The sequence below is a fragment of the Helianthus annuus genome, chromosome 6 (assembly GCF_002127325.2).
Source record: "Helianthus annuus cultivar XRQ/B chromosome 6, HanXRQr2.0-SUNRISE, whole genome shotgun sequence".
NCBI lineage: Eukaryota > Viridiplantae > Streptophyta > Magnoliopsida > Asterales > Asteraceae > Helianthus > Helianthus annuus.
In genome coordinates this window covers 142271186-142343274 of record NC_035438.2, presented here as the reverse complement: position 1 = coordinate 142343274, position 72089 = coordinate 142271186, and the positions used below count along the sequence as shown (strand labels likewise).

The following is a 72089-nucleotide window of genomic DNA, read 5'->3' as shown; positions in this document are numbered from 1 at the left end:
TATCTAACGGAATCACCAATACATCAGCTTTAAACCATAGACCTTGCATCCGCCATTGGAAATTAGGACAGATCTTGTCACATATTAAAGATACACCATTCACTACTCCCACTTTCATAGGTTTGATGTCTTTCAAGGGGTGCTTAATCTTCCTAGCTAACTTCTCATTTAGGAAGTTATGAGCGGACCCCGAATCAACTAATGTTTGTAATTGTTTTGTGCCAATATTGCCCATAACTTGCATAGTGGAAAAAGAAGGAACCCCAGTTAAAGCATGTATTGAAATTAAGGGGTCTGTGATAGTAGTATCTATCACAATCTCATCTTCATTTGCATTCATATTCTCCCCTTCATCTTCATCAGTTCCCATCAACTCAATACTATACAACTGCTTATTAAGACACTTATGGGTAGGTGAAAATTTATCATTGCACCAAAAACATTCCCCTTTTGACCTTTTTACTGCCATTTCTTTACTAGTTAATGATTTAATATTCGAATGTCTTTGAGTAACAGGTGGTGTTGGTAATAAAGGTAGGTGAGATGTATGGACAGGAGTTATAGGGCTAGGGTTATGTACAGAGCTGGAATTAGAAAATGTGTTTTGTGACTGATAGTTGTTATTGTGAGAAGAATAGAAACTTGGCTTTTGCGACAATGTTTGATTAGCTATATCTTGTTTCTTGGCAAACTTATAAGCTTCTTTCATATTTTTTGGTTCAAACATTCTTACTGGACACCCCAACTCCGGTTTTAACCCATTCAAAAAGATGCTTACAGCATATTCTTCAATGATGGTTATCCTTAACAGATTAGCATCAAATTTTTCACAGTATTCTTCTAATGATCCAGTTTGAGTTGTAGAAGTAAGAATACCCATAGGATCAAGGAACAACGTTGTAGAAAATCTATCCATGATTGTTCTAGAATATTCAGACCAAGTTACCTCAGATATAGGTTTGACCAGTGTCTTAAGATAAGAAGAATGCCATTTCATAGCCTTGCCCTCCAAATTGATTGCCGCATATCTCACCTTGAAATTTTCTGGTGTATCATCCACATCGAAGAAGTGTTCACATCTACAGACCCAATCTTCCACTTCTAATCCATCGAATTTTGGAAATTCAATTTTTCCCAACCTGAATAACCTATCAATTCTCGAATTACTATTGACTTCCTGTTGAGAAGGTGATGGTTCCCGCTGATTATTACCAGAGTTTGAGTTTGACTGATTAATCGTTATCTTTTCAAGAAGTTGTCGAATATCAACAAAGGATTGCTCTGCTTTTTCTACAAATGCCTCAAATCGTAACAGAGATGTTGAATGTTCCTTAATAACCTTCTCCAATTCCGATTGACTACGAGTGTTAGCCATTGATTAGAAGAAATTGATCGAATCAAAGATCGATTTTGATGAATTGAACAAATCGGACAAGAATTGATCGAATAATTGATCAATTCGATTTAATTTTAAAATGAATTGAACAGAAATTGATTGAACAAGTAATCAATTTCGATGAATATGAATTGAACGCTTGAATCGTATGCAGAACTCCGAGAATCGGTAGCTCTGATACCAATTGATACGTGTGAAACAATAATTTGATAGAACAGAAAGAGATAGGAAGAACACAGAATTCAGATCAATCAATCGACAGTTTGTTATTCACTATTAACAGTATTTAACAGTAATTCACAACTAACTAACCAACTATTACAACAATTACAACTTTAGTCCTTGTAATTCACAACATATCACTTTAAGTCCCTGTCTTAGTTGTTTAACCCTTTTGACCGCATTAGCGAACCATATTTTTTTAAACTGTTGAAAAATTTATTAATCATCAACAAATCAAATACACCGACTATTGTACTCTGTGGAAGTGATAACCCTTATTTTAATTGGAAGCGATTAAAGAACAACCTTTTTGTACCCTTGTTGAAGTGCTAACCTAGATCTCAACATACATACATACAAATGACTTTTTGTGAGAATGACTTATTAACTTATGAGAGGGTGGTAAGAACTGATTTGGGGGAAATCGTTTATACCACAACCATCCCCTTTCAAAACCATATGGTTCACCAATCTGCAAGTGAAAGTCTGATTAACCATTTCTTTGGTGTTTAGATCTGAACCGAAACATGGCGGTGAAGAGAGGGGTGCGAGATTGGAGTATCACCTTCATCTTCCAACGATTGTGATGGTGTATTTACAAATAATTTTTTTATTCCTTAATTTTTTTTGTTTTATTTATTAAATATATTTTAAATAAATGAGTAAAATTAGCAACATACCCTCATATGCAAGGAACATGTTATACTTAACTTTAAAAAAATTAACTAGGTTAGAACCAAAGAACGTAGGATTTGATGGTTTTTACGAATAAATGATTGTGTCTGTAATTATTGAAGTTAAAGAGCACTATTACAATGCGATACAAACATAAAAAATGAAAAAATTGTAATTTACCATTTATTATTTTAAGAGTAAATTACTTTTCGAGTCCTTGTGTTTTAGTGGTTTTAACCATTTGAGTCCAAAATCAAAATGATTAACGCGCTGAGTTCCTAGACACTTTTTTTATAACCATTTGAGTCCTTTTGAGTCCAATTTTTAACCATTTGAGTCCATTTTTTTTAAAGAAAATTGGACTCAAAACGTTAAAAAATGAACAAAATTGTACTCAAAACGTTATGGAATGAACGGTTAAAGACTAAGGATGTTAACTTTTTGATTTTGAACTCAAATGCTTTAAACCACTAAATCACATCGTCTCAAAGAATGATTTACTCTTATTTTAACACAACCATATGTTTTTTGTTCTTTTATCATTATTTATTTATTTAACATAACAAACTCCAGAGATTTTTTCTTTTTTTTTTAATTAAACACTTGCAAGTTGCACATAGCTATTGTTAGCTTAGAATAACATGCTTACTGCCATATATAAAAATATAGAATTCTTAGTTAGTGTTATAACATTATAGATATCCCAAATGTTACATATTATTGGGCAGGGTGCAGGTAATTTGGGACGAAGGAAAGTCTAGACGCCATGATTGCGAAAATCCCTTCTTCTTCGGAACAATCCCAATAGCAATGGCAACGGGATGAAAATATGCAAACTCCATAGGCGGTATGATACCCATATATACTTTCACAGAATTTATTACATTCTTCAAATTCGCAATTATGATGAACAAAGTCATTTTGACATTGTCTTTCAGCTATCAGCGATTTCATACCTGTATGTTTAAAAAAATATGTAATTATAGATTAGTTAACGATTCAGTGATTGCTTATGCATTTATCAGTTGTAGTAGTAACATCAACATACTGTCAAGCAACTTTCTTCATTTTAACAACTTAACGCTGACTTTTTTCGTTTCTCTTAGAATTTAGAAGTGTGTAAATAAATTTCGTGGACTATTCAAGTTGACAAAAATAAATAACTATGCTTGAGAAAATTATTAATAAAGAGAGTAAAAATTTACCGATAATCATAAGAAATGTCATGAAAATCAAAGACTTCATGTTTATCTTCATCTTATTAGTTTTGATAGAAATGTGTATATATCTTCATCTTATAAGTTGTGATAGAAATATACATACAAGAAAATAGAATCATACCCTTTATTATAAATGCATTTATTACGTGTTTCTTCTTTTTTCTGTTTTGAAAGACATTAATTAATTGCTGAAGTTATATGACATTTATAGATGCATTTATTGCTAAAGTGTTTTTTTTTTCTGAAGTTATATGACATTTATAGATACATTTACTGCTAAAGTGTTTTTTTTTTTCAATTTTGAAAGGCGTTTAAGGTCGTTGGGTGCGGGGACGTCCTTGGCCTGTAGCGGCTCCTCAGGTTGTCCACACCCAGCTTCGTCTTGTCGGAATCATCAGCTCATTACCTAAGGCGACGCACCATTTGCTTTCTTATCCAGCACACATGTACATACATGCATCTTGTATATAGTGATGGGGCTCATCACCAACATTCTAGGCCCATTACTTGGGGTTTATCACCCACACCCGATGACTTGATCACCTACGTGGAGGTCCATCACCAAGCGATGGGACTCCTCCATGCCCATTAGTCTAATATTGTTCAAGCTAATATGACATTTACTAAATTAACAGAATTAAAGCTAACACTAAAATTTACGCCTCGCTTGCGGTATGCGCATATAATGTATATATGTGTGGGCTATCGGGGGCAAAAGTGAAAGTGTACTAATTTTAACATTATTTTACTAATTTCGTGAAAGTAATGTTAAAAGCGGATGATGGTTAATCATGCATCATATGGTGGCGTTGATAGCTGAAAGACAAAAAGAGTACATACACTAATCGGTCTTTGTTCCGATTGCTGAGTGTTATGTGCCTTATGTCCAAGGCTTGATGCAAAACTGCTATCGAGCCGGAGGTCTCACTGGAAACAGCCCCTCTATTTCTACAGGGTAGAGCAGAGGTAATGTTGTCTACATCTTATCCTCCGCAGACCCTACCTTTATTATTATTAGTGAGATTTAGTGATGATGATATTTTTGTTTCTAACAAGTTATGCACTCATATTTGATTTCAATTAAAAATATTTATTTTTTCTCATCGTGATATAGATTTAAAATAAGGAGTAACTAGTGGTAGCATTAGCGTATAAAAACCAATTAAAGTAGTATTTTTTGTGACAATATCGATGCATTTAAATTAGAAATAATATCATTAAAGTGTGGCTAAATTCCACCAAGCATATAAGTTATGGAAATTAGAAGATTAAACAAACAAGGTGATAACTAAGTTCAAATTAACAAACAAGTTCAAATTAACAAACAAGGAACATCAGTGTTAATAGTACAGAAGATTAAACAAACAAGGTGATCACTATTTTCGTTTCATGTGTGTTTACCGACTTGTTGCATTACTTTAGAACTTGTGCGTTTTGATACAGTTTGAGACCTTCTGTTAGGATTTGGCATGGATATGATAGAGGTATTAGGATCACCCTATTTGTGTAGCCTTTGTGTTTGACCCGTTTCACCATTACCTTTAGACACCACTTTGAGCCTAAAACCATTCGTTTGTTACCCATTGTTGATTTGATAAACGGATCGTGTTATGTCATTTGTGTTTTTCCTTGAAAAAAAAAAGAGAAAAAGCCAAAAAGAAAATATGAAAAAAAATGAAAAAAAAAAGAAAAAAAAAGAATAAAGTTGTGGGTAAAAATGACCAATATGTTAGTATTTGTTTCGTGCTTATCCGGTTTATCGTGTGATTATCTGTTTAGCCATTTCTTCCCAAAAAAAAAAGAAAAAAAGAAAAAAAAAACCTACCTTTAGCCCTTACCTACCCATTAAAGCCCTCTTAATCCGTGTCGAATTCTAACATTTAGATGGAGATCTGATTGATGTACAAGCTTATGATAGTATGCTTCATAATTCGGTTCGGTTTTGAGAGTTCACTCGAAATTACATATATATATTAGCCGAGAGATGAGTGACATTGTGAGGGGTATTGACATTGCATAGTTGATTGCTTGAAGGTGAGAAAAGCTTGAATTTTCATTTAAATTTCTTGATTCGTCAACCTTTCCTTTTGAACGTTGTAAGTCTTGCAAAACCGTTGTGGTTGATGATTTCGTAGTTCGCGTTATAACTTGTTTGAGACTTACGTTTTTGTTAAGTGTTTAAGTTGGACATGTTGCTTGGGATTTTGCTTAGGGACAAACAAAAGATAAAGTGTGGGGATATTTGATGTGTTGAAAAACACCGTCATTTACCCGTGTATTTTGTATTTTATTTTTATAGTTTTTAGGTCATTTTTAGTCTTTATACAGTCGCATTTGATTAGTTTGTGTTTTGGCAGGTCCTGGTGCAAATGGAGAAAAAAAAGGGTAATATGAAAATGATCAGTCAGTTGGGTCGAGTGGGGCACCAGTGACCAAAGTAAAAGCCCCATTATTTTTCTAGAGTGGGCCGTACCCGCTATCTCTATGTTGTTTATTAAGGGTTACGTCATAAATTGAATGGCCAAATTCAAAAGAATTAAAAAAAGGGAATCTTGAGGCAAATACATATCTGGACGTGAAGGTGTGAAATTGGAATTATGGGGCTTGGCAAAGTTAGATGCAATTGGCTGGGCATCTTTGGTGAATTCTAGTTGGGGCCGCCATATATCAAAAGTCAAACCACTTACATAATATTATGGATCAGGATATGTTTTGTGGACTTATGATCAGTTAAAAAAAAACCCTATTGGAGTATTATTTAGGGGAGACAACATCATACGGCAAAAAGGAGGACGACAGACACTAGGAGGCATCAAACGAAAATTTGGAGGAATTCATTGATTATTATTTTCGACACATCATCCATTAGTTGGAGAATTCCTATTAATTTTTTTTGACAACAACAGTTGGACACGAGAAGCAAAAGAAAAGAAAAAGGAGGTATTAGTTCATGATTCGGTTAGATTTAAACACTAAACTTTGTTCTTTTGATTATTAAACATGATGTATGAGATTATATTGAACATTGTTTATGCGTTTTTATTTATTATGAGTAGCTAGACTTTTTATGGTTGCCTAGGGTTGATGAACTAGATGATTGTTTAATTGAATAATTTTTGGTTTTGAATGAATGTGATGATTTACATGTTATAATTTTTGAACCCGTTTCTAAATACTTGTGTGTTAGATTTGATTGGTTTGATAATTTATTTGTTGGTTCCACTGCTCTAGATACTTAGAAATATAATTTAGAGCCGGGAGTCAGTTTAGGTTGTAATCTTTCGGTCTAGACCTTGAAGGTGAGAAATCTAATTCAAGTTTAATAATTATTAAAACCAATTAATTAAAACGTGCAATCTTTTCTAGAGGTGAGAAATCTAATCTAGAATTGCTAGGTTATTAGCTGGGCGTTGTTTGGCAGTTTGGGTGGCCGATAACTCGGGTTCATCTGTTTATTCGCGTCTAGAGTTTCCTAGGGTCTCGGTGTTCTTAGTTATTTCTGCTTCATAATTTGAGGGTTTTAGTAAATAAATTACTTTATACCTGATGGTTGTGGGATTTGGTGGTCGATAACTCGAGTCAGTCCATTTTAGCACTTCATCACTTGTCATACTGTCAGGTTCGGTTTACCTTCCAGGGGTTTATCGGATTAGGCAGAGTCTTCATTCAGAACCAAGGTTAGGATTTTATTCATGAGTCTAGGGATTTTTACCTAGGTAACCTATTTTTCTCATACTTGAGTTCAATTCAGTCTCTAGTTGTCTGTGCTTGCTGCTGTTTGGTCGTCTATTTAATTAAATTGCTTTTTAGTTTAAAAATAGTCTTCTCAAAACAAAACCAAATTATTAGGCTAGAGCTCGATAGAGGTTTAGTATCAAGAGTCGTTAGATTGTGTCAACGGTTCGATACTCGGACTTGCTTGTTTTACTACTTACGACCGGTACACTTGCCGGTAGTGTGTGGTTTACGGGTTTTTCCAATTTTTAAAACTTGTTGAATTTAATTAATATATATTTCACACATCATATATCAACATACAAACATCCTTAATTAACTTACGTTTAGCGTTTGCGATTCGATTGTGATTGAGTTTCGATTGCGTTTTGATTAATCACCACAACATAACATAAATAAACATGCACAAGTAACACATAAGGCACACACGCACGGAAAACAATATCCAGAACGCGTAAATCGAGTTGCGAGTGCGATTGCGATAAGCGATAAAACATGCGATAAATATCGGATAAACCTCGATTAGTAATAGATACTCCACATAATACAACTAACGTAAAGCATAAAATAGACTAGCTACAAGTCAAAGAAGTCAAAACAGGAATTGAGCAAGGAGTGACAGATCACAATTAGCAATCTTGTCTCCCTTTGACTTCAATCTTGACTTTGACTTTCGAAACACGGGGTGTTACACGTTCGGCGGGAAGTTCGTTTATGTTCGTTCGTTTAGAACGAACATGAACAGAGGTCTCGTTCGTTCGATTGTGTTCGTGAACGTTTGGTAAGGTGTTCGTGAACGTGTTCGTGAACATTCATTGAATTGCGTTCGTTTATGTTCGTATGTTTATGTTTTAATGGAAGATCTTTGTACTTTCTTATATTTTATTTGTACTTTTATATTATAAAACTTTTATTTATTTTATTACCCTAACAATTAAACTAGGAAACCCACTTTCACCTTGTTTATGCATCATTTCCCTTTCATTTCTCATTATTTACATCGACGAATACGATCGACCTCCGTTCCACAATAAGAGATTCAAGTTCGAGTGCTACTGTCTAGGCCATCTATCTTTACTCTTCGTCGCGTTTGCCAAATTTATTTGTGTTCGTTTGTGTTCGTGAACCGTTCGCGAACACGCTCATTTCCTTAATGAACAGGCACGAACATAAAATCTGGTTCGGTAAGTGTTCATGAACCGTTCGTGAACACATTTATTTCCTTAACGAACGAACAAGAACAAGGCTGTGTTCGTGTTCGTTCGATTCGTTTACAGCCCTACCTTCATCTTCTAACGATTGTGATGGTGTATCTACATTTTTTTATTCTTTAAAATTCTTTTTTTATTTATTAAATATATTTTAAATAAATGAGTAAAATTACCAACATACCCTCATGTGCAAGGAACATGTCATACTTAACTTAAAAAAAATTAACTAGGTTAGAACCAAAGAACGAAGGGTTTGATGGTTTTTACGAATAAAGGACTGTACCTGTCATTATTGAAGTTAAAGGGCATCCATTACAATCTGATACAAACATAGAAGATGAAAACTGTAATTTACCATTTATTATTTTAAGAGTAAATTACTTTTTGAGTCCTTGTGTTTTAGTGGTTTTAACCATTTAAGTTCTGTTGGTGCACTTGTGTCTGTACTTTGTCTGTATTCGGTCACGTTATAAACGATGTCCTTGTTAGTCATGTACGTTTGACCAAGTCAACTGTCCTCCTAGTTTGACTTGGCCAAACAGTTAGAAAAATGGTTATCTTTTGTCTGGCTCGAAGGATGCTCATCGAAGGATAATGTTGATCCTTCGATGAACTCGAAAGATGAACCTTCGATGGATGATTCGATAGATCATCCTTCGAGGTTAATGCAGATCCTTCGAAGACTTTGTAATCGATAGATGATCAGATCCTTCGGACAAGACAACCTGGGCTGTGTAACAACTGCCACTAAAATCCATAATTAGGATGGTAATTAGCTATTAAGAAAACCCTAATTGAGAAACCCAAGTAATTTTGCACTAACCCTAAAATTTCCAGAACAATCAGAATCAGGATCAGGGCCCTAAAACTCAGAGGGGGCAAAACCCTAGTTACGATTATCATCATAACTCTCTGTCGAAATAGAATTTTAAAAATCTATCGACTCAGCAAGCCTACACACGCAAAAACCTAGTCTATGAAAGTAGGGTGGTCACTCGCGTAGCGCGACGCCTAAAGGGGTACCCCCTCGCGCTACGCGACGGTGTCAAATTTTCAGTATAAATAGCAGGGGTTGGGACTTGAAATTTGGCACTTGAACGACGTTAAAATTCATAATATACGTCGAGTTATAAGCAAAACAGTCCAACACACACACAATTATCGAAACGCTGCCGCAATCAGGGTAATAACTCGATCGCTATTACGATTCAACGTCCGATCGATTATAACTATCCAACGATAGTCCGGGTGCTGCTCAATTGAGCTTGTACTTTGATTATTCGTCGTGATTTCGACTTGAATATTAGAGTGCTGTTCGAATTCGGACTATGCTCTGTTATTCGTTGTAAATCCGATTGAATTATCGAGTATTGCACTGATTCATCGTTGTGAAGGTTTAATCTCGTGAATTGACGTAACTGCTGTATTAGTTACTAACATGTGTGTGTGCATTGTGTTAAATTAGGTTTAAGCAAGGCTAATCAGTAGGCTTATATCTATTGCTCGTTAATCTGCAATGTGAGTCATTCTTCTTTTTAAATTGTTTTCTCACCGTTTGTGAGTAAGTATTACAATACCTCAAATTATTTTCAAGGTTATAATTACAGGGATTAAGTCTTTGTAATCACCAAATTACAGCTGGTATGTGGGGTATTGTGCACATTACTGTTATTATCACTCTATGTGAGTGAATATTACTCTATGTGAGTTATTATTACTCTGTGTGAGTACACCGTCACTATTTGGGCAACGGGACCCAATAGTGGTATGACCACAGTCACAGAAATGAATCGAGTGACAAATACCCATTCTTGATAATTGGTTGATAGAAACATTGTAATCGCTCTTAATACTGTAAATTATAACTAACGGGTCGTTTTAGAAAACAGAATGATTCACTCAGTATTTCCCCGCTGACAAAACCTTTTTCAAACATGTTTCAGGTGATCTGTGTGATCCAGGAAAAGTGCAGTAAAGCACTATCAAGCTCAGAGAAGTGGCTCAGTGTAAATAAACCAATAAAACATGTTTTGAAAAATAAAGATTTCTGTGTGAAATCAACTTATTGTAAATTATGGGATTTATCCCTTAAACTTGGTGTAATATATTAAACGAGCATATTTCACGGATAAAAGATCCTGTTATAACAAGACTTCCGCTGCCGCATAAATTAAATACCATGGGAACTGCCTCGCGGGCCCCGACTCCGTCCAGGGTGGGTCGGGGGCCGTGACAGCGAAGGTGGTATCAGAGCTAATAATTAAATTGAGCCACTGATCGAGCCACTGATTAAGCCTAAATTAAGTATTATGTCCAAAATGCTTAATTCTACTAATTGTTATTCTATGATTATTTGTTTTATTAACTGGCCATTTTTAGTTACAGTATGGGTAAGCAAAAGCTGTCTGCTATCTACCACAAACTAGATGTGGCATCTTCTTCTAGAAACCCAGTAAACCTAGAAGAAGGAATCTTTGTCCGCAAGGCAAACTATGAGAATCCACTTTCCCCAGAGAAAAGGGATTCGATACTTAAAAAGAGTCAGGAGACAAAGAAACCCCGAACCAAGAGAGTTAGGTTTAACCCAGAAGTCCAAGAGTTGGGTAATAGTACACCTTGGGAAGATAAAATAGACGGGAAATGGGCAAATCTCTATATGCTAGCTACTGTAGCAGAAAATGCTAATCTCTAAATAACCGATAAGTTGGGTCTAGTAAGAGAAATCACAATCCCGTAAATAAATAAAGTCCTAAGTGTGTTTATTTTTGTTGTTCTTTGTATAAATTAGTATGCAATAAAACTTCAGTGTTTTGTTTGTTAAACTTTGTTCCAAAGTTTTAACATTGCATTTTGCATATATGCTATGCAGCATGAATGAGATGTCGGAAACATTCCAGAATCTCAACTTATATCCAGTGCCTATCGAAGTCTCTCACGACTTTACTCGTTACATTGCTGACATAGAAGAACCTGTGGAATTCCAAGCTCCACCGCTGGAAAAAGCCAAACCTAAAAAGAAGAGAAGATACGTAGGGTGGAGGAAAGTACGCCGTAGGAAACCTGCCACTCGGAAACTCCCTAAAATAGAAAATCCTGTGAGTGTGAGCAAGGGAAAGGAAATAGAAACTGGAGAAAGTTCAAAACCACCTAAAAAGGAAATAGGAATAGATCTGAAACAAAAGGGAATAGAGATTGGCGAAAGCTCTAAACAGTCTGAGGAAATCACGTTCCAGGACGAAATAGATCGCCTACTGGAGAATTGTGATGTTTTAGAGCCTATCAACGATAATCTCTTCTCTTACCCGGCTACAGTTCAATTCCCACTAAACCTAGGACCAGCTATTCCAGACCCACTAGTTCATACCAGACCATTAGGCCAAATGGAGGAATGGTGGACCAATGACTGGCAATTCCAAAATATAGTTAACAGTCCTTATAGCTTCCTTCCACAATTTGACCCAGAACCACTCCCAAATCCTCCCATGAGTAATGAAAACCTAGCTGAACTCCGTCAGTTCAGTGAAGAACTGATAGGTACAGGTAATAGGATCAGGGAAATGGGGGAGCATCTAACTTGGAAGTACGATGAGAGGGAGCATCGTTACTAGAACCGTCAGTTAAACCACAGAAAGCCGTATTGTATGATAGTAACTTAAAATTCTGTAAAATGGGCAATAAAACTCTGTAAAATACGGTGTGTATGAATGCATATACAATATACTAACAAAGTAAAAGTCGAGAAATCGACAATTTTGGTTATACTTGAATGTTGTGATAATCTATGTGCTTATCTATGTGAATTTTGTCATTGATAAGTTAGACACTAATAATTTTACCAATTAGCAGATGGAAAATGCTAACAATGAACCAATTAATGAAGTAAATCAATCCGATCAAGAACAAGAAGATCAATATATAACTCGACAAGATATCGAGCATTTTATCGCCCAAGGGATAGCTCATGCTATTCCAGAAATTGTAGCTGCTGTTCGAAAACCTGCCGAACCACAATTAATTCCTAGTAAACGTATTCCAGAAGATAACGGCAGTAACAGCATAAATGGAGGCGGTAATCATGACGATCATGATCCGCAACAGGCCCCACTCCCTAAAAGAATGAAAGCTGCAACGCCTGGTTGCACTTACAAAGAATTTCTTGCTTGCAAACCCGCTGAATTTGCAGGTAACGAAGGGGCAACTGCAACACTGCGTTGGTTAGAGAAAACCGAAGCAGTAATTGCAATAAGCAAATGTGCCGATGGAGATCAGGTGATGTATGCATCAAATCTGTTCAAAGAAGGAGCACTCGAATGGTGGAACACGGTCCTCCATGCAAAAGGAAGAAGGATAGCCTACGCCATAGGTTGGGAAGAATTTAAGAGTTTAGTAGAAAGAAAATTCTGTCCCGAATACGAGAAGGAACAGATGGCAAACAAGTTCCTGAGTCATCGTATGCTAGGAGTAGATTGTCGGGGCTATACTTTGACATTCTTTGAATACGCAAGGGTAGTACCATCACTGGCTTCGCCAGAACCGGTACTTATCTCTCGTTACATCTGGGGTTTAATTAGTGAAATCCGAAACATCGTTAAAGCTGCGAGACCTCGTACTATTGACGATGCTGTAGAATTAGCTAATACCCTAACCGATGAACTGGTACGCACAAGAGAGGAGATCGCAAGAAGGAATTAGCTCACAAGATTACCCAAGGATTTCGTATGGGTAATACCAAGAAAAGAGGAACCGGGCAATCCTCATCTCCTTTCTGCAAAATTTGCAAAAAGAAGCATTATGGACAATGCAACATGGTTTGCAATTTTTGCAAAATGAAAGGACATCGGGAAGAAGACTGCAGGAAGAAAACAAAAGTTTGTTATCATTGCAGAGAAAGGGGACACTTTCAATCTGAATGTCCTAAGTTAGCTAAACCTATAGTTAACCAAACCAAACCAGCTGAAGGAACAACCAAGAAAAATGCTCGTGCATTCCAGCTGACCACTCAAGAGGCCGAACTCATTCCAGATGTGATAGCTGGTACGTTCTTAGTTCACAACGTATTTGCAAAAGTATTATTTGACTCTGGTGCGAACCAAAGTTTTATAAATACTTTATTTTGCCAAGATCTTAAGTTACCATTAACCACTCTTAGGCAAAACTTCACAGTAGAAACCGCAGAAGGAAATTCTGTAAAAATAGATAAAATCTGGCAAGAAGGAAAAATAGAATTATTAGGCCATAAGTTTTCTGCAAATTTGTTACCAATGAATTTAGCAGGATTCGATGTAGTATTAGGAATGGATTGGTTAATAGCCAACCATGCACGGATCCTATGTGACAAAAATACAGTAGAAATTCAAACCCCTACAGGAGAAGTAATTTTGATTACTGGAGATAAACCTCGAAAGCCATTAAAATTCATCTCAGTAATGAAATTGGCTAGTTATTCAAGAAAACAGGAATTGGTGTATATGATTTCAGTAATCATTAACACTAAGGATAAGGAACTTCAGGACATCCCGGTAGTGTCAGAATACCCAGACGTTTTTCCAGAAGAATTACCTGGATTACCACCTGATAGGGAAGTAGAGTTTAGAATTCATTTAATTCCAGGTACTGCACCAATAGCCAAAGCACCATATAGATTAGCACCTACCGAAATGCTAGAATTGAAAAAGCAATTAGATGAATTATTAAGCAAAGGATTCATACAACCTAGTTCATCCCCTTGGGGTGCACCAGTATTGTTTGTGAAAAAGAAAGATGGATCGATGAGAATGTGTATCGATTATAGAGAATTAAATAAGGTTACGATTAAGAATCGATACCCACTACCTAGGATTGATGATCTTTTTGATCAACTGCAAGGAGCTAGGTATTTCTCTAAGATAGATTTAAGATCCGGATACCATCAGTTGAAAGTACAAGAAGAGGACATACCTAAAACTGCTTTCAGAACTAGGTATGGTCATTATGAGTTTACAGTCATGCCCTTTGGATTAACGAATGCCCCAGCAGCATTCATGGACATGATGAATCGAATCTGTAAACCATACTTGGATAAATTTGTGATCGTTTTCATCGACGATATACTTATTTACTCCAAAAGCCAAAAAGAACATTGTGAGCATTTACATCTTCTCTTAACTTTGTTAAGAAACGAAAGGCTTTATGCCAAATTCTCGAAATGTGAATTTTGGCTGCAAGAAGTACAATTCTTAGGTCATGTAGTAAATCATGAAGGTATCCATGTAGATCCTGCTAAGATAGAAGCCATTACGAAATGGAAAGTTCCACAAACAGCTATGGAGATAAGAAGTTTTCTAGGCTTAGCTGGATACTATAGACGATTTATCAAAGATTTTTCTAAGATAGCCGTACCATTAACTAAGTTAACTTGTAAAGCTGCTAAGTTTGAATGGGGACCTAGACAAGAAGAAGCCTTTAAGATTTTAAAGCATAGGTTGACGAATGCACCAATCTTAGCTTTACCCGAAGGAACAAAAGATTTTGAAGTATATTGTAATGCTTCAAAATTAGGATACGGATGTGTGTTAATGCAACGCAAGAAGGTAATTGCGTATGCTTCTAGACAATTGAAAAAGCACGAAGAAAATTATACGACTCATGATCTAGAATTAGGAGCCATAATCTTTGCCCTTAAGATATGGAGACATTATCTGTATGGAAGTAAGTTTACTGTCTATACCGATCATAAAAGTTTAAGATATATATTTGGGCAAAAAGAATTAAATATGAGGCAAAGAAGATGGATGGAGATGCTAAGCGATTACGACTGTGATATCCAATATCACGAAGGAAAGGCAAATGTAGTTGCAGATGCCTTAAGTCGTAAGTACCATGAGAAACAGAAACGAGTCCGTGCTCTGAGGTTAAATCTACAAGTAGATTTAATGGCACAAATTAAAGAAGTCCAGAAAACAGCAATCCAAGACGATGCTGAAGGAATGAAAGGTTACCTAAAAGAATTAGAACAAGGAAATGATGGAATTTGGAAATTCCATAAGAAACGAATTTGGGTACCTAAGCAAGGAGAGTTAAGGAAGAAGATTTTAGAAGAAGCTCATAAATCTAGGTATACTATGCACCCAGGAAACAATAAGATGTACCAAGATTTAAGGAATAATTTCTGGTGGATAGGAATGAAAAAGGATATAGCCGAATATGTATCCAAGTGCTTAACTTGTTCACAAGTTAAAGCTGAACACCAGAAACCTTCAGGACTACTACAACAGTTAGAAATGCCTGTATGGAAATGGGAACTTATAACAATGGACTTTGTTACAAAGTTACCCAAAACCAAAAGAGGTAATGATGCGATTTGGGTAATTGTGGATCGATTAACCAAATCAGCTCATTTTCTACCAATAAAGGAAACCTTTAGTATGGAAAGGTTAGCACAACTCTACGTGGACGAGGTAGTATCCCTACATGGAGTCCCACTCTCCATTGTATCGGATAGAGATAGTCGTTTTACATCTCATTTCTGGAAAAGTTTTCAGAAAGCAATGGGAACTCGACTAAATCTAAGTACTGCTTATCATCCACAAACAGACGGACAGAGTGAAAGGACAATACAAACTCTAGAGGACATGCTCCGAGCATGTGTAATTGACTTTGGTGGTAATTGGGATAGCCATTTGCCATTAATTGAATTCTCCTATAACAATAGTTATCATTCAAGCATCGAAGCTGCACCATTTGAAGCACTATACGGACGTAAGTGCAGAACTCCGGTATGTTGGGCAGAAATCGGAGAAAGTCAATTATCAGGTCCTGAAATTGTACAAGAAACTTCTGATAAGATAACTCAGATTAAGGAAAGATTGAAAACGGCTCGAGATCGTCAGAAGAGCTATGCTGACAACCGTCGTAAGCCTTTAGAATTTCAAGTAGGAGATAAAGTACTTTTAAAAGTCTCTCCTTGGAAAGGAGTAGTACGATTCGGTAAGAAAGGAAAGCTAAGTCCAAGATACGTCGGACCATTCCCCGTGATTCAACGAATAGGACCAGTTGCTTATCGTTTACAACTACCAGAAGAATTGGCTGGAGTACATGATGTATTTCATGTATCCAATCTTAAGAAATGTTTAGCAGACGAATCCCTGGTAGTACCTCTTCAAGATGTAGAGGTGAACGAAAAGTTGAAGTTTATAGAGAAACCACTACAAATCGAAGATAGAAAAGTCAAGTTTCTCAAGAACAAACGACTAGTGCTAGTAAAAGTCAAATGGGAATCCAAGAGAGGACCAGAATACACTTGGGAACTGGAATCGGAAATGAAGCAAAAGTACCCTCATCTATTCCAGTAAATCTCGAGGACGAGATTTTTCTTAAGGTGGGGAGGATGTAACAACTGCCACTAAAATCCATAATTAGGATGGTAATTAGCTATTAAGAAAACCCTAATTGAGAAACCCAAGTAATTTTGCACTAACCCTAAAATTTCCAGAACAATCAGAATCAGGATCAGGGCCCTAAAACTCAGAGGGGGCAAAACCCTAGTTACGATTATCATCATAACTCTCTGTCGAAATAGAATTTTAAAAATCTATCGACTCAGCAAGCCTACACACGCAAAAACCTAGTCTATGAAAGTAGGGTGGTCACTCGCGTAGCGCGACGCCTAAAGGGGTACCCCCTCGCGCTACGCGACGGTGTCAAATTTTCAGTATAAATAGCAGGGGTTGGGACTTGAAATTTGGCACTTGAACGACGTTAAAATTCATAATATACGTCGAGTTATAAGCAAAACAGTCCAACACACACCACAATTATCGAAACGCTGCCGCAATCAGGGTAATAACTCGATCGCTATTACGATTCAACGTCCGATCGATTATAACTATCCAACGATAGTCCGGGTGCTGCTCAATTGAGCTTGTACTTTGATTATTCGTCGTGATTTCGACTTGAATATTAGAGTGCTGTTCGAATTCGGACTATGCTCTGTTATTCGTTGTAAATCCGATTGAATTATCGAGTATTGCACTGATTCATCGTTGTGAAGGTTTAATCTCGTGAATTGACGTAACTGCTGTATTAGTTACTAACCTGTGTGTGTGCATTGTGTTAAATTAGGTTTAACCAAGGCTAATCAGTAGGCTTATATCTATTGCTCGTTAATCTGCAATGTGAGTCATTCTTCTTTTTAAATTGTTTTCTCACCGTTTGTGAGTAAGTATTACAATACCTCAAATTATTTTCAAGGTTATAATTACAGGGATTAAGTCTTTGTAATCACCAAATTACAGCTGGTATGTGGGGTATTGTGCACATTACTGTTATTATCACTCTATGTGAGTGAATATTACTCTATGTGAGTTATTATTACTCTGTGTGAGTACACCGTCACTATTTGGGCAACGGGACCCAATAGTGGTATGACCACAGTCACAGAAATGAATCGAGTGACAAATACCCATTCTTGATAATTGGTTGATAGAAACATTGTAATCGCTCTTAATACTGTAAATTATAACTAACGGGTCGTTTTAGAAAACAGAATGATTCACTCAGTATTTCCCCGCTGACAAAACCTTTTTCAAACATGTTTCAGGTGATCTGTGTGATCCAGGAAAAGTGCAGTAAAGCACTATCAAGCTCAGAGAAGTGGCTCAGTGTAAATAAACCAATAAAACATGTTTTGAAAAATAAAGATTTCTGTGTGAAATCAACTTATTGTAAATTATGGGATTTATCCCTTAAACTTGGTGTAATATATTAAACGAGCATATTTCACGGATAAAAGATCCTGTTATAACAAGACTTCCGCTGCCGCATAAATTAAATACCACGGGAACTGCCTCGCGGGCCCCGACTCCGTCCAGGGTGGGTCGGGGGCCGTGACAGGCTGGGTGTATATATACCCATGCAGTGTATGTTGATAGACGTATGCACACATAGAGAGATAGAAAGTTGAGAGCATTCTGTCCGAAACACACACACACCTTGAGAGTTTGCAAAACTGATTTGTAAACATTGTGCTTGTAACCGGAACCTTCATTCGTATTAATACAAGTGGTGTTAATCGGTGAACCTTTGTGTGTTTGTGTTTATACTTGTTTCATCTCGGTTTGCTTGCTAGCTTGGATTCCGCACTCGCTAGTGGGTTTGTATAACAAGGTTTAGGTTCGTCATCCTCCGAGAGGGACCTACAAGTGGTATCAGAGCCGTGGCTCTTTACCTTGTTTAAAACCGGGTTTGTTCAAGTTCTTGGTGTGTTTGGACACTTGGTTTAGCACCCGTTTTTGGTGGTTTTCTTGCATTTTTAAACTGAAAAACGCGTTCTAAACCTTTCGGGAGTGTTCAAGGTTGGGTTGGGTAACTTAAAAACCTGTTTTTAAGTAACTTGGTGTTTTCCGGCCTTATCTCCGGTGTGTTCCGGTGACCGGACCTTCTGGATAAGGTTTGCCATTTTGGGCATATTTTATTTGAAAGTCAAAAAGTTGGTGAAAAGTCGTGTGCAGAACATCCCTTCTGCCGAAAGTTGGTACACCAACCAATCACCTTTCTCACCAACCTGTCACCTTTTTGTCAGTTGTGTCAGTGTGATCGAAGGATATCCTTCGAAGTCGAAAGACCATCTTTCGATCAAGGAAGGCTCGATAGATAATCATCTTTCGACCCATCCTTCGAAGTCAGAGATCTATCCTTCGATCCAGGGAATCTTTTCGAAAGATAGTTATTCGAAAGATAAGGATCTTTCAAATTGTGAATCTTTCGAAATAATTGCTCGAAAGATAAGGATCTTTCAAACCGTGAATCTTTCGAGATAACTTCTCGAAAGATAAGGATCTGTCAATTGTGAATCTTTCGAAGTCTTTGCTCGAAACTCAACAGTGATCTTTCGAACACTGTTGATCCTTCGAACAAATCTTGATCTTTCGAACAAGGTTGTATCTTTCAATTCTTGTCTGTTTGAATTTAACAGTTTGTGTTTGTGTATATCTTCAATTAGTATTTCACCAAAATGAGTTGTACAAGTCCTTGGGATTGGAGTTTGGACTCACAATCTAGTCAAGAACTAACTTCTGCTGCAGCTTGGGCAAAAAGTATGTTTCCACCGCCATCAATCAGTCCAAGTCAATGGGCTTTGGTATCCAATCAGAGTCAAAGCATTCAAAATCTTTTGATTAGTGAAAGCGAAACGGGAAGCAACAATCGTCCACCGATGACCAACGTGCCGACCTTTTTACCAAAGCATTTGACAAATCTAGATTTGACTTTTTATTATTGGTAAACGGCATTAAGGTCAAGCAAGAGTAAACCAACATCGGAAAATCATTTTTGTAAATACCTTTGTGTTTTAAATTTGTCTCAGTTTATTGATTTTAGGGGGAGTAAACCCAATCCAAAATCGAAAAATCCAAAAACATCGAAAAATTTCAAAAACATAAAAACAATAGAAAAACAAAAATGAGTTTCCTGGCGAGCAAAAGAGAAAATGATAGTACATCAGTGGTCTATTCAAACCCCTTTAAACCTTAAATGAAAAACGATAAGCAGCTCTATATAAGATGTATCGGTAGGCTCACAATCATTTTAAAGTGTGCAGGGTGATATAAACTTAAATCGACTGAAGACCAGGTGGGAACCATTCATTGGCATATGGTCTTAGTACCGAAATTTCGTTTGATAGATTGCCGAGGTTCTGAGATATTCGGTCTTTATGCTGCTTATCATCTGGGTATCATGGTTGTATCTTTTACCGAAAAATAACGGGGACGCAAGTCTAGATCTTCCATGATACTATACATACGTGTACATATTACATACTGCATTCGACCTCAATAAGTGATAAACAATCACATGTCCAAACAAATAAGTGATAAAATATCACATTTATCCGGGAGTCAAGTTCGTCTCTCTGCTGTACGGAAGTACTGACCTGTTCACGGACTTGCTCCTGTGCCCTCATGCATATGAAAATCAAGTTCCTCATCAATAAGTGATTCTATCACATAGGACTTGTTTTCAAATCAAAATAAGTGAGTATCTCACAGCTTATACGGTCAAACAGATGATAATCGGTATACTCACCGGTAAGATGAATTCTCGTGCATACCTTGATACGGGAATGTGTCGTGATGTGGATGAACATCGGTCGGTAAGTATAAATCATACCTTAACGTATCCCCTCGCCATGATTACATCTGATAAGTTGAGCTTAAGTGGACAACAATACCGATAATTGTTATAGGATGCTTATTTTAATGTTAACTAACTGAACAACAAGAGTGTTTTGGCATGACCGTACACTGATATGATTCTCTTACCCTCGAAACTCGCAAAAAGAATGTCTGTAAATATTTATTTACTGCTTAACTTTTATTGTCTTATTTTAAACAGTTTCGTCGTTTGGTGCATATCAGCACGACATTAGCGGTGATGTCGTTTGATAACACTCAAAGGATATTAAAATTGTTGTCTTTCAATTTATTCAAAAAGCCAAAAAGATTTTATTTCTACTCTATTTTCGATCGTATGATGTTGGAGCTCGAGTCTTCGTTACCTGAAACCTGAACGAAAACCGAATTGACTAAATCTTCATAAACGGTCGAAATTTGCAAGTTTTGAAAGTTAAATCTAAAATTGAGAAATTTATTAAACTTTCAAACTGTCGGACAGTGTTTGATAGTGACATGGTCATTCGTGTGTCATTTGTTTATACTAACTATTCCAAGCAGTTGTTCTCATTACGCGTTTAGATTTCTTGCATGTGCAGATTCTAAAGGCTAGGAGAACATGGTCGATGACAAGCTTTGGAATGAAGACACGACGTGAAGGCACTCAAAAGATGAAGATAATCGAGTTGCCGCGGACCATCATCAACACCACAAGGATCTTAAGCTTTGAAGATCAAGTCATTCACGAGCATAACTCAAGGGGGAGCTTATGTTAAGGGGGAGTTTGTCAACACACTTCCTACATGATACGGGTAGTTTGTTGATACACTTTCTGCTTTCAAGACGTGAAGACTTTGAAGGATCCTCCGACATTGAAGACTTGAAAGGACATCAGAGTCTTGAAGACATGAAGATCAATGATGATCAAGGTCAAGACAAATCTGCAAACATCGAAGATCGAGACAAAGCTACAGCCAAGGGGGAGTTTGTTGGTGCACTTGTGTCTGTACTTTGTCTGTATTCGGTCACGTTATAAACGATGTCCTTGTTAGTCATGTAAGTTTGACCAAGTCAACTGTCCTCCTAGTTTGACTTGGCCAAACAGTTAGAAATATGGTTGTCTTTTGTCTGGCTCGAAGGATGCTCATCGAAGGATAATGTTGATCCTTCGATGAACTCGAAAGATGAACCTTCGATGGATGATTCGATAGATCATCCTTCGAGGTTAATGCAGATCCTTCGAAGACTTTGTAATCGATAGATGATCCTTCGATCATCTATCAGATCCTTCGGACAAGACAACCTGGGCTGGGTGTATATATACCCATGCAGTGTATGTTGATAGACGTATGCACACATAGAGAGATAGAAAGTTGAGAGCATTCTGTCCGAAACACACACACACCTTGAGAGTTTGCAAAACTGATTTGTAAACATTGTGCTTGTAACCGGAACCTTCATTCGTATTAATACAAGTGGTGTTAATCGGTGAACCTTTGTGTGTTTGTGTTTATACTTGTTTCATCTCGGTTTGCTTGCTAGCTTGGATTTCGCACTCGCTAGTGGGTTTGTATAACAAGGTTTAGGTTCGTCATCCTCCGAGAGGGACCTACAAGTTCAAAATCAAAATGATTAACGCGCTGAGTCCCTAGACGCTTTTTTTATAACCATTTGAGTCCTTTTGAGTCTAATTTTTAACCTTTTGAATATTTTTTTAAAGAAAATTGGACTCAAAACGTTATAAAATGAACAATTGTAGACTCAAAACGTTACAAAATGAGCGCTTTGAAACTAAGGGTGTTAAACATTTTGATTTTGAACTCAAGTACTTTAAACCACTAAAACACACAAGTTCTCAAAAAGTAATTTATTCTTATTTTAACACATTCATATGTTTTTGTTCTTTTATCATTATTTATTTATTTAACATAACAAACTCTAGAGTTTTTTTTTGTTTTTTTATTAAACACTTGCAAGTTGCACATAGCTATTGTTAGCTTAGAATAACATGCTTACTGCCATATATATATAAAAAAAATAGGATTCTTAGTTAGTGTTATGACATTATAGATATCCCAAATGTTACATATTATTGGGCAGGGTGCGGGTAATTTGGGACGAAGGAAAGTCTAGACGCCATGATTGCGAAAAATCCCTTCTTCTTCGGAACAATCCCAATAGCAATGGCAACGGGATGAAAATATGCAAACTCCATAGGCGGTATGATACCCATATATACTTTCACAGAATTTATTACATTCTTCAAATTCGCAATTATGATGAACAAAGTCATTTTGACATTGTCTTTCAGCTATCAGCGATTTCATACCTGTATGTTTAAAAAAAATATGTAATTATAGATTAGTTAACGATTCAGTGATTGCTTATGCATTTATCAGTTGTAGTAGTAACATCAACATACTGTCAAGCAACTTTCTTCATTTTAACAACTTAACGCCGACTTTTTCGTTTCTCTTAGAATTTAGAAGTGTGTAAATAAATTTCGTGGACTATTCAAGTTGACGAAAATAAATAACTATACTTGAGAAAATTATTAATAAAGAGAGTGAAAATTTACCGATAATCATGAGAAATGTGATGAAAATCAAAGACTTCATGTTTATCTTCATCTTATTAGTTTTGATAGAAATGTGTGTATATCTTCATCTTATAAGTTGTGATAGAAATATATATACAAGAAAATAGAATCATACCCTTTATTATAAATGCATTTATTGCTCAAGTGTTTCTTTTTTTTTTTTTCGTTTTGAAAGACATTAATTAATTGCTGAAGTTATATGACATTTATAGATGCATTTATTGCTAAAGTGTTTTTTTTTTCCTGAAGTTATATGACATTTATAGATACATTTACTGCTAAAGTGTTTTTTTTTTCAATTTTGAAAGGCGTTTAAGGTCGTTGGGTGCGGGGACGTCCCTGGCCTGTAGCGGCTCCTCGGGTTGTCCACACCCAGCTTCGTCTTGTCGGAATCATCGGCTCATTACCTAAGGCGACGCACCATTTGCTTTCTTATCCAGCACACATGTACATACATGCATCTTGTATATAGTGATGGGGCTCATCACCAACATTCTAGGCCCATTACTTGGGGCTTATCACCCACACCCGATGACTTGATCACCTACGTGGAGGTCCATCACCAAGCGATGGGACTCCTCCATGCCCAATAGTCTAATATTGTTCAAGCTAATATGACATTTACTAAATTAACAGAATTAAAGCTAACACTAAAATTTACGCCTCGCTTGCGGTATGCGCATATAATGTATATATGTGTGGGCTATCGGGGGCAAAAGTGAAAGTGTACTAGTTTTAACATTATTTTACTAATTTCGTGAAAGTAACGTTAAAAGCCGATGATGGTTAATCATGCATCATATGGTGGCATTGATAGCTGAAAGACAAAAAGAGTACATATACTAATCGGTCTTTGTTCAGATTGCTGAGTGTTATGTGCCTTATGTCCAAGGCTTGATGCAAAACTGCTATCGAGCCGGAGGTCTCACTGGAAACAGCCCCTCTATTTCTACAGGATAGAGCAGAGGTAATGTTGTCTACATCTTATCCTCCGCAGACCCTACCTTTGTTATTATTGGTGAGATTTAGTGATAATGATATTTTTGTTTCTAACAAGTTATGCACTCATATTTGATTTCAATTAAAAATATTTATTTTTTCTCATCGTGATATAGATTTAAAATAAGGAGTAACTAGTGGTAGCACTAGCGTATAAAAACCAATTAAAGTAGTATTTTTGTGACAATATCGATGCATTTAAATTAGAAATAATATCATTAAAGTGTGGCTAAATTCCACCAAGCATATAAGTTATGGAAATTAGAAGATTAAACAAACAAGGTGATAACTAAGTTCAAATTAACAAACAAGTTCAAATTAACAAACAAGAACATCAGTGTTAATAGTACAGAAGATTAAACAAACAAGGTGATCACTATTTTCGTTTCATGTGTGTTTACCGACTTGTTGCATTACTTTAGAACTTGTGCGTTTTGATATAGTTTGAGACCTTCGGTTAGGATTTGGCATGGATATGATAGAGGTATTAGGATCACCCTATTTGTGTAGCCTTTGTGTTTGACCCGTTTCACCATTACCTTTAGACACCACTTTGAGCCTAAAACCATTCGTTTGTTACCCATTGTTGATTTGATAAACGGATCGTGTTATGTCATTTGTGTTTTTCCTTGAAAAAAAAAAGAAAAAAAAGAGAGAAAAAGCCAAAAAGAAAATATGAAAAAAATGAAAAAAAAAGAAAAAAAAAGAATAAAGTTGTGGGTAAAAATGACCAATATGTTAGTATTTGTTTCGTGCTTATCCGGTTTATCGTGTGATTATCTGTTTAGCCATTTCTTCCCAAAAAAAAGAAAAAAGAAAAAAAAAACCTACCTTTAGCCCTTACCTACCCATTAAAGCCCTCTTAATCCGTATCGAATTCTAACATTTAGATGGAGATCTGATTGATGTACAAGCTTATGATAGTATGCTTCATAATTCGGTTCGGTTTTGAGAGTTCACTCGAAATTACATATATATATTAGCCGAGAGATGAGTGACATTGTGAGGGGTATTGACATTGCATAGTTGATTGCTTGAAGGTGAGAAAAGCTTGAATTTTCATTTAAATTTCTTGATTCGTCAACCTTTTGAACGTTGTAAGTCTTGCAAAACCGCTGTGGTTGATGATTTCGTAGTTCGCGTTATAACTTGTTTGAGACTTACGTTTTTGTTAAGTGTTTAAGTTGGACATGTTGCTTGGGATTTTGCTTAGGGACAAACAAAAGATAAAGTGTGGGGATATTTGATGTGTTGAAAAACACCGTCATTTACCCGTGTATTTTGTATTTTATTTTTATAGTTTTTGGGTCATTTTTAGTCTTTATACAGTCGCATTTGATTAGTTTGTGTTTTGGCAGATCCTGGTGCAAATGGAGAAAAAAAGGGTAATATGAAAATGATCAGTCAGTTGGGTCGAGTGGGGCACCAGTGACCAAAGTAAAAGCGTCACTATTTTTCTAGAGTGGGCCGTACCCGCTATCTCTATGTTGTTTATTAAGGGTTACGTCATAAATTGAATGGCCAAATTCAAAAGAATAAAAAAAAGGGAATCTTGAGGCAAATACATATCTGGACGTGAAGGTGTGAAATTGGAATTATGGGGCTTGGCAAAGTTAGATGCAATTGGCTGGGCATCTTTGGTGAATTCTAGTTGGGGCCGCCATATATCAAAAGTCAAACCACTTACATAATATTATGGATCATGATATGTTTTGTGGACTTATGATCAGTTAAAAAAAAACCCTATTGGAGTATTATTTAGGGGAGACAACATCATACGGCAAAAAGGAGGACGACAGACACTAGGAGGCATCAAACGAAAATTTGGAGGAATTCATTGATTATTATTTTCGACACATCATCCATTAGTTGGAGAATTCCTATTAATTTTTTTTGACAACAACAGTTGGACACGAGAAGCAAAAGAAAAGAAAAAGGAGGTATTAGTTCATGATTCGGTTAGATTTAAACACTAAACTTTGTTCTTTTGATTATTAAACATGATGTATGAGATTATATTGAACATTGTTTATGCGTTTTTATTTATTATGAGTAGCTAGACTTTTTATGGTTGCCTAGGGTTGATGAACTAGATGATTGTTTAATTGAATAATTTTTGGTTTTGAATGAATGTGATGATTTACATGTTATAATTTTTGAACCCGTTTCTAAATACTTGTGTGTTAGATTTGATTGGTTTGATAATTTATTTGTTGGTTCCACTGCTCTAGATACTTAGAAATATACTTTAGAGCCGGGAGTCAGTTTAGGTTGTAATCTTTCGGTCTAGACCTTGAAGGTGAGAAATCTAATTCAAGTTTAATAATTATTAAAACCAATTAATTAAAACGTGCAATCTTTTCTAGAGGTGAGAAATCTAATCTAGAATTGCAAGGTTATTAGCTGGGCGTTGTTTGGCAGTTTGGGTGGCCGATAACTCGGGTTCATCTGTTTATTCGCGTCTAGAGTTTCCTAGGGTCTCGGTGTTCTTAGTTATTTCTGCTTCATAATTTGAGGGTTTTAGTAAATAAATTACTTTATACCTGATGGTTGTGGGATTTGGTGGTCGATAACTCAAGTCAGTCCATTTTAGCACTTCATCACTTGTCATACTGTCAGGTTCGGTTTACCTTCCAGGGGTTTATCAGATTAGGCAGAGTCTTCATTCAGAACCAAGGTTAGGATTTTATTCATGAGTCTAGGGATTTTTACCTAGGTAACCTATTTTTCTCATACTTGAGTTCAATTCAGTCTCTAGTTGTCTGTGCTTGCTGCTGTTTGGTCGTCTATTTAATTAAATTGCTTTTTAGTTTAAAAATAGTCTTCTCAAAACAAAACCAAATTATTAGGCTAGAGCTCGATAGAGGTTTAGTATCAAGAGTCGTTAGATTGTGTCCACGGTTCGATACTCGGAGTTGCTTGTTTTACTACTTACGACCGGTACACTTGCCGGTAGTGTGTGGTTTACGGGTTTTTCCTATTTTAAAAACTTGTTGAATTTAATTAATATATATTTCACACATCATATATCAACATACAAACATCCTTAATTAACTTGCGTTTAGCGTTTGCGATTCGATTGTGATTGAGTTTCGATTGCGTTTTGATTAATCACCACAACATAACATAAATAAACATGCACAAGTAACACATAAGGCACACACGCACGGAAAACAATATCCAGAACGCGTAAATCGAGTTGCGAGTGCGATTGCGATAAGCGATAAAACATGCGATAAATATCGGATAAACCTCGATTAGTAATAGATACTCCACATAATACAACTAACGTAAAGCATAAAATAGACTAGCTACAAGTCAAAGAAGTCAAAACAGGAATTGAGCAAGGAGTGACAGATCACAATTAGCAATCTTGTCTCCCTTTGACTTCAATCTTGACTTTGACTTTCGAAACACGGGGTGTTACACGTTCGGCGGGAAGTTCGTTTATGTTCGTTCGTTTAGAACGAACATGAACAGAGGTCTCGTTCGTTCGATTGTGTTCGTGAACGTTTGGTAAGGTGTTCGTGAACGTGTTCGTGAACATTCATTGAATTGCGTTCGTTTATGTTCGTATGTTTATGTTTTAATCGAAGATCTTTGTACTTTCTTATATTTTATTTGTACTTTTATATTATTAAACTTTTATTTATTTTATTACCCTAACAATTAAACTAGGAAACCCACTTTCACCTTGTTTATGCATCATTTCCCTTTCATTTCTCATTATTTACATCGACGAATACGATCGACCTCCGTTCCACAATAAGAGATTCAAGTTCGAGTGCTACTCTCTGGGCCATCTATCTTTATTCTTCGTCGCGTTTGCCAAATTTATTTGTGTTCGTTTGTGTTCGTGAACCGTTCGCGAACACGCTCATTTCCTTAATGAACAGACACGAACATAAAATCTGGTTCGGTAAGTGTTCATGAACCGTTCGTGAACACATTTATTTCCTTAACGAACGAACAAGAACAAGGCTGTGTTCGTGTTCGTTCGATTCGTTTACAGCCCTACCTTCATCTTCTAACGATTATGATGGTGTATTTACATTTTTTTATTCTTTAAAATTCTTTTTTTTATTTATTAAATATATTTTAAATAAATGAGTAAAATTACCAACATACCCTCATGTGCAAGGAACATGTCATACTTAACTTAAAAAAAATTAACTAGGTTAGAACCAAAGAACGAAGGGTTTGATGGTTTTTACGAATAAAGGACTGTACCTGTCATTATTGAAGTTAAAGGGCATCCATTACAATCTGATACAAACATAGAAGATGGAAACTGTAATTTACCAAATAAAATATTTAGACCCGAGTTTTGGGGCGTTACAAATCTACCCTCCTTAAAAGAGGTTTCGTCCCCGAAACCTTGCTCATTCTTATTCTTACCCTCTTTTCTTTGTACTCATTTAGAGTGCGTAATACAATACGAATATATTCAAGATCTTGGCTAAAATTTTACTCATAATTGAGTATACTTGTACGCATTGTCCCTACTTTCTTAAATTAAGCAAACTTTACCTTCACAAACACAGGAAAGGTCAGAAACTTATCCAGAGCCCTTACTAGTGTCATTTTCACTTTTGTGATTTATTTCATTCTATTATTGTATCATATACCTTGTTTCATTCTGCTCACCACGAGCAAATCCTATCATCCTGTTACTAAAGTGCTTTCTACTTACATTTCACCTTCATAAAAGGGTCGACGTATCATTATACGCATATCATAGACTTTCGATATACCAATTCTTACTTATAATCACCCTTCTTAAACCCACTTATCCATAACACGAAAACTAGGCATTAATTCCATGGTCACTTTTGTTATTTATGCCATGCGTATCTTTTCTACAATGTCTTGTTCAAATGAACATGGCCAACAAGCCGAGCACCAAGGTTAGTATTTATTAACGATACTTGTCGTCTCTACTCTTGAAAGTGCATCCAAAGACCTAGTCGTGCTATTCATACATTGTTGACTTTCAGAAAGTCAATCATCTTACCTACATACTTTCGTCATATGATCATGTACTCATCTAAACCTAGTCGGCCATACCAATGATACCATCTACATTTTATAATCATGGTGAAAGACACACATATACATAAGTACATGATCAACTAATTACGTATATGCACATGTATCACCATTTCAACTCATACTAACATATTCGAAATACTATAGTTGACATAATCTCAACACCATTCCTTACTAGTAAGTCCATATTTCTCATACTTTACCTTCAACCATTTGTCCTACATTACTATTCTTCTCAATTCATGCATCACTAAAGTTACCTACACAAGCGCATCATACAGGTTCTTCATACGAGAGTCTAACCCATACCCGAAGGTTTCGCTCATAACTTATAAAACGTAATTCTCAATGACATGGTTCTCTCCTTATGTTAATTATAAGGAATTAACCATTCCATACTATACCATACTCCTTTCACCACTCAATTTGCAGGGCGATTTCGATTTACTAATTCATACTTATCCGTCATAAATTAAAACACTTTACTTACCTCGATTTCATTCCATACTACAACGATCCGTAAATCAGATCTGCCCACATTCTTCACGAGTACTAGTCATACCAGGCTAGATTCCATTCATCCATGTAATGTGCCTCCATTCGAACGCATCCTTTCACCAATTCTGTTGGTTTCATCACATCAAAGATTCTAACATTATCATCAAGAAATTTAACAGTTAGTACTTTTCATTTCTCACACGAAACTTTTTCATTCTAGTTACTTAGTTTGCCAACCTTCATAATTTGATCTTTCAAGGCCAACTAACATTTCTTATTTATCGTATATGCATCGAGGTATACGTTCGTACTTCTTTCCATTCATGCTTACTTGCAAAATCATTCATTACGTTATTTCGGTACTCATGACCAAGCTTACCCTTCTCATTCGTACTTAAATCATTGTCCGGGTAGTAGCCCGCCTTACATTATGACTCCTACAGATCGATTACTAACACGTCTAACACCTAACGGGTTTAAAACTTCTTTCTTTCATTTTAAAACTTAACTTTGCGTGCCCATTACGATCATCCTTTTGTTCATTTACTTTATATTTACTCATAGAACTCGTTTGATATAACTATGGTCAATTATCGACACAATTCTGATGTGGGTAAACTTTATCCTTTATATGTTTTAAATCCGTCTTGCGGATTCAAATGTAACATCCATACCTTTTACTACTTCTATATTTTGAATCCGTCTAGCGGTTTCTAACCTACCATTCATACATTTTCTTCCTTCTATGATTTGAATCCGTTTCGCAGATTCAAGCATGTCATTCCTGCATTTCATTCCTTGAATCCGTCTTGTGGATTCAAACATTACCTTCGAGCCTTTCATTCCTTGAATCCGTCTCGCGGATTCAAACATTCCATTCATATCTTTCATTCCTTACACGTGTTGAATCCGTCTCGCGGATTCAACAGATCATTCATACTTCATTCCTTTCATGCTTCGAATCCGTCTCGCGGATTCCAACATACCATTCATACTTTCATTCCTGAAAGTCTTACATTTCTTTTCACCCCCACGTCCACCTACTACCTAATTCTAACAGACATACCTGTAACAATTATCACGGTCTCACGAACGTCATACGTTTCTTGTGTACTGGCCAGGTACACAATCCACATACTAGTTTTGTGCCTTCGCGTAATCGCCACCTTATGTTCGCAGAATTAAGTTTCGGCACGTGTAACATTTTCAAAACTTCCTTACTCTGTCATTATTATATTTCATTTAAAATTTTGTTTTACTTGCTTAATTATACCATTTCATGCACCAATAAGCTAAATCTACGTACCTCGGTCAATATGTCATATTACATACCTTGGTGCCAGCGTTAGACCGCATTTACAGATCATCCTTTCCAAGCAATCATGCCGACCTTACACATAACATACTGTTAGTTATCTTCACATACATACTTAAGCACATACTTACCTTGGCATCTACCCTTAGATCTTGATCGAGTCTTGGATTGTACGGGTTCTTGGTCACGAGAGCACACCGGTTTGAGTTCAAGTATTTACCTCCTTCTACTTGATTCTCTCAAACCAGGGCTCTGATACCAACTTGTAACACCATAACACGCTTTAACTGAAAAGACGCAGCGGAAAATACGTACCATAAAATTTCTTTCATTATGAATGTCTTAACATACTTGAAGTTCATTCTTAAGGTGACACATTTACAATGAATACAACAATCGAACCCATTTACAAAATAAATACATAAACTATGTTTACTAAATTAGCTATCCAAGCATTCCCGTACAATCTAACTTATGACTCGGTCTTCGATCTCCACGCCTCGGTAATCCTTCGGGACTCGTACAACCTACACTTACCATACAATTTCAAACGTTAGTACACATTATGAATATAACAATAATCATACACTTTCACTTTCCATTCCGTAATCCTTTGCATTTAGGCATTGCCGTTTGAGTATCCACTCCCTTGTGAGACTTCAACATTCTACCTGCATTATTCTACATTCTCAAGATAAATTGTCATTAACGTCAATACTCAATCGTATTGAAGACATACGAGCATACGAACTTACCTACTGGCATACAGATGTACATACACACTTGCATGCATACATAAAACGAATCATAAAACTCATGTGTATACCCTCACTCACACGTACATTTGCTTACATAAACACATAAATACATTCATCCATACCTATTAACTCGTACATACCACTTAACTAATTCCCCATGAATTACTGCCGTATCATAAATACAAACCTTCGTATTCATACTCACTCTTATTCCTGCTTATTTATTTGTTAAACGTATTGGAATAAAGTTAAATCTTTACATGCATATCCAATACTTAGTTCATTGCCCCGCATACTCGCTCCCACATCCCTACCTTACTCCCCCATCATAAACGCAATTTAAGTGTCGTTTGGGTATGTTTCGGGTCTTAAGAAGGAGTTCCATACTCACCCGTAACTTACATAACCGTTTGGTAGGGTTGAGGAACATTATAAATGCTTAACGAGGCTTGGAATGGGTTCACGGGGTCCGAAATCGAAGGAAAAACAAGGAACTTCATAAACTACACATTTGCATCAGCCCTCCACCGTAAGCTACGGTGGCTACCGTAGCTTACGGTGGCCCCCAAAACCCTACGGTAGCTTTAAACTGCCTTACGGCAGAAATAAGGTTCCAGCTCCCACCGTAGCTTACGGTGGCACCGTAAGCTACGGTGGTGCCCAGATCAGCACCTCATTTTCACACTAAACTTCGCATAACTTGCTCGTTTTGCATCCGTTTCACTTGAAACTTGTTCCTAAACATCCGTAAAACAATTCCTTTCGTATTAGCCTAAGAACCCTTGCCCGGGTCCTTAATCATTACATATTTTATTACCAATTCCTCACTCATACTTATTTATTCGACCCGTTCGGTCCCACAAACTATCTTCGACTATCTAGATCATTACTTATCTTAATACCTTCATTTATTGTATATCATACATAATTTTCCTTCCTTCAAAAACAATAAAATTCTTACGTATACTACGAAGTGAGTCGGGAGTCACTTACCTTGTGCATCCGTGTTCATAACCGCTTCCTTGCCTCATCTTGACCCGTTAGCCTTCCATGCTTGGTCCATGCTAGTGTGGTTCCTATTCTTTCATGCCGTCATGCCATAATAATGTTAGTATTCATGCTCATTCATATTAACATACATTTTTCCAACTCTTATCTACATTGACTTTCACTAACACGCATACGACATGATTTGTCAACCACTTAGACCATATTAATGACATCATATTAATTTCATACATAATGTTGTATAACACATACAACTACACGATCACCTAGTCACATACACAATATACACAACCAATTTACACATACTTATGCTTTCATAACTCTACATTCGACAACCGCATTGTTCAACATTCACACAATCAAAATTATCATCTTATATATGTACACGACATAACTCCAACATTATCACTTATCAATAAACTAAGCATTTCACATTCGTACACATTCACTCTTAATCACCATAAATCAAGCGCATCAATTACATGGCGAGCATCACATCATTGGAGCATAAGGTACAAGTTCCTAATGCATAATTTTACCAAACCATACATTCGAATCCGAATTCTCATATGGACTCCACCTTAAGCATACTTAACTTATTATTTTGCTAACGGCTACACCATAAGCACCTTCTAAACATAATTACCCACAACCTTCATAAAATTTCACAATTTTGCTCTCTTAGGCATTTTATCGAACACTTGGCGGGTGTATTACTAACAAAACATTATGTACAAGCATTCTTTGCATATTCTTACTAACTCATATCAAGATCATCAAATTCCACTAGAATCATGTAATTTTTATACTATACCCAAATTAACTGACAATTACTCATTACATACAACATCATACATCAATCTTACACAACTAATGAACATGCATGATTATCCATATCATCATCTTCACTACTACAAGTGGGTTTCATCCAAAATCATCAAATTACTTAGAATCTTGCATAGTTCATGTTCTATATTGTGATTCTAACACATCTACATGATCAATTTCATACAATTTCATGGATTGACCATAACCCACTTCATAGCAAGATCATCAAATCATAAAATACAACTTACCACATGTTTGCTAGGGCTAGATCATCAAGAAAACGAGTTCATGCGTTCGATTTGAGCCTAATTTCCTTGTCAATTTGAAGCTTTCTTGGGAACTAGGGTTTTCACCCTTTCCTTCTTCCTCCTGATCGATCTCACGCACACACCACCTAATGTGTGTGAGATTTTTGTTTTAGTTAAATTCAGATTCCAATTTGGCAATCTTGGTCCCTCATGTTCTTTCTTATTTATTTAACCCCCATTGTTTTCCACTCTCAATTGATAGCCAACACTATCTAACCAAGTTAGATAGCTTGTTATTAGTGAAATATCCCACTTAATCAATAAATCCTACTTACTTATGCCAACCTAATAAAATGTCCAAATAAAATATTTAGACTCGAGTTTTGGGGCGTTACAACTAGTAATAGATACTCCACATAATACAACTAACGTAAAGCATAAAATAGACTAGCTACAAGTCAAAGAAGTCAAAACAGGAATTGAGCAAGGAGTGACAGATCACAATTAGCAATCTTGTCTCCCTTTGACTTCAATCTTGACTTTGACTTTCGAAACACGGGGTGTTACACGTTCGGCGGGAAGTTCGTTTATGTTCGCTCGTTTAGAACGAACATGAACAGAGGTCGCGTTCGTTCGATTGTGTTCGTGAACGTTTGGTAAGGTGTTCGTGAACGTGTTCGTGAACATTCATTGAATTGCGTTCATTTAAGTTCGTATGTTTATGTTTTAATCGAAGATCTTTGTACTTTCTTATATTTTATTTGTACTTTTTATATTATTAAACTTTTATTTATTTTATTACCCTAACAATTAAACTAGGAAACCCACTTTCACCTTGTTTATGCATCATTTCCCTTTCATTTCTCATTATTTACATCGACGAATACGATCGACCTCCGTTCCACAATAAGAGATTCAAATTCGAGTGCTACTCTCTGGGCCATCTATCTTTATTCTTCGTCGCGTTTGCCAAATTTATTTGTGTTCGTTTGTGTTCGTGAACCGTTCGCGAACACGCTCATTTCCTTAATGAACAGACACGAACATAAAATCTGGTTCGGTAAGTGTTCATGAACCGTTCGTGAACACATTTATTTCCTTAACGAACGAACAAGAACAAGGCTGTGTTCGTGTTCGTTCGATTCGTTTACAGCCCTACCTTCATCTTCTAACGATTGTGATGGTGTATTTACATTTTTTTATTCTTTAAAATTCTTTTTTTATTTATTAAATATATTTTAAATAAATGAGTAAAATTACCAACATACCCTCATGTGCAAGGAACATGTCATACTTAACTTAAAAAAATTAACTAAGTTAGAACCAAAGAACGAAGGGTTTGATGGTTTTTACGAATAAAGGACTGTACCTGTCATTATTGAAGTTAAAGGGCATCCATTACAATCTGATACAAACTCTATGAAAACTGTAATTTACCATTTATTATTTTAAAAGTAAATTACTTTTTGAGTCCTTGTGTTTTAGTGGTTTTAACCATTTGAGTTCAAAATCAAAATGATTAACGCGCTGAGTCCCTAGACGCTTTTTTTATAACCATTTGAGTCCTTTTGAGTCTAATTTTTAACCTTTTGAATATTTTTTTAAAGAAAATTGGACTCAAAACGTTATAAAATGAACAATTGTAGACTCAAAACGTTACAAAATGAGCGCTTTGAAACTAAGGGTGTTAAACATTTTGATTTTGAACTCAAGTACTTTAAACCACTAAAACACACAAGTTCTCAAAAAGTAATTTATTCTTATTTTAACACATTCATATGTTTTTGTTCTTTTATCATTATTTATTTATTTAACATAACAAACTCCAGAGTTTTTTTTTTTTTGTTTTTTTTATTAAACACTTGCAAGTTGCACATAGCTATTGTTAGCTTAGAATAACATGCTTACCGCCATATATATAAAAAAAATAGGATTCTTAGTTAGTGTTATAACATTATAGATATCCCAAATGTTACATATTATTGGGCAGGGTGCGGGTAATTTGGGACGAAGGAAAGTCTAGACGCCATGATTGCGAAAAATCCCTTCTTCTTCGGAACAATCCCAATAGCAATGGCAACGGGATGAAAATATGCAAACTCCATAGGCGGTATGATACCCATATATACTTTCACAGAATTTATTACATTCTTCAAATTCGCAATTATGATGAACAAAGTCATTTTGACATTGTCTTTCAGCTATCAGCGATTTCATACCTGTATGTTTAAAAAAAATATGTAATTATAGATTAGTTAACGATTCAGTGATTGCTTATGCATTTATCAGTTGCAGTAGTAACATCAACATACTGTCAAGCAACTTTCTTCATTTTAACAACTTAACGCCGACTTTTTCGTTTCTCTTAGAATTTAGAAGTGTGTAAATAAATTTCGTGGACTATTCAAGTTGACGAAAATAAATAACTATACTTGAGAAAATTATTAATAAAGAGAGTGAAAATTTACCGATAATCATGAGAAATGTGATGAAAATCAAAGACTTCATGTTTATCTTCATCTTATTAGTTTTGATAGAAATGTGTGTATATCTTCATCTTATAAGTTGTGATAGAAATATATATACAAGAAAATAGATTCATACCCTTTATTATAAATGCATTTATTGCTCAAGTGTTTCTTTTTTTTTTTCCGTTTTGAAAGACATTAATTAATTGCTGAAGTTATATGACATTTATAGATGCATTTATTGCTAAAGTGTTTTTTTTTTTTTCAATTTTGAAAGGCGTTTAAGGTCATTGGGTGCGGGATGTCCCTGGTCTGTAGCGGCTCCTCAGGATTGTCCACACCCAGCTTCGTCTTGTCGGAATCATCGGCTCATTGCCGAAGGCGACGCACCATTTGCTTTCTTATCCAACACACATGTACATACATACATCTTGTATATAGTGATGAGGCTCATCACCCACATTCTAGGCCCATCACTTGGGGCTTATCACCCACACCTGATGACGTGATCGTCTACGTGGAATAGGGGTGTTCATGAACCGATCCGATCCGAGCGAGGGTCTGCTCGTGCTCGGATCGAATTTGCAAAGCCGAGCACAAAACTGATGCTCGTGCTCGGATTGAATTTGAATCGAGCGGATCGTTTTTGCTCGGTTTTTCTTAGCACCGAAATTAAAACATGTGTAGCAACACACACACACACAAAAAAAAAAAAAAAAAAAAAAAAAAAAAAAAAAAAACTGAAATCAAGACTATTACAAGGATGCATTCAATAAAAACAAATCATAACTTAATTAAAACGTGTCCAACACCTTACTAACAAAAGCAATACAATTCCAAATTTACTCTTCTAATTATACATCAATTGTTCAATCTCGGTATCAAAATTGAAGTAAAATCGAGATAAGCAGCAGCGTGAGAAAAGATTGTTTAAGGTAGGATATTGTACCATGAGAAAAGATTGGATCCTCAACAATCGAACATGAGCAGCAGCGAGGTATGTGGCAGGAGGTAGGAGATTGTACCTCTGCTGATTTGAAGTAGCCGGCGAGGTAGGAGATTGTACCGTATCCGTATGAGTTGAGCAGTAGCGAGGTATGTGGCAGGAGTTATGTCCGTATGTAGCAGGAGATTAGGTGCTGATTTGAATTTTTAGGAATTAGGGTTAGGTTTTGGTATTGAGTTGGGCTAGTATGTTTCTTGGGATTTTAATTTTTCTGGGCTACTTATCTATATAATATATAATTATATATATATATATATATATATATATATATATATATATATATATATCTTAATTATTTAATAAAAATAATTCGATCGACGAGCGAGCGGACCTTGCTCATGCTTGGCTCATTTTCAAATCGAACCGAGCCGAGCGGCTCATTTAAAAACTGAGCAGGAATCGAACGAGCATTTTTTGGGCATTTTTTGGGCATGTTTCGAGCGATCGTCGAGCAGTTTGGACAGCTCTAACATGGAGATCCATCACCAAGCGATGGGACTCCTCCACACCCATTAGCCTAATATTGTTCAAGCTAATATGACATTTACTAAATTAACATAATTTAAAGCTAACACTAAAATTTATACTCCGTTGCGGTATGCACATATAAGGTATATATGTGTGGGCCATCAGGGGGCAAAAGTGAAAGTGTACTAATTTTAATATTATTTTACCAATTTCGTGAAAATAACGTTAAAAGCCGAGGACGGTTAATCATGCATCATGTGGTGGCGTTGATAGCTGAAAGACAAAAGACTATATGCACTAACCGGTCTTTGTTCCGATTGCTGAGTGTTATGTGCCTTATGTCCAAGGCTTGATGCAAAACTGCTATCGAGCTGAGGGTCTCACTGGAAACAGCCCCTCTATTTCTACAGGGTAGAGATAAGGTTGTCTATATCTTACCCTCCTCAGACTCTACATTTATTTTGTTATTGGTGAGATTTAGTGATGATGATATTTTTGTTTTTGAACAAGTTATGCACTCGTATTTGATTTCATTTAAAAATATTTATTTTTTCTCATCATGATAAAGATTTAAAATAAGGAGTAACTAGTTGTAGTACTAGCGTATAAAAACAAATTAAAGTACTATTTTTTGTGAGAATATCGATGCATTTAAATTATAAGTAATATCAATTAAAGTGTGGCTAAATTCCACCAAGAAATTAGTATTGCTTTTCCAATTTCCACCCTCGGTGCAGATAAAAGAGGAACTAGGAGTTGGATCCTTTTCGGTACTAAAAGGAGGATAAATAAAAGGGAGGATAAATTACATTTTTCGTCCTTTATGTTTGTATCAGATTTCAATGGATGACCTTTAACTTCAACAATTACAATCACAATCCTTTATTTTTAAAACTCATTACACATTTCGTCCTTTAACACTAACCAGGTTAAAATTTTAAGTTAAATATGACATGTGCCTTGCACATAAGGGTAATTTGGTCTTTCAACCTATCCAATGACTATTTGTGTAATTAAGAGGTGATTTGGTCCGGCACTTAAATTAAAAGAACAAACTTAACACAAACTCACAATTCAAGATTAAAGCATACCCTGTTCTAATTCCACCTTTTACATTCCAAAAATCAATCTTTACTGCAAACAATCCCAAAACAACAATTCGGTATTTCCCAAACCAACGAAAAACATAAAGTATATTAGGAGCTGATAAAGGATGACATTTTGAAGTTTGTTCAAGACTTCATCAAAACAAGTACAATTCTTATTGGGTGTAACTCATCTTGAATTTCATTGAAATCAAAAGTGGCTAGTCCTTTGTCTGTTTCAAATTTCTGGCCAATTAGTTTTATTACTATAAAATTATTGCAAAGCCATTGGCTAATTAGCTAGATTGAGTCATCAATTTGATACTGGGTTCTAAGCAGTTTGCATTTATAAAAGGAAACAACAACTGGGTATTTCCCACTACCGCCGACCATCACCTCTAGTCCCTTCTTATCTCCCCATCCTCTTTCCTCCTTCTCCAACGGTACCACCACCTGCCAATTTCTTTCGATAGGTCCGATTTGGAGGCGAAACCCTAGCTAATTTCAGATGAAAGCACGGAAAAGTACTTCGATCACCGAAGATTGAGTTAGTGTTATGTGTGACGGAGAGAAGGAGTTGAGAGAAAGGTGACGATTTGTTGCCGGAGATTGGGTGGTGGTGGTTGGGTGGTGATGGTGGTGGAGCAATGGTTGAGAGAAAAAGGAGCTGTAAGGTCATGTGTAGTCATAAAGCCCTTTTGGGGGCGTTATGCGACATGTGGCATGCCACGTCACCCCGAGGCTTTATGGAGCGTTATGCAATTTGAGGCCGTAGTCATAAAGCCCCTGTGTAATCATTACTTATTTTTTAATTTTTATTTTTTTAATTCATTTGTAACTTTTTTAAAAATAAAATTCATTTCATTAAATAAAAAAAAGTACAATAAAATAAAAAAAAGGGAATATGTCACAGAATAGTAACCAAGTTTTAAAAGTGTTCTAATTAGGTCACTCGTATTGTTTTTGTCCCAATTAGATAACTTAACATTCAAATCAAGTTATGTCCTTTTTTCTATGTGTCAAGAAAAAAATGAAGAATAAGATGTTGGGGTCGGATTATTTTAATATATGAAATTATATTTATTAAAAATAAAAACACTTTAACTACATTAAAAATTAAAAAAAAAACAAGTTACAATTCACGTCATCACTCAAAGTTAGCATCAAATGAAAGGGAAAAAAGAAACAAAAACCCACATCATCATGGTTACTTATGAAATGGATGAAAAAACCCTTAATTTTAATGAAAAATGAATGTTGAGTGACCTGATTGTAACACTTTTTGAAACTTGAGTGACCTAATTGGAACACTTTTAGAACTTGGTTACTATTCTACAAAGTTACCCCAATAAAAAAACATTAAACTAGCATAAAAAAAATTACACAATCAAAGATTATATTTTTTTTCAATCCGCTCCTTTTGTGCCAACGCCATTTTCAAAGCTTTTCCCGTTAAGTAGTCATGCGGTTTGGAGTAGAACTCAAAGTCGTGAGCCCATTGTTTATCCCGCATAATCTCCGTAACTTCGCGGTTCTCCTCCAAACGTTTATTACCGAGTTCGTGTATGTCTTGAAGTCGATTGTTTATCTCCGAAAATGCGTTACTCATATCCGTTCCCATAGACATCGACGACGACTCGGGTTTTTTCGCCCGACTTTTTCTTCCGGGCGGTCTTGGTAGCTCCTCCACCGGCTCGTCATCCGGAATATCCTCGTTCAAGTCGGTGTTTCGAGCGTCGGAGGTTGGCGTTTCGGGTTCACCCGACTCGTTTGTTTTGGACCTCTTTGATGGCCGTGTATTTCCCGAACGACCACTTGGAGTAGATACGATGGCCCATTTGGGGCTATGGCGAAGGATTTGCCAACACCTCATGTACGGGAAATGGCCATTGGCCTCCGTATACTTGACCAATGCCTGTTGCGTGATGTCTTCATCGCTACTTCCACTTTTCCATCCGGAAAACAAGCGTTGGTACACGGTTTGAAAGTTTGTGCATTTCCTGTTTATATCGGTCCACTTCCCCGATATAGAGTCCGGTAGGCGGTATTCCTTTCCTCTACCCATGAGATCGAAAAAGAGTTCTCGTATTCGGTTCCAAAATACGGTTTTACTTTGATTGTTTGCTACAAAAAAAAAAACAAAATAAAATGTTAGTGCAAAATTTTAAAAAATAAAAACTGAAAATAATTAAAAAACAGAAAAAAAAAACTGAAAATAAAAAAAAAACTGAAAATAAAAAAAAACAGAAAATTAATAAAAAACAGAAAAAAAAACAGAAAATAAAAAAAAAACAGAAAAATAAAACAAAACAGAAAATAAAAAAAAACAGAAAAAAAAACATACATATGACCGGGTCCTCCGAAACATCGATGAAAGCGCGGGTTAACGCATACTCCTCTTCGGGCTCCCACATTATCACATTTTTTTTCGCTCGGGTGATGGTTTCCACTTTCTTTTTATGTGCCCGTTTTGCTTTTCCTTTTCCTTTTTGGGTCTCCGGTTGCGTATCCGGTACCTCGGGTTGTGTCTCCGGAACAACATCGGGTTCGTGTAGTGAGGAGCCGAAAGCTTGAGCCGACCCAAACGCTTGAGACGACCCCATCCCATCCGTGTTTTGATTTGGGTTCCACCCGTAGAGATTAGGGTCCCATGATAGCGGTTGGTTCAAAAGATTCATGAACCCGGGACTTTGTTGATTGTAATCGAGAAAACCGGAGCCGAAAGGGTTGGGTCTAGTGGGAACCGGCGCCACGGGGCGAGTAGGATTACCACTTTGGTTTGGGTCCGCACTTGATCGGGGAGGAATGAAGCCACGGTTGAATGGATGCATTGTATAAAATATCAAGAATTTTAAAAAAAATATGGAAGAGATGAGAATGTTTGAGTGTGTGTGGTAAAAAAAAAAAGGAGAGGAGAATGATTTAAAGGAAAGTTTGAAAAATAAATTGAATTTTTTTTTATTAAAATGACCGTTACAAACGGTCAAAAAAATCAAATCATCGTTCATCACGCCGCGATATTTATCGCGCTGTCAAAATTTTTTTGGGCATAGCGCCCTTTGTTTTGGTGTGCAAGGCGCCATCACGGCGCTATGGAGCTTCAAAGCGCCCCACTACGTATAACCTAAGAGAAGAAGGTTGATTAAGAGAGAGAGAGAGAGAGAGAGAGAATGGTTAACTTTATATATATTTTTTAATTTTATATTTTTTTGTTTTATCTATTAAATATATTTTACATAAATGAGTAAAATGACCAAGTTACCCTCATGTGCAAGGCACATGCCTTACTTAACTTAAAATTTTAACATGGTTAGTGTTAAAGGACGAAATGTGTAATGAATTTTCTAAATAAAGGATTATGATTATAATTATTGAAGTTAAAGGTCATCTATTGCAATCTGATACAAACATAAAGGACGAAAAGTGTAATTTATCCTAAAAGGGATGTACATAGTTAGAAGGAACTCGGTACTAGTTTTGTTTTCATGGGCAGACGGGCGGGCAATAGGAATGGGCTATTATAGGTTCACCACTCTTCCTAAATTCCCTTACTGATGCTTCCGGTGTGCTAACATGCACACTGAATAGCTTTGTAATCGATTTTTGAACACCATCCTCCATCATCCATACATAGATTACTGGCGTATTGGCCTCTTCACCGCGTTGAAGCATAGCAAGAGACTCCCTTAGATTATACATGGACAAATTATAATCAGACGGGCATGCTAAACTATCCGGGAGTTTCACTTGTCATATCAAATAAAATAATCAAATTATAGCACGTAAATCCATCATACATACTAACCCTATCGGTAACAAGCCAATAAAGACACCCGTCTACAACCACCTGGAAACCGTCAAAATAAATAGATTTACGAGGGAGATTACCGTATCTATATGGACGTCTCCAATCCCCAGTACTTAACGTAAAAACCTCAACTTGTCTAGGGATGCTAGTTACACTTTCCATAACCGACCACTTATTAATATGTGTAATCTTGACTATCTTAGGGTCATTCGTCTCCCGACAAACCCCGAAACCTAAAACGGTTACATATGTCTCATTATCTGTAACATTAGGCACAATAAGAGTAAGCGCTTTTCTAATCGAAAGATTCCAAAGAACAGCCGTACCGGTTCGAGAACTGTAACAACCACCACGGCCAGCGTACAAACACAACAAGCCGTGAGAGCAGCCGATTATTTGATAATGTGTAAGGCATTTAACCAATAGGGTAAAGTCAGGGAATGTTTTTTATTAGGGAAAGTGTTATCATCAACAACTGAAACATAGTTTGTTTTAAGTAAATTGTTATCGTAATCATCATCATGATAGGTTACAAGTAGATGTTGTGGTTGTGTGTGTTGGCTGCTGTAACGAGCAATAATAAACTGAGAGCTATCTATCAGAGACTTCCATGTTTTGCAAACGGATAGGAATTGAAGCAATGATTTGACGGGAAGCTTTGTGATGATTTCGAGTGGTATGTTGTCTGACATTTTGATTCTGATTATTCAATATGTGGTCGCCACATCATCACAGGTTAAAAAATGGTATGGTGCAAAAAAGGGAGAAGTGGAAGCGGCGTAGTCAGTGGCTTTTTTACAAAGGAAATAAAAATAAAAAAACAAGAATCAACCAAAATCCACCAACCAATGACAAGTCTCCACAGCATCAAACCTAAGCGCTCCGCGCCGGTGGAGAATCCCCGCCCTCACCATCATGCCGCCCTCCACACCACTTTCACGCCCACTCCATGTGGTCTCAATGGTATGAAAATAAACCAAGAAGTCTTGATCTGTATAACATTTAAACCTTGACGGGCCGGTGGTAGATAGATGGGTGTTATGTAAAGGTTTTTAATTGGTTTTTGGGTTATTTGAGTTTTGAGTAAACAGTCAAAATGGTCCCTGAATTTTGGTCATTTTTGTCACTTTAGTCCAAAACTCAAATCTTTTAAATTTGAGTCCGTATGGTTTTAATTTTGTTGTCATTTTTATCCAAAATCAAAATCTAGTCAGATTTTTCAGTTAACATCCAGATTTTTTTGGTCTTTTTCCTCCCTTTTAATGAAGGGCAAATTGGTCAGATTTTTTAAATTTGTTATAATAAAACGTTAAAAGACCATTTTGCCCTTCATTAAAAGGGAGGAAAAAGACAAAAAAGTTGGATGTTAAATTAAAAATCTAACAAGATTTTGATTTTAAATGAAAATGACAAAAAAAATTGAAAACACATGGACTCAGATTTAAAAGATTTGAGTTTTGGACTAAAGTGGCAAAAGTGACCAAACCTCAGGGACCATTTTGGCAGTTTACTCTTGAATTTTTTATAAAATTTTGTTTGCTTACCGACCCAAATAAGATTTGGGTTAGACGGTTTCGAGCTTACTCACTTTGGGTTAATCCGTATATGGGTTTCTAAGTACAAGTCGTAAAGAATACTTCACAATTAACCTTAACGTGATCTGTATTAAATAAAGAACACAAAATGTTAGATAAAAACACTACCAATATGAATTATCATTAAACCCATGAAGTGTACACATACACCAACTAAAAAAACATCAAAAAAAAAAAAAAAAAAAAACAAAAAAAAAAACAAAAACCAAATCGTATCAAACAGTCGTATAAACTAAAAAAGAAAACGTCAACTCGTAACAACCAAACTAAAGCCTTTTAGTTTATCAAACAACCAACGAAAATAAACAATATGTGGGAGGAAAACTAGACTTTTATATTGATTATATATGTACAAGTATAACCAGAAAAAAAAATAAATAAAAAAGTAAAAAAAAATAAAAAAACCTTTATGTAAGTTCGGGTTAACCCACTTAACCTTTTCTTAACCTAATTACCGAATCGAATACTACTTTCGGGTTCCATCTTGTTCAGACTCGCCTCTTGTGTACTGCTTTAGGCACCAATGTTTTTTTTTTTTTAATACGAAGAAGCTTCACAGCAATGTACGGAACCCTTAAATTGTTGTAAAATCAAAGAAAAATGACAGAAAATGATGCTTAATGAAGAGTGTTTATTGTACAGCATATTTAACAACACAAGCCTTATAATTTGCTCTTCCCTCTCGACGCCAAACTCCCCATCGCCTTCGTCTTTTCCCGGAGAAGGAACTTCTGCGTTTTCCCCGTCGACGTCTTCGGCAACTCCCCAAACACTACCGTTCGGGGCGCCATATAATGCGGCAACTTTTTCCTGCAGTAGGCTATCAACTCATCTCTGTTTACCTCATATCCTTCCTTAAGCTTCACAAAAGCACACGGAGTCTCCCCCCAATGATCGTCTGGACGTCCCACAACAGCCGCCTCGAGGACCGCCGGATGCCCGAAGAGCACCGATTCCACCTCGATCGTACTTATATTCTCACCACCCGAAATTATAATGTCTTTTGATCGATCTTTGAGTTCTATGTAACCATCCGAATGTCTCACGCCTAAATCCCCACTTCGAAACCACCCGCCTTTAAAAGCTTCTTCAGTCGCTTTTCGATCGTTTAGATACCCGTTCATTACAGTGTTTCCACGGAACATGACCTCGCCTATTGTTTTAGCGTCCCACGGGACACTTTTCATCGTCGCCGGATCTTTAACATCGACTTCCTCTATACCCAAATGGTTTACTCCTTGTCGGGATTTGATTTTTGCTTGAGTTTCTAACGGTAGCGAGTTCCACTCGGGTTTCCATGTGCATATGGTACCAGGACCGTACGTCTCCGTGAGACCGTACGAGTGACATACGTTAAACCCCATCTGCTCCATACTAAACACCACCTGAGAAGGCGGAGGAGCGCCACCTGTCATCACCGACACCTTACCCGGAAGGGGGAGCTTTTCACCAGCTGGCGCGTTGATTATCATGTTCAAAACTGTAGGAGCGCCGCTCATGTGTGTCACGTTGTGTCGAGATATACTTTCGAAGATACCCTTTGCAGTAACCGCCCTAAGGCAGACATTTGTGCCGCCTTGAGCCGCTACGGCCCACGTCAAGCACCACCCGTTGCAGTGAAACATTGGAACAGTCCATAAGTATACAGACATTGACGGCATTTCGTTGAGTAAAACTGCAGCTAATGAGTTCAAATACGCACCTCGGTGACTATAAACCGCACCTTTGGGACTAGATGTTGTTCCTGATGTGTAATTTAGCGCGATTGGATCACACTCGTCAACTGGTGTTCTGATCTCAAAATCAAGATTTCCCATTGCCAAAAGCGCTTCATATTCCATAATTTCAGACTGCTGACGTGGCGGAACTTCGTTGGAGTCTGGGATCAAGACGAGTTGAGGAACTGCAGCCGTTGTTTTTGACATGATCGCAATCGCACCTTTGGCTACATCTAGAAATTGGTAATCGACGAATATGAGTCTGGCAGCTGAATGTTTAAGCAAAGTTGATATCATTGCTGAATCATGACGGATGTTGAGGCTGCAAAGAATAGCACCGGCCATCGGAACTGCAAAATGGAGTTCATACATTTCCGGGATGTTTGGGGCCAGGACAGCCACCTGATCGTCGTAAATGCAAATAGAAATAATGAATAAGTTTAAGTTAAAAAAAAAAAAAAAAAAAAAAAAAAAAAAAAAAAAAAAAAAAAAAAAAAAACTGTTTATATTACCAAAACAAAGCCTAGCTTGATCCAAGCAAGATCATGTTTTCAAAAGTTGACTATTTTAGTCAACTGAGGCAATTCTAAATTTCATTCAAGATTATGTATGAATTCACTTGGATATTGTGAAGCAAATCTACTTCCTTTAATCTCCTGGACTAGATTATTATGTAAATTGGATGAAACGGTAAAAATTAAACAGAGATTTAAGAATGATTTGGTTAAACATCTTTGATCTTGATTAAACTATGCCTGACAAAACTAGCTCGACGGGTTGGGTCACGAGTTAAAACATGTTCATGTCAAACTGGGTTCTTAGAAAAGAAAGTTCAGGTCAAAATGTGTCTTTTTGAAAAAAAAAAATATATATCAATTTGGTTCGGGTTAAAACGGGTTGAAATGAGTCGTTATACAAAAAGGTCACAAAATATGGCAGCTAGTGGCATCGATTATGCAGAGCCCGGTTACTATTTAGTGACTGCATTATGTTTTTGGCAAATTGGATTTAAATAATCCCAGCTTTCTCAATTTGGCCGATAATAATCCCAACTCAGTTCTTGGCCGATAATAATCCAAACTGGTCCACTTTTGGCCGATAATAGTCCATCGTTAAAAATAGCTTAACGGAGTTAAGCTTTTTTCCGAATTACAAACTGATGTTTTATGGATTTTGATCAGAACGAGGATACGAGTCGATTTATGTAAAACTTACCTCGAATCGATGCTTCAAACGGATTGATTTTTGTTAATTGGAAGTTTAAACACCCGAATTGAAGCACCGTTTTCGTCGTTTGGGGCAGTATTTCGAGGTAAATTTTACATCAATCAATTTGTATCCTCGTTCTAATCAAAAGCCCTAAAACATCCGTTTGTAACTCGGAAAAAAAACTTAACTTCGTTAACCTATATTTAACACAGACTATTATCGGCCAAAAGTGGACCAGTTCGAATTATTATCGGCCAATAACGGAGTTGGGATTATTATCGGCCAAATTGAGAAAGCTGGCATTCTTGAAATCCAATTTGCCTATTTTTTTTTTACATTTCCATAAATTTCATATAATAACCCACAAATGACAACGAAATCAAGCTTCATATATAATAATCAAATAAAGACAAATGTTGTGTTAACTCGTAGTAGTAATTTAAAATTATGATATGTTTGACCGACAAAAAGTCAAAATCAATGTTTGGAAAGTATACAGCAAATAATGATGAAATCAACAACCCTAAGTCATCAATTCAAACAGATAAAAAGAATGGGTAAATGGAGCATGAAATCATTTGTGAAAAACTTACAACATCTCCACGAGAGATTCGAAAACGGGAAGCGAGAGAAGACGCAAGTTTAAGACATCGATCACGAGTTTGTCGCCAAGTGAAGTGGATATGATCGCCATACACAATTGATAATCTGTCTCTGTAAACAACAGCTGATCTCTCCAAGAAGCTGATCGGAGAAAGAGGAACATAATTCGCCTCACAACGAATCGTACCTTCCATTCAACCAACTTGTTTTTTTTTTTGTTTTTGTTTTTTGTTTTTGTTTTTGGGGGTTTTGTTTTGTGTTTCTGGGAGAGGGATGGTATGGTACTGCACGTAAGTAAGTGGTGTTTTCACTGGGTATTTTAAATCTTTTGCTAATGTGGTGGGTCATGGCAAGTGACTCTCCTTTTTCGGTCGATTTTGACAAAAATTCTTACTTCTACTATTTTAGTGAGATTGGCGATACCCGAACGGATTCCACCTTTGGTTTCAGGTGGTTGACACGTAGTCCACGTGGCACCGTTCCATGCCCCTTCCCACATCTCGCGTTTTGGCACAACGCCCCGTTTCTGACGCATGTTGACGTGCCGTCCACGTGTCGAATAACGTCCACTTTTCAAGCCTCTCCACACCATATAGTCTAAGTGTCACGTACTTGACGAATTATCTTAGGTGGCAGCCACGGTTGTGTTGTGTTTTGTGGTGGAGATATGACGACGTCGGTAGCGGTTATTTGGTGGTGTTGTGCGGTTCCTAGTAGGGAGAGAGAGAGAGGGGTAGGGATTACTTTGCTAACACTAAAATAATAAAATTACCATATTGCACCTTGCACCTCAACTTTATTAAAATTATTTATCTATTTATTTTTTTACGTGAGTTTTGTTATCTTTTCAACTTAGTTATTCTTTTTTACCATAATGTTTTATGTTTCAGTCTAAATTTGGAGAGTTAACACTCTATAATACGTGATTCAACGTGTTTACGTCTATATTTGTTTGGTTTTACGGTCCGTCGCACAGGGTCCTAAAACTCGTTTAATTTAATTTATACATCCTATTAAAACATTAGGGTTTTAATCAGTCCATTCTTTTACCCTTTAGGTTTAGCCCATCAATGATCAATGACCATAACACATTCCGTAAGCCTCTATCAATGCCCATAACACATTTAACATTTTGAAGCGGTGGAGCAAGTGAAGTGAACCCTTTAGGTCAACCGGCAAAAACTCACCGACTCAGAAGAACGAACCCTGTTCGATTATATATTTATATTATTCGTGCGAAGGGTTCTAAATTTTTGTTCGAGCTTTGGTTAGTTTCCATTTTTTTTCCTTAAAATTCATGTTCAGTTATATTTGGTTATGTCCTTTCATTATGTGCAGGTTATGTTTGTGAACCGTTAGTTTATATTGTTAACGAACGAACACGTCTTTTCTTTTTTAACGAACGATCACATAGTTGTTAGTGTTTGATCGTTTTTTCGGTTAAGGTTAAACGAATGAAGATGAACATATCCTCCATTCATACTCATTCGAGTTTGTTTGCATAAACTAGTCTAGTTATGGCTTGCATGGAATTTGTATAGAAGTCAACACACTTCGTTTGATTTGTTAGTCCCTATTAGTGACGCTTTAGATCTTTTAATTTTGATGTAAAATGATACCATAAACATAAAACAAAGTGTATTTTTATAATATATTTCTCAACATTTAAGCATTACATCAGTGATTAAACAACTAAATAAACATGTAAATTAACAGAATTCATAACTCTCACGTTTTCTAATAAAACAACATGAAACAAAAGAAAAAAATTAAAGTAACTATTCGAAAATTAAGGTTCTAATAATAATAATAATAATCCATGAAATAGTCTCTTCATCCCCAAGAAAAACTGGAAGCCTTTAAGCATGGATTGACCATACCACTGTTAGTTACTAATTTACCAAATTTATTTTTCACAACATATTAATTTGTCATCTCTCTTTTGTTCTAGTATTCATGCAAATGGCCCCGTTCATGAAAAAGATCAAACAAATGGTTCCTTCGTTCTACAAGATCTTGCTCGATCCACCCGCCCATCAGATGGTACTCATTCTCTCCAAAAATTCCCAATTTCTGTGTTTCTTTCCTCTAATTTGCGTTTAAAAAAATTGTTACATTGTGTAGTCATTGCAACCTGATTTTGTCATGCGGAACAAAATCCCTAATGGGGAGATAATCCAATATGCAAATGGAGGATATTCGTGGAGATTGAAGATCAATCATATTAGTGATGGTTATTTGTCGAGTAACAGATCGAACAATGTGGTTCAAGAGGATATCATGTCGGATTCTTGTGATGAAGATGGCGAAAAAGGTGGTGATGAAGAAGAGAAAGAAGAAGATGATGATAGTTATTGGTTGACCAATGTGTGGAACAATTTGGTTGACATCTTGTTGGATTCTGGTGATGAAAGTGATGTTGATGAAGAAGAGAAAGAAGATGATGATGTTACTTATGATTATGATAATGACGACAACGATGATGATGATGATTACGATGATGGGAATAGTGAAGAAGAGAAGAGTGATGATGATCCTTTCTTTGTTTCAATTCTCACAGGAGGTGACAGAATATTGTTGGTAAGATACATCATCTCAAGTTCTATCAGGTTTTTGGGATTTATGCATAAACTTGAAATCTTTTATTTAACTACGTAAACCAAACCATAGGGCTTGTAGCCTAACTGTACCAATGTGTAATGGAAATGAAAATGTGTCCCTACTCATGGGCTTGAGAGTTTGAGTCCTATTGTAGACAAAGGGTATGTTTCACAAAACTAGTTGGTGGCTGGTGGCTGGTAGCTAGTAGCTGTAGCTTTTTAGATATATGTGATGTTTGGCAGAGTAACTGGAGCTTTTAATAAAATGTATAAAATGACCAAAATGAAGATAACTAAAAATTTAAAAAAATTTATTATCTTTAGAGGTTAAAATAGTCATTTTTCCCCAAAAGCTTGTAGCTCTTTCTAAACACTACTAGTAGGAGCGTTCAACCAAAATCTTCAAGCTCCTAACCTAAAAGCTTCAAGCTGCTTCAACCAAACAAAACTTTTATTGAGCATGAGTTTTTTTTAAAAGCTAGAAACTTCTAAAAGCTTCATGCCAAACATACTAAAAAAAGGTGCAAATCTAAGAGTAGGATTCATGGGTGTGAGCCATTAAGAAAAATAGTTACATAAAATATATATAAAATTGGTTATGTTTTTTTTTAATGGTAACTCACACCACTTTGGTGGGATAAACACATTGAGCCATAGATCACTTTTGTTACACTTGATTTTACTAACATTTTTGCATGCATGTCGGTACCATTAGTTGTTTCCAGTGGAATTTGCAAGGTCAGCCAGAATAAATCGTCAGGGAACCATGACAGTAAAGAATCTGGATGGAACAGAACGGGTTATGGGTTTGCGGCTGGATACAAAGTCTAAGCCGAAAAGGTACTATTTGTCAACCGGGTGGCAACGTTTCTGGCAAGAAAATAATTTGTCAGAAGGAGATAAATGTGAATTCAAGTTCATCAGAAGTGAACGTAAGTTATTACTTGCAAAAGTCACCAAGAAAAAAACGAAGGTGGTGAAAAGGGCGAGGGGACGGCGGGGGTCATGAACATGGTCATGATGTCGATATGCATCCTACAGAAGATGCTGTACAGGTGATGAAACATGCGACTGTGGACATCCACCTCAATTATGTATTTTTAAAACGTATTTGTAACCTTTTAAACCTAGAACATGTGTTTCTGTCTACAATCAAAAATTACTTCTAATAAATGATTCAGTTAGATAATAAAGGAAGTACTATTATAAATATTAGTAAAGAATTATGTTTTTGGTCATGAATTGCTAATTACTGTCCAATAAGATTAAATGTGTCCGTGTTTCACAAATACATGAAACACATCTAGTACTATTTATGGTAATAAACCAATAATACTACTACCAAGTTGAACTATTGTTTTTCAATAATGGCAGTATTGTAAATATGCTCCAACTTTTGGCTAGTTGTTATATTGTTTATAAGATGTTTCTATAGGTCCCTTAATCCTTGGATCTTGACAAGATTGACAACCCAATCTCGTGTGCTGAATCCCCTAAATCAGACAAACACAAAAAACAGTAGAATTGAAAACACAAATCACTTTCAATCTGGCATTCTATGGTTTATCCAACACTAGTTTTACAATCAAATCAATACCTCATCACTCACAAATTCGTCTCTCTCCTCTCACACGTTTTCTCTCCAATGTTTTGCCAAACATGTGAAGAATATATAATGTTGAGATCATTTTGAAGTCAACATGAGAATTGGGAACCTCCTTTAACTGGGAGAGTGTAGTTTATGATATGAACATTATTTTATGTACTTGTGTTAATATAGAATGTTATATCTACCTCTAAAGTGATAATACAATCACATGAGAATGATGCTTCAACATTACATCATCATAGAAAAAACGACGTCAAAAGGTTTCCATATTTCGAGAAATAGTATCTCTTTGTTACCATTTTCATAAGAATGAATATCTGATACGTGCACGAGACATCACACTCTACGGGGTGTTTGGTGTTGCGTTTTTAAAATAGATTTTGCGTTTTCAAAATAGATTTTGCATTTTCAAAACTGCGTTTTGAAAAAGCATGTAGGTACATGCTTCTCCAAAACTGCGTTTTGGAGGCAGATAATCACTTTTTCATCCAAACACCTTTTTAGATTATTTATGTTTTACAAACGCAATAATCAAATAATCATTTCAAAACGTAACCCAAAAACCCTCTACGTAACCTTCCAGAGTCCTCAAACCCACGTTCAAGCATGTTTCCCTTATTTAGTTCCATGTTTCCTTTTTTAATGTAGGCATGATCTCCATTATTAGACCATGTGTAGTGGTGAAGAAATATAATGCCCCCACCATGGGGCATTATCTGATACGTGTCATCCCAGTCAGCATGGGGCATTATAGCATAAAGTGGTGTGGTGGGGCATTATTCTAACCCTTATATTATTTTTAATGAAAAAAAAAGCAAACACGAATTGATTGGTGTAGTGGGGCATTTTCAAAAAGTTGTCAGGACCCATGTGACTAGCTCAAACTTGATTGGTGGGTCAAACCATTCCACAAACAATTTAAGCGTTTTAACTAAAACGCCGGCAACCAATTTTTCCAAAAAAAAAACGCCCGGAAACGCCGGGTGTAATGGGGTGGGGGGCGTTTTGGGGCGTTTTTTTTTCAATTTTTTTTTTAAAAAAAAACGCCCCACTACAGGTGGTCTTAGGTAGTTTTAGTTCTTTTGCATATTTAAAGTAATGTATGGCAATGTTTTGAGATATGAATGAAATATAGAAAATTGCTCTAAACGAGTGTCTCCTCTTGTCTAGTTTTTTGGGAGATTAGTGTCACTCTTCGACTCGCAGCGGAAGCGCACGCGGAGGCAACAGACTCATGGAACAGACACATTGTTCACAAAGATGTTATATTATACATTACATCGTGTTTCGTTTACATTATTTATTAACACAACGACACGGAAGTGACAACTCGGTTTCCCACAAGTAATCTTGTGCTAGTAGTTATGCATCTATTCACGTACTATCCATTCTCATAACTTGGAACTCCTACAAGCGTATTCCGCCTTTGCTTTGCCTGAAAAAACATGTTACAATTTGGAAAAATCAGCTAAACATAGCTTAGTGAGTTTCACTGTTTTAGTTTGTATTAAACAGATGTAATTATAGTTCAAGTTGGCACATCTGATAACATGTGTATATATATATATATATATATATATATATATATATATATATATATAGTGGAGAGTTCAAATGAGAAGAATTTTTTTGTAAGAAGAAAAAAGAACAAATTTCAACCAATAACAATGCTTTATTTTACTTCATTTAATATAAGTATTTAATATTACTACAAGGGTACATTGGTAAATCTACATAGGTCATTAATTTGTAGTCTTCCTCTTTAATAGCTAATACATTAAATTTTTTGTAACTTATCTTCAAAATATATATTTTTTTTCAAAAAAATAAAATAAAATAATTTAAAGTGTAGGATAAGTTACGAGTTGTGTAGGACAAATTACGAGTTGTGTAGGACAAATTACGAGTTGTGTAGGATAAATTTCAACGTGTAGGATGAATTTCGAAATATGTAGGATAACTTTGATGTGCGTAGGCAAAAAAAAAAGTTAGTGTGGAGGATAATAGTCTTTATTGCTAATTAATTAGTTAAAAATGATAATAAATGCGATAAGTGAAAAAACTATTTAATGTTTTACAAAATTACCCTTTGTTCTTTTTCTTCTCAATTAAATTTTCTTCTCAAATGAACCTTCCCCTATATATATATATATATATATATATTCTGAGCCCACAAGTGAAGCCTTGACTGTCACCTCAACCACGTGGTCAACCACCACGACACTGCCCCTGTGTAGCTATGGCTAGTACCCCATAGCCTATGCTCAAACATGTACAATTGCGTATGTATCATATGGCGTTCCTGGCCATCGCAATTGGGTTTGTCGGACCAATAGTACTATTTACACATTCACCGGCCTACGGTTAATCACTTGGGTTGTGGGGATTTTTCATGTACTAGTGTTTACTCAGATAACTCACATTATATCATGTATATATGTGCACGTATAAATGTATGTAACATGCATTTCACCCCATGTAAACCAGAAAACAATTTGAAAATGGGGAAGTAAAACTCATAATGTATGCAGTAGTTTCACACAGGATGTAATCAAGTAATTGGGTCAACTTCTAGAATCACATATGCAAATATGGACTTACGTCAGTATCTAAGTCGGTAATAGGTATAACTTGGATCCGGTCAGGAGTTTTCACTCCAGATTGAGCCTATACGATACTAGTATGGTGATGGAGGTCAGGGTAGTATTAGTTTTCAGTTTGGCTTCTGGGCACCGGTTCGCGTGCCATCCAATTTCAATAGTTTAACGTGTTCGGATAATGGTATGGGAATACCAATAATGCCAACATGTTGTCATTTAAGAATGATTAACTTTTCATTAAGGGAGTTTGGGTGTTTGGGGAGTCCAGGTTGCCCAAATTTGAGTTTCCATTTCTACCGTCGGGGATTTCTCGAAATGGTATTGGACACACCCCGAGTGTCCAATCCGCCCTGGAATCTCCCGGAATACTCCCTGTGTTTTAATTATAGTATTTGTCGGGTTAGGTCAGTTCCCAGTTCCGGCCAGTTTGTTATACGGTAAACTGCCGAAATTGATTTAAAATAATCCATTTTTAGTCCAAAAATTCCCATTTAACTTATAATTTGAATAAAATCTGTAACTTTTTGTATAACTTAGTAAAAATCAGTAGATTATGGAAAAATTCCTGAGGATTTATTTTGAGCTTTTGATTGTCTAAATAAATTATTTATAAAATCATATTTAACCACATAATTAATATTAATTATACTCAGTGCTCAAAAATCCCCAAAAAAAAAAAAAATTCCTGGACATCCCTGTGGTTCCAGAAACCTTTCCAAAAATTTTAAGATTTTTCCGATTTCGTTTCGGTGCGTTCCCGGCTACCGAAAATTCGCGAAAACTCGGATTTTTAACTCAAACCAAAACTCAACCAATGGACTCTGAATTTTCTCAGAACATTCCTCATATGTTCTTTAGTGTCTCTGTAAAATTTGGTGATTTACTGAATTCGTTTGATATTTTTTTCAGAATTCTTTTTGTAAAACAGACAAAAATTCACCAAAATTTGTAAAAAAATTCCAAAAATTCTAATATTTTACGTGGACCTTCCTGACACTACCCTTCATCACCATACCAAATTTCAACTTAATCTAAGTATCACGGACCAAGTTATAGTCAAAACAATATTCTGCCTAGTCTAGTTTCGAGTTTCGGACAATATACCTAGCGATTTCTTCGTGTCCGAGTGTTTTTCTTGAGCCCAGAAGTGTGTATGAGCTATATTCAGTACCTACACATCAAGTACAATCCAAATATGCTAGAACTTAGATCAATCAAGCTTTGATTCTTTGTTTTTCGGTTAATCGAATAGTTAGGCGATTTTTTTTGTCGAATAATTGTTGATTAAGGTATCAAAACCCAAAGATTGATGATCATGGCTGCCATATAACACCAGGGAATTCACAAGGTGTTCTTATTCAGCCAAGAAACTTTTTTAAAACTCAAAATTTCATGGATTAAAATGGTTGTTCATGTTCTATACTATGTTTAATCAAGAAATTAGACTTAAAACCATAAAAAAATAAAGTTGCTACCTTTGAATTGTGAATTGTTCTTATGATATCAGCTGGGTTTTTAGAAGGAAGTTGCAGAATTTTGGAGAAAACTGAAGTATTTTTGTGTATAATTAAAAGGAAAAATGAAAACAAAAGATATATATCGGGGGGGGGGGTGGTGTTTGGCGGTTTGGGGTGGACCCACTAGGGCCACCTCATGCCTTGAAAAGGTGCAAAAAAATCTAATGTTTATCCTTCGTGGAGTGTCTAGGTTCGTTTACGGGTCCCGTGCGCGTTCTCGATTTGCGTGACGGACTCCGTTTCGAGCGTAATTAGTGTCAAAAGACTCGATTTTAAAATCATGAATAACCGTCCTGAAATCCGAACCCGGTTACGTTTTAATCATAAAAGACTCGTATTAGGATGGTTTAAGTGTTTTTAAGCTTGATCGATCATTCCATGCACGTTTGATTGCCTTATGTTATTCCTAAAACGAGAGCGTTTCCCTAACCGGGAAGCTACTTCGTTATACGTGCCCAATCTCAGATTGGCTTCAAACCTTATGTCACAGTCTATGGTACAAAATTAAGATATTCCTGGAACTCGAAATCTTAAATAATACTACCGATAGCCTAATAATCACTTTCAAAGGTTTAGTGCGTTGTTATGTCACACCCCAACCGATGGCGGAATCATCGGGGCATGGCACTGAGCGAAACAGATTGTCCAGAAGTTTCCATAACAGCTATCTATGTAATTCAGTTAAAGATACGTCCCATACCGTATCTCGAATAAACAAATACCTTATTACAGATGACATCCAAACAAGTAATTCCGTTCCGACAACTCAGATTTAAATTAATACAAAACATAAATATTGTTCAAATGCTCCTAAAGACCCAGCCTGATAAGATCTACAGACAACTATGCTCTAGTTGCTCTTTCCTGGCAGACAACTATTTGTTGGAGGCCTCTAGAGCTTTATTCTAGCCTCGCTTTCCTAGCAAGCAAACATCTTATACACCTGTCACATACGTTAAAATACAGTCAATACATAAATGTAAAGGTGAGCATACAAGTTTGATATCGCATATAGAGTTCAAATAGTTTACGCGTAACCAGCTCGTACACAGAGGAAAACGAAGCATGTTAATTATCGACATGGACCTATCGATACCAATGACCGCGGGTTGACCGTCCGAGACGGTTCGCAATACATGATTACCACCGTAATCCATGCAAGTAATTGTCCTTAACAACCCCCGTGTGAACGGGTGCTGAGTCCAAACTATAGTACTACGTCGTTAAGGCAGGTAGACATCATTCTACGTGTAAGCACAATCAACAAGCATTCATTTAGTCACGTAATACATGCGAATCGGTTAGCGTTCAAATAATTGAGTAGTGTGTTTGATGGTGATTTTGATAAGTAACGTATGTAACACCCAAAAGTGCTAAAAGCAAAAAGGGATCGAGTATATTCACAGCGATTGGTTCATGGATTGAAGGGAGCGCTTGAGAGTAGGGTTAGCCTGAACAGTTCGATAGCATAACGATGAATACACATAGAATGGAAACAAGTGTAAACGGGTCGAACAGCCTAGTCGATCGAACGGCAGGTTCGATCGGGTGGGTTGTTCGTTCGGTTGGACAATCCGTTCGGACAGCCCGCCCGATCAGCCGGTAGGCTCGATCGGTTGGACTGTTCGAGTGGATTGTTTCTTCCTTTGATGTGTTTGTGTATGATGGTTTGAACTTTTGAAGTTTTCGTTGTAGCATTTGAGAATACTGAAGTGTTCTTACCTTTCAGGTCGATCGATCGAACGGTCTGTTCGATCGGTTGGCTTATCCGATCGGTCAAGAACTTCAATAGTAGTCCTCATCAGGTTGTCACTCGATCGAGCAGCATATCCGATCGAACAGCCTGTTCGTTCTGATAGCATGTTCGATCGGTTCGCTCCCCAATGCGTCGAACGAGTTGAAAATCGATTAAGTGTTGAAGCATAGTATCTCATGATCCAGAGAGTAATGTTTACCAATCGGCTCGTTCGATCGAACATCACCTCGTTCAATACCATACTTCATGAATTTGTCAAAGTGTGGGGCCACATGCTAGCCGATCGGCTGGCCTGGTCGATCGGCTGACATGTCCGATCGGTTGGGCTGTTCTTTTGAACAGCCTAACCGTTCGGTCAGCATCCTGACCTGGTTGGCCTGTTCGGCGAACACTTGGCTGTTCCGCTTAATTGACATTATGTTGAGGTAGTTTAACAACAAGTTGAACTATGACACTTTCGTTCTTACTTGTTTCTCCTGCTCGGACAGGAATCACCCAAGTCCGGCCGGTGAACGGTTCGGAACGTTGGTTTGATGTTTAACCATAAGTCGGTGAACCTCGTAGATAGAACCCGAATCTTGAACCACCCAACCATTGGAATGATCGGTGAGTTGGTTCAAGCTCCGTTTCTACCGGTTTGAAGGCATTGAGTGTAAAAGAGTTGAAAGAAAGTTGGAAATCCATCTTTCAATCCTTCACATCGTGTAAATGTTTAGATCTTTGGTAGATCTTGACTTGTTTATGTGGAAATCGGTTAGATCCGAGCTATTCATGGTGGATTGAGGCCAAACCATGATGTTCTTGAAAAACACCATGATGACATCATCCTAGAATGCTTAGATCTTGATGATTTCACGGTTAGAAATCAAGATTTGAAAGATAGAAAGGTGTAGGAACATGTTTTGATTAAGAAAGTACAAGATTTAGGTTGGAAACTTACCGAAATCGGAAGAAATCTGAGGAAAAAGGAGGAGCACGAGCTGGTCGGTCAGAACTTTCCAAAAGTGGTAAAGAGTGAAAATGACAGCTCTATTTATAGGCTCCAAAAGAGGAAAGGGCTGGCCGATCGGCCAGGCATCCCGATCGGACAGCCTGCTCGATTAGACAGTCTGTCCGATCGGCTGGGCTGTTCGATCGGCTGACTGCCTGATCAATCAATAGCCTGGTTCGAGTGTTTGGTGCGACGATTTTCGATATTTCGGTTTCGATCGAGTACGATAGAGTTTCCTATCCAAATTACTTTCAGTCCCAACTACTATATCTAACATACAATCTCCTATGATTCACCCTATCCTTACGTTACCATTCGTCGTAGTTCGATTTCGATTGAATACCACACAAATCATAAAGTAAGCACACACAGGCAACACATAAGGCACACACACACGTATACAACAGCCAAAGTTCGCATAATTCGAGATTCGAGTTCGATGATAGTTAGATCAGTTTGATTATAGGTTAGTTAACTTTATCACATTGTTACTTCCTAATAATCACAGTCGTAAATCGGTTCGCGTTGATAAAACATTTGATTACTTCGATTCTTCCTGATTACAACACTTACTCCACATAATACAAATAAAACCGAAAATAGACTATCTATAGTCAAAGAAAGTCAAAGTTGACTTGGACTTTGACTTTGACATTCGAAAACACGGGGTGTTACAGCCTCCCCTTGTTTAGGGAATTTCGTCCCGAAATTAGGCTCGAAGCTGCACAGCACCGTGAATTACCAATTTGACGCTTCAGATCTTTATCTGAACAGCTGCGGGTACTTGGCCTTCATGTCGCTTTCGAGTTCCCAAGTGAACTCCGCGCCTCGTTTGTCTTCCCATCGGACCTTCACGATAGGGATGCGATGTCACACCCCCAAAATCCACCTGCGGAGTATCACCGCTTGGGAGCGTGACTGACCAGGATCAAGCCACCAATCATATTGAACATGTAGTTAAATAGTAAAAGTAATCCATCAATACGAAAGGTGTTTATCAAAACCAACATAAGTAAATGTAGCGGAAGCATAATGTATAAACCCAAACATAAGTTTTAATGTTTGAAACGTCATAAGTGTTTAATAGGTAATCACGATCCATTTGCCCACAACGACCTGCTCCTCCTTGTGCAAGCTCCAATAGTACCTAAGGTCCTGCAAGGCATGCAGCAGAGAGTCAACAACTAGTTGAGCGAGTTCACAGTAAGTAAAAGCATACAGTAAGTCCGTATGTAACATGTGGCTCTACTGGGCCGTTATTGGTTTATATTGGTGGGGGCTTCCCATGTTATTAATCCACTAGACTATGCGTAACCATAAGTGTTCTTCACAACCGAGAACAGTAGCGCGTATGGGGTTTACGTAGGTTTTACGTAAGTATCCTTCACAACCGAGGATAGGAGTACGCGAGGGTTTACGTAGGTTTTACGTAAGTGCCTGACACAACCGAGGCAGTAGTGAGTATAAGTTCACGTAGGTTTTACGTGAGTATCCTTCCCAACCGAGGATAGCGAGTAGCATAAGTATACGTAGGTTTTACGTATGTGTCCTGCACAACCGAGGACGATGGTATGGTAGTCTAGTAATGGTATTCATATGAATCTATTCAACCTTATCCTTTTAATCCCATTCCCAACACCCCGGGAATCCCATGCCTTGGTAAGAGTGTGAACTCACCTTGGTTTGCTCGGTATGTTATGTTAAGTTACCCGTTCCAAGTTGGTCAACCAAGCCCTACCGTGGTTACCAAAAATAGTTAGCTTGTATGCACGTAAGTCATGTAATCCACAGTCACGACACACGTATCGTTGTGCACATAATGTCATACAATCGTAACAAGAAATCACACATCACCCTAATTATAGCATTCGTTGAACAACTAGTTTCGTATCCACTTATCAGCTTTCATCACTTGTGCATGTATCATAATATCATTTAGCAGAACCATTCATGCATTCGACAGATTATACTCAACGTCCATTATCTAATACACTGAAAATCATTCAAAACCACAAGCATCAACTTATCACAACATTCCACACAAGCTATTTCTTAACCGCCCACTACGACACTTCTCGTTGCTGTGCGGCCTAGTTGGTTCGAGGCCCACTAAGGTGTGTGACCCGACCTCTTGTGTGGAAGCAGCTGGTGACCCGGCACCAACATAAAGGGTGCGGCCTAGAGCCTATGGCCTGCTACCAAATATACAACCCACTCAATACGGCCCAATTATATGTGCAGTTCATGAAAGTAATCGGCCCATGTGCAGTGTATGTGTGTGACAGGGCTTAAATGTGCAGTCCATCAAGGGTGTTCGGCCATGCTCTTAGTGTGCAACTAAGGGTGTGTTAATCCATTTATTCAATATCATTGATTTGCAATACACACATAGTTTCCAATTATCTATCGGTTTCAACATATTTGAATCTGACAATTCCATTCAAAAGTCAAGCCTCCACATGAGAAAGTCTTATTATTTTTTTATATACATGGCCGACCACTTTGAAATCACCTCAAATGCTATTGGACCAAATAGGTTTGTGAGTTGAACAATTATTCAACAATATATATGCTAAATCTGCCTATGAACATATACACGGAAGACAAGTAGCCGCCCAAGACACATGATTGGACCGATCTATATCATTCAACAACTTTGACTCTTCCTTGTTTTAATTCCTACGGCCGCCACTTTAGATGTGATTGATTATGCAAGGTGCCAATACATATATATTTTTTTGATAGGACCACACTTGATCCGGCCGCTAATTCAACTAATGGGCACACATTACTTCAACCAAATATAGCTACTGACAATACACATATACCAAATACACATATACCAAAGAAAATACTAGCCGCCATTTTCCCTTTATTACTATTGGACCAAACATGCTGCCACATAACAATAAATCATTCATAACCATAACAGAAACATTGGACATCTACTCAAATAATATATGATCGCATACCCATCAGGAGTAAATATAGCCAACAATACATGAAGATCTAGTTATGCATCAGTCATCATTCACTTTATGATTATCCTTACCACACGACATTAATCATGAATAGAAACATTAAAATCGATCATTAAAAGCAACAAATGGATTAACAATATAACTTACTAACCGAATGCAAGTGTATAGATTAAAGAGGTCACAGGGTTTCAATGAGAAGGGCTCCACTGCCGTAATGATTAGATGAGCGTAGGGTTTGCAATCAGTTGTGGAATTATGAATTGGTTACACGTAAATAATAGATGGGGGTGGGCTCGATGTGGGCTTGTGGAAACATAAAAAAAAAGCCATATACAACAGTTTGATGAACACTTGATAACCAAACACTACTGGGCCGAAAGCCCACTTTGATTTCGCTGGCCATTGCTTGGACGAACACACTTGTGTTTTCGGCTAAGTGTGATTTCATGGGTGAGGGTGTGCTTGGCATGATTTAATTAAACAACAGAATAGTAATTCTAAATATAATACTAACCTTCACTTCAGATATAATGCACGCCACATTTAAAACATATCCCTCACAGTACGATTTAACATATTACAACGTGTACAGTTGCGAAACAAACAAGTCAACGAACAATCAAAACAATTAACGTGCAATAGTGCGAAGATGGAATCTTGGAAACTTGAGTTGTCACATGCGAGAGCGCCTGAGCTGCTTGGTTTGGCGATCCATGATTTCGACAGACTTTTCCAAGAAGTGTAGCGTTTCGTTGACCTGAAGATCGTCGAGAGGTACAATCAAATCATGATCAGCTAGGCACTTTCGGAGGTTTGACACATGGAAAGTCGGGTGGACGTTACTGAGTTCCTCCGGTAGTTCGAGTTTGTAGGCGACTTTTCCGATCCTTTCCAGAATCTTAAAAGGTCCAACATATCGAGGCGCTAGTTTCCCTTTCTTGCCGAATCTGACTACACCCTTCCAAGGGGATACCTTTAGGAGTACGTAGTCGCCAACGTCAAATTCAAGGGGCTTGCGTCTTCTATCGGCGTAACTTTTCTGTCTATCCCTGGCATTTGCCAAGTTGTCACGGATCTGGAGGATTTTGTCAGTCGTTTCTTGTAGTATCTCGGGACCGGTTAATTGCGAATGACCGATCTCGTGCCACACAATAGGCGAACGACATCTTCTTCCATACAGGGCCTCGAATGGTGCCATTTGTATGCTATAGCTGTTGTTGTACGAGAATTCGACTAGCGGCAGATGTTTGTTCGAACTACCACCGAAATCAATAACACATGCGCGGAGCATGTCTTCAAGAGTACGGATCGTTCTTTCAGTCTGTCCGTCAGTTTGAGGATGGAATGCAGTACTCAGATTAAGCGACGTACCAAGGGCCGCTTGAAACGTTTCCCACAATCGCGAAGTGAACCGAGCGTCACGGTCTGAAATGATGTCACGAGGCATACCATGATTACAAATGATCTCGTCGGTGTAGATTTGGGCCAGTCGTTCTACCTTGTAGTCTTCCCGTATTGGCAAAAAGTGGGCTAATTTGGTCAGACGATCTACTATAACCCAAATGATGTCGTGACCTGATGGCGTGGGCGGAAGTTTGGTTATGAAATCCATAGCTATACTCTCCCACTTCCGTATAGGGATTGGAGGTTGTTCGCGTAAGCCGGAAGGTCGTTGATGTTCAGCCTTGACTCTTGCACAAGTCAGGCAACCTCCAACATAGAGAGCGATATCCCGTTTCATACCCGGCCACTAGTACTTGTAACGAAGGTCCTGATACATTTTATCGGCACCGGGATGAATAGAGTATCGGGACTTGTGGGCTTCATTCATTATAATCTTTCGCAGTTCAGTCCGCTTAGGGATCCAGATTCGGTCCAGATAATAGAAGATCCCATCTGCTTTGCTTACAAGTTGAGCTCCATCGTGGTAGATTCTTTCTTTCTTCAAAGTGCGTTCGTTGAAACAAGCATGCTGAGCTTCGCGGATAAGAGCTTCGAGGTTGTGCTGGGCTTGGGTATTGCGAATACTAAGCAAATAACTCCGTCTGCTGAGTGCGTCGGCAACAACATTTGCCTTGCCTGGGTGATAACGAATCTCACAGTCGTAATCGTTAAGAAGTTCTACCCATCGGCGTTGACGCATGTTAAGTTCTTTTTGATTAAAGATGTGTTGTAAACTCCTGTGATCGGTGAAGATCGTACACTTGGTACCATACAGGTAGTGTCGCCAAATCTTCAATGCAAAAACAACTGCGCCTAGCTCGAGATCGTGGGTCGTATAGTTCTTCTCATGGATTTTGAGCTGACAAGATGCGTAAGCTATAACCTTGTCTCGTTGCATGAGGACACAGCCGAGACCTAGGTTAGAAGCATCACAGTAGACAATGAAATCGTCGTTTCCGTCCGGCAACGTGAGAACGGGAGCATTGCAGAGCTTGCGCTTAAGGGTCTGAAAAGCAGACTCTTGTTCAGTTCCCCAAACAAAAGACCTGTCTTTATGGGTAAGAGCGGTAAGCGGCATAGCGAGGGCTAAGAGAATCCTTCGATAAATCGGCGATAATAACCCGCTAATCTGAGGAATGATCGGACTTCAGACGAGTTCTTTGGCGTAATCCAGCTTTTAACTGCTTCAATCTTTGCGGGATCGACATGGATACCCTGACTATTCACGATGTGACCCAGAAACTGAACCTCCTCCAACTAGAATTCACACTTGGAGAATTTGGCGTAGACTTGGTTCCCCTAGAGTAACTCGAGGACCAAACGTAGATGTTGCGCGTGTTCGGCTTTCGATCTGGAATAAATCAGGACATCGTCGATGAACACAATGACGAAACGGTCAAGATAAGGCTTACACACGCGATTCATCAGATCCATAAAAACCGCGGGTGCGTTGGTTAGACCAAAATGCATAACAACGAACTCATAGTGGCCGTATCGAGTGCGAAAGGCTGTTTTTGGTACATCTTCTTCTTGTATGCGCAACTGATGGTAGCCTGAACGTAGATCGATTTTCGAGAAACACCTGGCACCTTGCAGCTGATCAAATAAGTCATCGATTCGAGGCAAAGGGTAACGGTTCTTGATGGTCAGCTTATTCAATTCCCGATAGTCGATGCACATCCTGAACGACCCATCCTTCTTTTTGACGAAAAGGACTGGCGCGCCCCAAGGAGAGGTGCTCGGGCGAATAAGGCCTTTTTCAAGTAACTCCTGGAGTTGGTTTGAGAGTTCCCTCATTTCGGATGGGGCAAGTCGATAAGGGGCTTTGGCAACAAGGTTAGCTCCAGGAATGAGGTCAATACGAAAGTCGATATCACGACTTGGCGGTAGTCCAGGAAGATCATCAGGGAACACCTGAGGAAATTCACGAACCACTGGAACGTCTTTGACTTCAACCTTCTTTTTCTTTTCCTTCTCCGCTACTACAATGTTGGCCAAGAACGCGTTGTATTCTTTGCGGAGATACTTGCTAGCTTGGACGCATGACATAAGTTTAAGACCTTTCGAAGCTGTCTCACCGTACACACACAATAAATCTCCATTCGCGAGTGAGAATCGAATCATCTTTTCGAAGCATACAACTTCAGCATGGTTTTCGCGAAGAAAGTCCATGCCTACTATGACGTCAAAACTTCCGAGTTGCATCGGAATAAGGTCGATTGGAAAGAGGTGATTGTTGAGCTCGAGAGTACAATCACGGAGAACAGAGTTAACCGCGACGGTTCTTCCAGTAGCAACTTTGACTTTGAATGACGAGGGAAGATAAGAACGCTTACGACTAAGGAGCTTCTCGAATTCAAACGTCACAAAGCAGTTATCGGCTCCAGTATTAAACAAACATGATGCATAAATACCATTCACAAGGAACGTACCATTAACCACGTTGTTGTCAGCCTGGGCTTGACGGGCATTGATGTTAAAGGTTCTGGCACGGGCTGCTTGTTGTTGCTGCTGAGGCTGCTGTTGCTGCTGCTGCTGCTGGGGTTCCTGCTACACAACCCGGTTTGGGCAGATATTTGCAAAGTGGTTTGGGTCACCACATGCAAAGCAGACTCGGGCATTGACCGCGGGTGCTTGATCTGCAGGTTGGCCTTGAGGGGCTGGAAGTAGAGCTTGATGAGCGACGGCTTGAACTGGGGCTTGACGGGGACCATAGCGGCAGTTCGCAGTGAAATGGCCGTAGAGTTTGCAGTGGGCGCAGAAACGACAGGCGACTCCCATCGGATGATGGTATAAACATGTCGGGCAGAGCGGGTGGGGGCCTGTGTAAGCGCGCTTAGCTGGCGGCGCATTGATCACTGGAGCTTGTCGGTGGTGAGACTGCTGCTGAGCCGGTACGGCTTGCAGAGGGGCAGCAGTTGTTGTCACAGCACAGTTCTTGTTGCTGGAGCTGTTGTTGTTGTTGTTGTGCTTCTTCCTTCTTCTTGACGACTTGGAGGGTTGAGCAGTGGTGGTGTCGACGGTTGACGTGGCGGTGGCTTGGTGCAGAGACTTGGATGGCTTATCCCAGAAACCAGATTTTACTCGTTTGTCATTGATCTCGGCGGCAAGCAAGTAGGTCTCCTCAATTGACGATGTCTTGGCGGCGTGAACAAAGTCGGCTACACAATCGGGTAGATCTCGAATATACTTCTTGATGGCCATGTCTGGAGTCTTGATCTGATCGGGACAGATGATGCTGAGCTGCTTAAAGCGTGCAGTTAAAGCAGCGTTGTCTCCGTCCTTCTGCTTGATGTTCCAAAACTCATCCTCCAGCTTTTGGCGTTCATGGGGAGGGCAAAATTCGTCCATCATAATTGCCTTTAACTCCTCCCAAGTCAGCTCATAAGCTGCATCATTTCCGCGCTTGTTTCGTTCGGCCGTCCACCAGTCTAGGGCTTGGGACTGGAAGACGCCTGTAGCATTGAGGGTGCGGAGATTCTCAGGACAACCGCTTTGGCGCAGAGTGACTTCAACTAAATCGAACCATTGAAACATGGCGGTAAGGCCATCTTCTCCGGTGAATTCCTTGGGTCCGCATGCTTTAAATTGTTTGAAGCTGAAACCAGTCTTGCTAGCATCTTTGGGAGCGTTGGTTCGCGACTCTTCAGACGACTTGCTAGCATTTTCATATGCGTCGCTTACAGCTTTTGCCACACTCTTTGCGATGAGAGTATCGAGACGCTTGTCACTCTTCTCTTGGCGGGTCAGATGGTGTCGGGATCCAGACGACGACATGGTCTGCAACAGGCATCGTCACAGGACTCAACACAACGTAATTGAATCTCACCTCACACATCTACTACTTACTTAAAGCTTAGAAACACGCCGAAACATGCATCACACAAACACGTAGGCACATAACCACAGATTCACGTAATCACAGAAACATATAGTGTCACACCCCGGCCGCGTATAACATGCAACCGCGGCGGAAACGCCGGGGAGTGTTGTGGACAGAATTAATTGTTATACAACCATGGAAATTGAAGTTACATTTTATTTATTAAACAAGGGTGTTACATTGTCTTAAAAGGAAGTACAGAATTCAAAACACAGTTATTCTAGTTTTATCTTCAGTTTTTAGTCTCTAAGGCACGGGTCCGCCCTAGTGTCGTGTTCATCGTCCTATGGAACAGCTCCTGAAAACACATGTGAAAGTAGGTACGTCAGCATAAAAATGCCTGTGAGATACATAGGTTTTGTGAAAATGGGATTCATGACTTGAGTTTAAAGAATGTTTAATAACAGTCAGTCATGAACCTTGTAATTTGTCTTGCTTTGTAAACCATTTGAAAAACGATAACATCAAATGATATGTATAGATAAGTGCAAGGTTAAACGAATAACCAAGTAAAATGAGTTGAATAAGATAAGTTGTTTGTGAAAATAATGTCTTGTGAAGAATATGTTATTTATGTAAAATGTAATGTGTCTAAACTGAAATGACTTAGATAACGCCACGATATGTAATATTATACAAACATTTATATATAGGAAGTACCAGCGGCGTATCCACCATGTTTGTATCATATTACATATGCCACGTTACTTAAATCATTTACCCAAACCAATCCACCATGTAAATTGTTCATGTGTAAACCAAATGTCAAGTGTTATTGTGTAAACCATGTCAAATGTTTATGTTCAAATGTAAACCACCAAATGTGTATGTCAATGTCGACGTGTTTATGTTCAATGTAAATCATGTAATGTGCATCCCAAAATGTATCATGTATGGTAAGCGAAATGTATCAACTTAAACCATTTGTAAAATGCACAAAACAAGTCGTTGAAGTAACACGTGGTTTAAATCAACGTTATGTTCTGTGGAAAAATGCATGCTCTATTTGATATTAACATTTATGTGGTATTGTAAACTATGCATACATCCAAGCCTTGAGACTGCGGAGATAAACCCTTAAACAAATTAAAGGTTTATCTAAGTTATGTATATCGAATTCGGTCACTCCTTCCAGTCCTATCAAACCCAGGACTTCAGGAATGGGAGTTGTCAATTCCTATGGTACCACTACCTACTAACGAACGGCGTAGCTAATGTTAATGAATGTATTGTCCCATGTTAAAGAAACCAAATGTCATAACAAAATGAAGGCATGTGATGTAAACAATTGTACTAAGTATGCTAAGTAAACTTACGAAGCAGAAATGTTTATGTAAATCAATGTGCCCATATGCTGAGTAAACATATGCAGCAGAAACGTTCATGTAAATCAATGTGTCCATATGCTGAGTAAACATATGCAACAGAAATGTTCATGTAAATCAATGTGTCCATATGCTGAGTAAACATATGCAACGGAAATGTTCATGTAAATCAATGTGTCCATATGCTGAGTAAACATATGCAACAGAAATGTAATGTAAATCAATGTACTAAGTACGCACACAATGGGCATACATAGCATAAAATGTAATGAAATCATGTGCTATAATGTACTAATAACATAGCAGGCATATTATGTGAAAACATGGAAAGCATGAATGTAACAGATAGGCACATGTGTTTCACCCCAAAACAGTTTGGAAAACAGTAAAAGAGGGGTTCAATGTACTCACCTGAGATTGCTTTGGAGTTCTTGTATAATAACCAGATAATGCTAAAGATCACGGGATATCAAACGGCACCTAATAGGTAGCTATGTTAATATACCGGACCAAATCGGAAGGATTGGATAGTACGCGGGTTCGTAAACCAAACGAGTATGGAGACTCGTGTAATATGGTTTAACAAAGCCTACATACTAAAATGAAACTTAACCTAAGTGCTTACGGTCCATCACGACCCGTTTAGGTAGCTTATGCTACCTTACGCGTCGTTCGCGTAGAACGCGTCTGGAACGCCTAACATCGTGACCACTAGGTATAACCCCGGAAGGTTACAACTATGGCCACCTAAAGTGTTTGGTCGGATCCTAATGATCGACCAAATGGGTCGGGTTCGAAAGTATAAGCGATGGTTTAGATCGCTTACCTTACGACCCTATATAAGCACTAAACTAAAAGTGACGAGCTAAGCATGTTAGAACATGCTTAACTAAGTTTGAAAACAGGTTTGACATCAAAACAAACGGCTTTGATGCCCACGAGTAGTTTGGTTACAAAATATGCAAGAATGCACATTTTGGCCGAAACTACGACTCGTCACTGAGCCTAGATAACGTGGTGATCAGTAGGTATAGTCACTACGGACTATAACCATCGTGATCACGCTCACGTTATGAAGTTCCATGAACTTCGCATCGACCATAAGCTGGTCAATGCAGAAAGTCAACAAAACGTTGACTTTCGGACTCGAAAAGCGAATAAAAGAGCGAAAGAAGACTTACGGAGGGTCCCCGAGTGCTAATCTAGATCAAATAGCTCAGGTATGAAACAATGGTTCCAACTTAGAGCCTTAAGATCAGATTGTGTGGGTTTTTGGAACAAAGGGGGGGTATCTATAGGAAAAGTGGAAGCGTTAGGATCGTTTATCGAATATCGTGCCGCGATCTCGTGCGTACACTTGTCGAAATGTTGTGGTAAGTCAGAAAATGCCCCTTGGCTCTTGATTGGGTGAAAGGGCATCGCCCCTTGATCGAACGAAAGGCCAACTGCATTAAATGCATACATTGAATCTGTCTGATAGTCCCACGCGGCCCGCGTCAGGATATGCAAAAACTCAGGCGGGCCGCCTGAGCCCGTCTGATCTGCATATACTTTGAAAAATGACAGTTTTGGTCCCTGTTGCGTATTTAAGCCATTTCTGACAGTTCTAAGGCCCGTAAAGCCAACTTTAAGGCCCTAAAATGATGCCTAAACATTGTGGACATGAAACATGCTCAAAAATGTTCCGGATGTTGGTTCGTTTGGCCGTACGATCGCGATGTTCGCTTAATTACGACGGAATGCGCATAAGCGCGAAAGATGATCCAAATGACGCGACGAATGGATTTTTCTCATGCCAAACACTAAGGCATAATATAAGGATGCTTACATAAGTTTTTGGATGTCCGGGTGTATCCAGAACGTAAGTTATGCGCGAAAGTGCAAACTTGTGCACTTTTTGACACTTTTAGTCCCTGAATGATCCAAAAGTTTGTTTTAGCATACCAAACCCCTCAAAGCCTATTTCTAAGCTATGTAAAGGATATTTATGGTATGTTTAACTTATGGACATGTTCCGGAATGTTCGTTACAGTTCAAATTGGCATACTTTCGCAGTTTGTCAATTTTAGTCCCTGTAAGCGAATTAACTCGTTTTTGCTATACCAAAGCCTTCAAAACTTATTTCTAAGTTATGTAAAGGTTATTTAAGGTATGTTGAGTATATGTTGATGTTCCAGAGTATTTGTCGCATTAAACTGAGTACGTTTAAGTACCAGTTAGCGTATAACTCTCCAGAAAGCGATGTAGAGTTTGAAATTGAACAAAAGTCAAAACATGAAAAATGTAAAACACAACCAAACAAACATTGGGATCAAATAACATTGTTTTATTGATAACTGAACTGTTCACAATGATTACAAGCACAAATGTTACATATAGGCACGTAGAGCACAGAGACACATAAACACAGAAGCACACATACATTTAAACACAGAAGCAGTCAGAATACAGAAACCTATCATTCAAAGCTCGCGTGTCGTTCGTATAGCATATCGAGTAGTTTCGTATAATCGTATAGCATGTCGAGGATAGTATAGCGTATATCGCATTATAGTACTGTATAGAATTGCAACGACTTGTTAGCGTTTTGAGGTAGGATAGCAATACGAGTCGTGTGTGTTGATCGAAGTGATAGCAAAAATCGAGCGAACATCAAAATTAAACACATAAACAGGCAAATACACATAAAACACATAAAAATCGATGAAGCTTCAGAGTAGGCAGTTGCGGGCTCAGAATCGGAATGCATAAAATCGAGGTAATGGATTGTCTGTGGCTACTAGACATTGACTACCCAAAGCGATTCGACTATTCACAATAGACTTGTCATCATTTTTCGCCTTTCGGGATCGCGTTTCTGCCTCGATTCTTGGGCATTCAACACGTTTTCCTTAAGTCATACAGGTGAGTTCAGGTCGTTGGAGTCCGTCGAGGCTTTGGTGATATGAGTAAAAGTTGGAATAAGTTGCCAAGGTTCGGTTCACCCCTGGCTTAGCAATTTCTTCCTTGTTTTAGTAAAATTCGAGGAGATTATTCATCAAAATATGGATTTCCCTCCTGATTTGGTATAATTCTCCTCGTTTGTTGTTCGAAAATCGTGAGGAAATCATAGGTAAATTGATGAAATCGACATTAGTCCAGTAATCTAGCCGGGAGTTTGCGGCTTTCACACCTATTCCTAACTAAATCGCTCGACCTTAGTCAAAAATTCGAGTGCAGTGCTAGCGAGGGTATCTGGTTACAACACCTAACTGAGTCTTGCTGGTTCCCAACTATAGTCTAGGTCTCTAAGACATCGACCCGGACTAGGTTGTGTCTTGCCTAATTCCCTATAGTTATGGCTCTGATACCAATCTGTCACACCCCAACCGATGGCGGAATCATAGGGGCATGGCACTGAGCGAAACAGATTGTCCAGAAGTTTCCATAACAGATATCTATGTAATTCAGTTAAAGATACGTCCCATACCGTATCTCGAATAAACAAATACCTTATTACAGATGACATCCAAACAAG

The 72089-nt window shown here is 37.6% G+C and overlaps 3 protein-coding genes across 3 annotated transcripts; 1 reads left to right on the top strand and 2 right to left on the bottom strand.

The window, feature by feature from the left end:
- Positions 1-40321: 40321 nt before the first annotated feature.
- LOC118479640 (glutathione S-transferase T3-like) lies at positions 40322-41765 on the bottom strand. Its single transcript, XM_035974274.1, has 2 exons — positions 41279-41765; positions 40322-41058 (listed from the first exon to the last, which is right to left on the bottom strand). Exons 1-2 carry the CDS (start codon positions 41763-41765, stop codon positions 40322-40324), a joined length of 1224 nt encoding a protein of 407 aa, XP_035830167.1.
- Positions 41766-44919: 3154 nt separating this feature from the next.
- Positions 44920-48153, bottom strand: LOC110865914 (probable acyl-activating enzyme 1, peroxisomal). Its single transcript, XM_022115247.2, has 2 exons — positions 47858-48153; positions 44920-46457 (listed from the first exon to the last, which is right to left on the bottom strand). The coding sequence occupies exons 1-2, from the start codon at positions 48059-48061 to the stop codon at positions 45000-45002; spliced, it is 1662 nt and encodes a 553-aa protein (XP_021970939.1). The 5' UTR covers positions 48062-48153; the 3' UTR covers positions 44920-44999.
- A 1672-nt stretch (positions 48154-49825) lies between these two features.
- Positions 49826-51605, top strand: LOC110864187 (B3 domain-containing protein REM1). Its single transcript, XM_022113231.2, has 3 exons — positions 49826-49910; positions 49992-50447; positions 51183-51605. The coding sequence occupies exons 1-3, from the start codon at positions 49830-49832 to the stop codon at positions 51474-51476; spliced, it is 831 nt and encodes a 276-aa protein (XP_021968923.2). The 5' UTR covers positions 49826-49829; the 3' UTR covers positions 51477-51605.
- Positions 51606-72089: the final 20484 nt, after the last annotated feature.

Bases quoted from the DNA above. Each gene is read 5' to 3' on its own strand.
- LOC118479640 (XM_035974274.1), bottom strand. From the start codon at position 41,765: ATGCATCCATTCAACCGTGGCTTCATTCCTCCCCGATCAAGTGCGGAC. The intron at 41,059-41,278 runs GTATGTTTTTTT...TTTTTTTTGTAG, and splicing joins TTCGGAGGACCCGGTCATAT to CAAACAATCAAAGTAAAACC.
- LOC110865914 (XM_022115247.2), bottom strand. From the start codon at position 48,061: ATGGAAGGTACGATTCGTTGTGAGGCGAATTATGTTCCTCTTTCTCCG. The intron at 46,458-47,857 runs GTAAGTTTTTCA...TACGACGATCAG, and splicing joins GAATCTCTCGTGGAGATGTT to GTGGCTGTCCTGGCCCCAAA.
- LOC110864187 (XM_022113231.2), top strand. From the start codon at position 49,830: ATGGCCCCGTTCATGAAAAAGATCAAACAAATGGTTCCTTCGTTCTAC. The intron at 49,911-49,991 runs GTACTCATTCTC...TACATTGTGTAG, and splicing joins ATCCACCCGCCCATCAGATG to TCATTGCAACCTGATTTTGT. The intron at 50,448-51,182 runs GTAAGATACATC...CGGTACCATTAG, and splicing joins GAGGTGACAGAATATTGTTG to TTGTTTCCAGTGGAATTTGC.